General features: G+C 37.6%; 3 protein-coding genes and 1 non-coding gene across 5 annotated transcripts; 2 read left to right on the top strand and 2 right to left on the bottom strand.

The window, feature by feature from the left end:
- Positions 1 to 16,369: 16,369 nt before the first annotated feature.
- LOC104240728 (probable serine/threonine-protein kinase PBL23) lies at positions 16,370 to 20,686 on the bottom strand. The gene is made up of 5 exons (XM_009795602.2): positions 20,218 to 20,686; positions 18,696 to 18,877; positions 18,406 to 18,595; positions 17,810 to 18,201; positions 16,370 to 16,816 (listed from the first exon to the last, which is right to left on the bottom strand). The coding sequence occupies exons 1-5, from the start codon at positions 20,333 to 20,335 to the stop codon at positions 16,538 to 16,540; spliced, it is 1,161 nt and encodes a 386-aa protein (XP_009793904.1). The 5' UTR covers positions 20,336 to 20,686; the 3' UTR covers positions 16,370 to 16,537.
- Positions 17,145 to 17,248, top strand: LOC138876582 (U6 spliceosomal RNA). The gene has a single exon (XR_011401928.1). It is a non-coding gene; the product is annotated as a U6 spliceosomal RNA (small nuclear RNA).
- A 20,272-nt stretch (positions 20,687 to 40,958) lies between the features above and the next one.
- Positions 40,959 to 46,141, top strand: LOC104240727 (cardiolipin synthase (CMP-forming), mitochondrial). The gene is made up of 8 exons (XM_009795601.2): positions 40,959 to 41,561; positions 42,348 to 42,414; positions 42,494 to 42,568; positions 42,790 to 42,841; positions 43,614 to 43,699; positions 43,781 to 43,855; positions 45,550 to 45,644; positions 45,728 to 46,141. Exons 1-8 carry the CDS (start codon positions 41,053 to 41,055, stop codon positions 45,816 to 45,818), a joined length of 1,050 nt encoding a protein of 349 aa, XP_009793903.1. The 5' UTR covers positions 40,959 to 41,052; the 3' UTR covers positions 45,819 to 46,141.
- A 1,912-nt stretch (positions 46,142 to 48,053) lies between these two features.
- On the bottom strand, positions 48,054 to 50,917 carry LOC104240726 (small ribosomal subunit protein mS86 (rPPR1)). 2 transcript variants are annotated; one of them, XM_070153306.1, is made up of 2 exons: positions 49,581 to 50,917; positions 48,054 to 48,280 (listed from the first exon to the last, which is right to left on the bottom strand). In XM_070153306.1, exon 1 carries the CDS (start codon positions 50,792 to 50,794, stop codon positions 49,589 to 49,591), a length of 1,206 nt encoding a protein of 401 aa, XP_070009407.1. In that variant the 5' UTR covers positions 50,795 to 50,917; the 3' UTR covers positions 48,054 to 48,280; positions 49,581 to 49,588. The 2 variants fall into 2 exon arrangements, with proteins under 2 accessions (XP_070009407.1, XP_009793902.1); XM_009795600.2 differs by having other exon boundaries at positions 48,054 to 48,284.
- Positions 50,918 to 72,089: the final 21,172 nt, after the last annotated feature.

Raw genomic sequence — 72,089 nt, forward strand, 5'->3', positions numbered from 1 at the left:
GCATTCTCTGCATTGCATAAGGCTACCATTCTGCCTTCCGAGGTTAAGCTCTACCTCCATCTACATTCTCTACATTGCATAAGGCTACCATTCTACCTTCCGAGGTTAAGCTCTACCTCCATCTGCATTCTCTGCATTGCATAAGGCTACCATTCTGCCTTCCGAGACTAAGCTCTGTCTCCATCTGCATTCTCTGCATTGCATAAGGCTACCATTCTACCTTCCGAGACTAAGCTCTGTCTCCATCTGCATTCTCTGTGTTGCATAAGGCTACTATTCTGCCTTCCGAGACTAAGCTTTGTCTCCATCTGCATTCTCTACATTGCATAAGGCTACCATTCTGCCTTCCGAGACTAAGATCTGTCTCCGTCTGCATTCTCTGCATTGCATAAGGCTACCATTCTGCTTTTCGAGGTTAAGCTCTACCTCTATCTGCATGGCTGAAATATCGCCACCTTTATTTATGTCTTGCATCGGCTAAAAGATTGCCACTTCATTTACATCTTGCATGGCTGAAAGATCGCCACTTTATTTACACCTTGCATGGCTGAAAGATTGCCACTTTATTTACATCTTGCATGGCTGAAAGATCGCCACCTTATTTACATTTGTATTGGCTGAAAGATCGCCATCTTATTTACATTTGCACTGGCTGAAAGATCGCCACCTACTGCATCTCATAGGTTGAAATATCGCCAAATCATCTGAAGGCATCATAGTTCGGAGGCACCATTTTCATAGCCCGAGAACGTCATGCCATGGCCTGAGGACCCCTTTTATCTTTTACATATCATTATTCAAAGGCGTCATAGTTCGGAGGCATCATTCTCATGTCCCGAGAGCACCATTTCATGGCCTACAAATCCTTATTATGTGCTTCATGGCCCAGGACGTCATGGTCTAAGGATGTCATCCTAAGTGTCCGAAGACAACATTCATGGTCCGATGGGAACTTGCATCATGTTTAAATTTCCGCACAATACATTGTTTATTTGCAGGTAAACCGGCAAGAAACGTCCGTCTCAGCAGTAGCGATCCCGCTCCAGTTCCCGCAGCCCCATTAGGCCTTAACCATCCAGCCCAACCTAAACATTGTGTCCGTTCTTGGAAAACCTCCATCGGCATACTCCACCGACGGATCCTGAACTACATATAGCCTGATTCTTGAAAGACCAGGGATATGTAGGCAGCTCAGGAACCAGGGCACGGTCAACCTTTTCAAACCATTTCGTTTAGTCAAAATTGACCATCATATCTTTACTCGACAACTCTCTCATCATACAAGGGTAAAGAGGGGCAGTTGTTGATACCCAAGTTTTTCCTATATATTTTTCATATGCAAAATACTTTCAAAATAGCATATGTATGCATATATAAGCATGTCCAAGTGTTTCAATATTTTTCCAATTTCTAAAAGATTTTTAAATCAATTTATTGCCTTATTTTATCAGAAAAACCCAATAATTATTTCCCAAATTACCATTTTTTGGTAACTCCTTTATTGTATTCTCATACTTATACCAAAATTATAGCTAATGTAATTTTTGCACATTTTTTTACAAATTTATTGTGTATTTTTAAAATTAAATTGCACATAATTGCAATTTTAGCCTATTTTAAGATTTAATTGCGTTTATAATTACAAAATTGATCCCAGTATTTTTAGTTTAATGTTTGTGTATTATTAATTAATTTAGTACCTTTAATTTGTTTTTAGAAATTATTTTACTATTTTTATAAAATAAAAAGGGAAAAAGTGGCTATTTAAATACTAGCCCTAACTATTTCGATTTTAGCCTGAATCAGCCCCCCCCCCCAAATTAACCCCAATTTCAATTTCAAATGGACCAGCCCAATTCCTAAACTACCTGCCCCTGATCCAATTAAGTTCAACCCGCCCGGCCCCCCATTAAATCCAGGTCATTGATCAAAATGATCAACGGCCACAATCTCTCATTTCCTTTTTTAATCCACCAACACCCCTTAACCCTAAATCATTTCACCTAACCAGCTCCTCTGAACTCTCAAACTCTCTCGAACATTCCCAAACCCTAACCGCCTCTTACCACCACTTCTACCTTAAAACCCATCGGAATCCATGGCTTCTCAGGCCGTGGGAGTCTCATACCCACCTCCTCTTCCTCCCAAGCACCTGATACCTGAAGATTCGAGGCCTGACCTCGAAGGTTTGCACCCAAACCTCTGCCGACTCGAGGTTCCACAGTCATCTCCAGCCTTTCTCCGGCCTACCATGGTGGTTTGAGCCTGATTCCGACCTCTCCGACTTAGATCGGTGACCTTTCAAAGCATATCTCACTTCTAGGATTCTTCTGAAACCCTAATCCTTCGAGGTTTTCTCTGATTTCTTTAAATCCATTGTGTATCTATGCTGCTCTTGAGTTTTTAAACGATTTCCCTAACTTTTCTTTCAAAAATTACTTTCAAAACCACTTCGTTTCCGATTTAGGGTTTTCTGAAAATGTTTAAGTGTTTCTCTGACTTTCTCTCCTTTTTCTTTTGTGTGTATTTGCCTCTACTGTATTCTTATATTTTTCTTCTACCACGTATGTTCTTCTAATGTGTTTTCTATACCCCGTTCTTGTATGTTCTTCTACTGTGTTTTCTATACTATGTTCTCGTATGCTCTTCTACTATTTTCTAGTATTTTCTTCTACCATGTTCTATTATGTTCTGCCTACTATATTTTTCTACTGCATTCTTAAGTGTTTTTACTATTTTTTCTTCTACTGAGCCATGTTTAAGTTTCTTCTAGAAAACATCTTAAGCATGCTCCCTCTACTGTTCTTATCAGTATTTTCCATTATGTTCTTTGAATCCTTCTACTATGTTTGCATGTTACTTTGCTATCATGTTTTCTCATGAGTTTCTGTTGATGAAAGAAGCATGCAAGAGGTTTTATTTCTGAAACCTCTGAGCCTATTTCGACTACTTGCCTTCTCATCTCTGTACTTGATTCAAGGTGAAAACCCTAGAATTTGGGGGTTCCGCCAAGTTTGATTTTACGATTTGCCTGAACTAGGGGTCTTATTTCAAAATCCCCAACTCTTTCAGACCAATTCCTTGTTTTCATATGATTCTCACCTTTTTACTAAACCCTTCTACTCTGGATTTTTCTACTAATGTTACAGTGACATGACAATCTTTTCTTTCATGCTTAACATGTTCGTATGCTCCTTACATATGATAGACTTCCCTTTAAAGTGGCTTTTAAATTTGTGACTAGTTCCTACTTCCCTCTGAATATGGTTTGATTGATTCCCTTTCCATTGTTTGCTGGTTTCCCTTAAGTTAAAAACCTTTCCTATCTTTTTGACTCGGTTCATTCATACAAAATCCCTAACTATTGATTTACTGGCTATCAATTGATTTCCTAACCTTATTTATACAAACCGTGTATTTCAAAATTCTGTTTTTAAATAAAAATTTTATGTATTCACCCCTAATTGCCTACTTTGCACAAAGTGTTTGGTTAATTTCTTTCCTTAATTGGTTTCACCTGTTTGAATATGAATTTCTTAATTAAAGGAAGTCTTCTGTAATTGATTGACAATCAGCTCTTTAAATATTTTCTTACCTTATTTCTACTTGGTTTCTACACTATAAAGGGCACGACCTTTCTTCACAAACACACACTTCAGACTTCACAATTTCACAATCTCTTCTGAACTCACACTTATAGTATTCTATCTTCCTGTTTGCACTTTGGCTTTTACAAGACTACTGCTTTTTCTACTTATTTCTTTGAAACTGGTATGTCCTGATTTAAGTTTCAGCATCACCCCAATGTGTTTACTTACAGTCTTTATATATATGTCTACTTTATTGTTTTCTTTAGAGTTCGACATTTAGATTAGTATGCCTATGTTCTACTGCCCGTTTTGTTGTGAATCTTTGCTCCCTATCCCATTACCCCTATGTGTTCGTAAATTGTAGCTTAGGGCATGACAATATAAGTTGTTGCCCATGAATTGAGTTTTGAACCGATGGGGTCTTAACCTCTAAATAGGCTGGAAGGTGTGCCAGCATATTCCATTACTGGGTATGCCCATCAGCTTGCTCTTCTTGTGCTCTTGTAACCCCTCATTCCCTATATCCCTATGTGTATTGTTTCCCTTTCCCTTTTCCCCTTTCAGAATTCTACACTTGCACTATCTCCTAGTCTCTAAGTTCTGCCCCCCTCTTGTGAGCCTTGCCTTGGGACCGTGAGTTCCCTATGAACTTGGACACCTGAGGGCTGGCCCTTCTGCACTATGGCTTAATCCGTGATACATTTGGGTGTAAGCACTGCCCGGAGTTCATATGAGACTCTTAGGGAACTCTGACATACCCCAAATAGGAGAAAGGCTTTGAAATATGATCTCTTGGAGTTGATTTACTTCATACTTCAGACAGGAAGTCTAAATCAGGCTCTCCTTGGTTGTACTTTTTAATTTCTGATGTATTTTTCCTTTACTTTACTTCTTCTAGGTTGTATTAATTTTGTAATGAAACTCTCGGGGATGGTCAGTGAAGAGGGAGGGTAACTATGTATGCAAAAGGGGTAGAGAACCTGCCTATAGGAATTTATGAATTTCTGCATTCTCATATAGATACCATGTCTATAGGAATCTTGCATTCTCATGTAGGTACCATGCGTATAGTTTATTTCTAAACTTCTGCATAGCATATAGATATCCCGCCTATAGGAATTTCTAAATTTCTGTAGATCATGTAGATATCCTGCCTATAGGTTCTTTCTGAATCTTGCATATGCATTCCTCATTAGGTAAACATGTTCGTAGGTCTTAAATAATCAACTGCAGTTAGATATCATGCTCATAGGCTTTAAACGAAATTCAGCATCTAGATGTCATGCCTATAGGGTTCTGCATTTTTTACTACATTTATAAGAGTGTCCAAAATCGACAACACATAGAAAGCATGCCTATAGGAGCCTTAATCGAATCTGAATCGTTTCACTTGCTTATAGGTCTAAAACCAACAATGACGCATGCTCTTTTGCTAAAACTCGCATTTCTTTAATAATAGATGATTTTCTCAAATCAGTATGTATTCATGTTTGTTTCATTGTTTCTGGAATCAGTAGATATCATGCCTATAGGGGTCTTCGTCTAACACTTAGGCAAGCCATAGGGTGAAAGTTTATAAACTGAATCAGATTTTATATGCTACAACCAGCAGGCAGGCCTGAATCGGGCTTCTTATCTGAACTATGTAATAAAACAGACTACCTCGATCCTTTAAGTTTAATCAGACCCTAAACAGTATGTGTAAGTCATTCTAACTACTTGCTTTTCTCTGCTTAAAGGAGGTTTGTTTGAGCCTTTTCATTTGCTTATATGCTCCCCCATACTTGCCATACGTGTTTTGATTGTCGCCTTAGTATTTTTACCTTTTGAAACTACAAATAAGCCCAACATACTTCCACTTTAGGATTAGTAGTCCTAAATACCTCCGGGATTCATAGGATTGGGGCGGGTAATAGCATGTAATAAGTAAACGAGACCATTTCGCGCTTTAATACCTCAACAGGGTAGGAGGGTAGATATGGATATGATGACCACGCAATAACATCTCGTGTAGCCCCTCATTGAGGAGTGATTACCGGGTGTTGTGTGGGGTGATCCATATTATTAATAAACCTAGGACCCCTCTTCCCTTTGTTTTCTTTGTTTCTTTTAAATCTTTTTAAACCATTTCTTTTAAGAAAATCAACTTCTTTTAGTTCCTTTTTCTTACTTTTGTTTATTTGTAACCATTACGTGAAAATTCCCTCTTATTTGAATATTTTATTTGCCTATGTGTTATTTGCACTTAAGTCACAACAATAGCTTGGCCGGGAACCACACTAGTGGATCTTGAGGGGTGCCTAACACCTTCCCCTTGAGATAATTTCGAGCCCTTACCCAATCTCTGATTGTTCGAATCAAACCTTCTTTAGTGTCCTAATGCACTTAAATCATTAGGTGACGACTCTTCAAACCCAATTCCCGAGAGGGAACGAGTTGTCTCCCAAATGTCACAAACCTGATTTTCGCGAGAAAAATGGGGCGCGACAGCTACCAAGAATTCCAAGATATTTCCATATCTGCACCATGTGCAAGAATTGAAAAGGAGGTTCACGAAGATAAAATTTCGACATGTGCCCAGAATTCAGAATGAGTTCGCCGACGCATTAGCCACGTTGTCATCAATAGTACATCATCCAGATAAGAACTATATTGATCTCATTCCGGTGAGAATCCATAATCAGCTGGCATATTATGATCATGTCGAGGAAGAAGCAGATGGAAAGCCTTGGTTCCATGACATCAAGGAGTACTTATCAAAAGTAGAATATCCGGGGCATGCAAATCATATTCAGAAACCCACGCTCCGGAGATTGTCAAATCACTTCTTCCACAGCGGAGGGAAATTGTATAGAAGAACTCCGGATTTGAGTTTACTAAGGTGTGTCGACGCAAAGGAAGCTTCTAAGCTACTTGAAGATGTGCATGCTGGGACATGCGATCCGCACATGAATGGATTTGTTCTAGCCAAGAAGAAACTCAGGGCAGGTTACTTTTGGATGACCATGGAGACGGATTGTATTCAGTATGTTCGCAAATGCTTTCAATATCAAGTACATGCCGACATGATAAAAGTGCCACCAAACGAGCTCAATGCAACAAGCTCGCCTTGGCCATTCGCCTTCAGAGGAATGGATGTTATTGGTTTGATTGAGCCCATGGCTTCTAACGGACACCGGTTTATTCTAGTAGTCATTGATTACTTCACAAAATGGGTAGAAGCTACATCTTACAAAGCTGTAACCAAGAAAGTCGTTGCAGATTTTGTCAAGGATCGTATTGTGTGCCGATTCGGAGTTCCTAAGTCCATTATTACTGACAATGCCGCCAACCTCAATAGTGATCTGATGAAAGCTATATGTGAAACTTTGAAAATCAAGCACAAGCATTCCACCGCCTACAGACCTCAGATGAATGGAGCCGTAGAAGCCGCCAACAAGAACATTAAGAAGATACTAAGGAAAATGGTAGAAAATCACAAGCAGTGGCATGAGAAGTTACCCTTTACTCTATTAGGGTACCGCACCACCGTTCGCACGTCAACCGGGGCGACCCCTTACATGTTGGTTTATGGTACCAAGGCTGTCATCTCGGCCGAGGTAGAGATTCCTTCTTTAAGAATCATACAGGAAGCTAAACTCGACGATGCGGAATGGATAAGAATTTGCTATGAGCAATTGGCCCTTATCGATGGAAAAAGGATGAACGCAATATGTCACGGCCAACTTTATTAGAACAGAATGTCCAGATCTTTTAACAAAAGGGTCAAACCAAGACAGTTCACACCAGGGCAGCTGGTATTAAAGAAGATTTTCCCACACCAAGATGAAGCCAAAGGGAAATTCTCTCCCAACTGGCACAGAGTACTAATAGGAGGAGCACTCATACTTGTAGAGATGGATGGAGAGATCTGGCCAAAACCAATCAATTTAGATGCAGTCAAGAGATATTATGCCTAGATTATTTAACGTTTCTTTTCCGATGTAATTGAACTACGCTTGACCTGATTCCCATTTAAGAGGGGATACGTAGGCAGCCTTACGGGTTCGGTCATATCATAATAAAATTTTCATTTCCCCCAAAATCAGAAACTGGGCCAGAATTTTTATGGGGGTCCTCAAAATTTCGGAGCAAGTCCAGTCAGCGCTATCACATGCTAGGAAGTTAATAATCAGTCAAGAACTGGGGTAGAATTTTGAGAAGGATTCTCAAAATTCCGAAGAAGATTCAGCAGGGTCCGCCATCCGCAAACAGTTAAGAATCATCTACCAAACTGGGGCAAATTTTGAAAAGGACCCTCAAAATTTCAACATAAGAGAGTTGCAATGCCTTTGAAATGTGTCACAGTTGCTAGCTCATCAAAAATTACTTGATATATCAATATGCTTCCAAAATGATTCTATTTTTATCAATGATTGTATATTTTTCAAAAATTCTATTTCCATAACAGTCAGGTGTTACCTAGGGGAACTCGAAGGGGGGCTTCCAGAGCGGAGCAGAGCAAGGTCGGCAGACGAAGCAAGAACCAACCTCCCCTCATAAAACTTACAATTTTTCTTTGAATGCAGGCACATTTGACGTAACGGTAGCATTCTTACACAAAGCAAATTCACCATCCATCCGGCCGTCAGACACTGAATATATCTCCAGCTAAGACATACCCTACCCTTATCTGCTATTCTCTCTTTGCATGAGTCTAATCTTTGACTTCACATTTGCATGAGTCTAATCCTTGACTCCATATTTGCATGAGTCTAATCCCTGACTCTTTAATCTTTGACTTCACATTTGCATGAGTCTAATCCTTGACTTCATATTTGCATGAGTCTAATCTCTGACTCCATATTTGCATAAGGCTAGCCCTGGCCTCCCATTTGCATGAGTCTAATCTCTGACTCCACATTTGTATGAGCCTAATTTCTGACTCCACGCTTGCATGAGTCTAATACCTGACTCCATATTTGCATAAGGCTAAGCATTGCCTTCTCTTTGCATGAGGTTAAGCTCTACCTCCATATTTGCATAAGGCTAAGCACTGCTTTCTCTCTGCATGAGACTAAGCCCTGTCTCCAATCTTGCATGAGTCTAATCCCTGACTCCATATCTGCATAAGGCTAAGCATTGCCTTCCATTTGCAGTGGACTAAGCCCTGTCCCGAATCTTGCATGAGGTTAAGCTCTACCTCCATATTTGCATAAGGCTAAGCACTGCCTTCTCTTTGCATGAGACTAAGCTCTGTCTCCAATCTTTCATGAGTCTAATCCCTGACTCCATATTTGCATAAGGTTGATCCTTGCCTCCATACCTACATGAGTCTAAGCCCTGACTCCATATTTGCATAAGGTTAATCCTTGCCTCCCCGTTTGCATAAGGCTAATCCCTGCCTCCCCACTTGCACGGGACTAAGCACTGTCCCTCTTTGCACCAATATGGCTCTATTTTCTACTACTGTCTACCTGTCTTTCAATCGGGCTAAGCTCTGTCCTCCACGTCGCAAGACTAAACTTTGTCTTGTTACATCATATTATTGCATATCATGGGTTGAAATATCGTCAATCTGTCCAAAGGTGTCATAGTCTAAAGGCATCATCCTCATAGCCGGAAGACACCATGCAATGGCCTGAGGATCTCCCGAACTTGCATATCATGATTCAAAGACGTCATATTTCGGAGGCACCATTTTCACGGCCAGAGAACACCATTTCAAGGCATGTGAATCCCTCACTAAATAATTCATGGCCTAGGACGTCATGGTCCAAGGACGTCATCTTTAACCGTCCGAAGACAACATTCATGGTCCAAAGGGAATTTGCATCATGTTTAAATTTTTGCAAATACGTTTGTAGCATCTTTTATCTGTAGGTAACCAGTAAGCAACTATTATCCTAGCAAGAGCGATCCTACTCCAGTTCCCTCTGACCGTCCCGATCGTAGCCGCTTCTGTGCCTCATGTCCATTCTTACAATAATTTCATCGGCATACTCCGCAGGTGAATCCAGAACTACACATGGCTTGATTCCTGTAAAACCAGGGATATGTAGGCAACTCGAAAATCAGGGCTCAGCCCCTATCTTTTAAAACATCCCATCCGATCAAAATTGGTCATCATTTCGTTACCCGAAAACTCTTTCATCCTTCCCGGGTAAAGAGGGGCAGCTGTTGATACCCAATTTTTTTCTATATATTTTAAATATGCATAAATGCCTTTGAAATAGCATATATATGCATATATAAGCATGCACAAGGTTTTTATTATTTTTTCCATAATTTTAAGGGTTTAAATTGATTTATTTCTTCCCCTTCTATTCATAAAATCCCCAATAATTATTTCTAAAATTATTGTTTTGATAATATATTTATTTAATTTCTATACTTATGTCAAAATATGGCTAATGTAATTTTTATGTATTTTTACAATCACATTTAGTATTTTTTAAGCTAAATTGCATATAATTGCAATGTTAGCCCATTTTAAGGTGTAATTATATTTTATATGCATAAAATTAGTCCCTATATTTTTAAAATAATATTTATGTATTTTAAATCATTTTCGTACCTTAAATTATTTACTAGAAATTACCTATTATTTTTATAAATTAAAATAGGGAAAAATTGGCTATTGAAATAATAGCCAGATTTGGCTTTCAATTGTAGCCCAAATCGGACCCAATCCCCAACCCAATTTCCTATTAAATATCCTGACCTATACCCTACAAACCCCTAACCAAACCCGGAACCCACCTACCCGGTTGAATCCTGACCGTTGATCTCCCAAATCAACGATCCAAACAAGCCCCTTCCTTTTTTAACTCTAATCAACCCCCAACCCTAATCACTTTTCCAATTTGTCGCCTTCAGATGCTCTCATCTCCCTCTTCTCTCTCAACCTAACCCTAATCATTTTTCAACCACCGCATCCTTCTCCGGTCATCTCCGATAACTACCTCTCAACCCCAAGCCTCTAATGGTCACTCCACCACCTTGTTAATCATCTCTAAGGCCTTCAAGGATCCTGGGCCATGCCGATTTGGATCTAGTGTTTCTATTTCTATTACTCATGGGTTCTCCGGTGTGATTTTGAGCAAAATCACACCTTATTTGTCACGATCGGTAAAGTTTACGACATGTTCTTTCGTTCTATTTGGGTTTCCCTTTGAAACCCTAACTCTCATTTGAATCCTTTATATCTGTGTTATTTTTTAATGATCCTTAACTTTAAACTTTTAAAAATTAAGGGTTTCTCGGAGTTCTTTCTACACTTGTTTTAACCGATTTTCTTTATGATTTAAACCTCTTTCCTTGCTTATTTTAACCAATCTTATGTTCTTACTACTTTTAATTTGCCTATGTCAAAAAGCCCTAATTTCTAAGATTTTCTTTACTTTTGTTCTGTGTGTTAGCCTATTTACTTGATTCTGATAATCTTTTGTGGTTACCATGCTTCGAATGTGTTTTCTACTAAGTCTTTAGTCTACCTATGTCACTTCTGCACGACTGTGTTCATTTTGTTGGTTCTTCTCTTGCTTCTTTCTATCGATATGACTGACTTTGCCTGTTTGCTGCATCTGTTCGTTCTTCTCTATTTATATGTTGCAATATAGAATCATGACCCTCTCTTGATTTGATTCTGATTTCCTTAATTGATGGCTTGATTGCAAGATTTTCTTTCAAAACCCTAAAATTCTACTCGTCTGTTTAAATTGACTGATTTCATTACCTTATCTACTATGGTACTGTATTTTTACTGCGTCATTCCTTAATTGGGTTTTTCTGAACCTAGTCCTAATTGACTACTCTATGCCTACTGAACCTTGACTCCTTCCTTATTTAGTCATGCACTGATTTTTCTTCTTGCCTTATATGATACTGAATCTTCCCGTTTGATTTGATTCCCTTAACTTAAGGGAGTACTTCCTTGATTCTCTAATTGATTGATTCTGAGTTCCTCAATTATTATACTACTATGATTCTTACCTTATTTCACTACCTACTTTCAACTATAAATACTCTAAGTCTTTCACAAACACAGCAGGAACACTTAGTTTTCAAAACTACCTCTCTTACTAAAAAATCTCTGCTCTCCCCTCTCTCTTGTGCTATTTGCTGCTATTAGCCGGCTGCAAGCCAATGCTAATCATCTATGCTCTATTGTTCTTTCATTCTGCTTACTTCTCTCTTCACTGGTATGTCCTCGTTTAATTTAAAGCCTCAATAACAACATGCTTCTCTTATTGCTTCAGTTTCTCTTATTTCTAGTCTGCTTCTACTTGTGGTTCTGTTGTGAAACTTGTAGTTGAGTTACATTACTAGCATGCTATTATGTCTCCCCTTCCCTTTAGATTAATGTATTCCCTTATGTGTGTTTCAAAGCGTGCCTTGTCAATTATCTTTTATTTACCATCTTATGAATCCCAAATCCCTATCCCCCTCTATGTGTTTATGTCCTCCCTGACTGGTTTGTGATTATGCCAGTGTCAACTATTTCAAAGCATGTCCAAACCAGTCCTAAAACTATGCTGGGGTTATGTGTTTGCAGTCAAATGTCTGTGTATCCCCAAATCCCTTGACCCCTGTGTGACTACTGAATTCATTTGGATTCTATGTGTGACCCTATCCCGAAGTGCTTGACTTTGTTTACCATTCCAACCTCTTTTCAAACAACCTTTGTTGCTTTACTAATGGCTTTCAAAACAGACTCTTAAATCCAGTCTTTAATAAACCTCTTTCAACTTGTGTCCTACACTTTTACTTCACTTTTAATTAATAAGTTATGCCCCCTCTAGTATGTGTAATGCCTTGGGATCCTCTTGAGAGCCCTCTAAACTCTAGCGTACTGAGGCTGGCCTTTCCACACTGCACTGGTTCAATGCTTGGTTGCTAAGTCTAGGTGTAAGCATTGCCCGGGGTCCTTGAGACCCTTAAGGAACTTTGATGTACCTAGACTCTGATTTGTCTATGGAAATGAGGCTTGTGAGACCATTGGAGGCTTTGGGAACTTGGGCCTGATTGCAGGCTCCCTATAGAATAGCTATTTCTATTTCTATTTATGTAATTCATCTATTGGCCTATAATAATTTGTAAATAGATATTTGGGGTATTCAGTAAAAGGATGGGTAGATGTATACTTTGTGGGGTAATACAGGTAGAAATCCTGCTCTTAAGATCTTACTTTTCAAATCTGCCTGCCTTACTCAGTAGAAAACATGCTCATAGGTTTGCTCTTGTGAATCTGATTACTTTTGCCTAATAGAGATCATGCCTATAAGATCTCATTTCCAATTTCTTTTGCATCAGATAGAAACCCTGTTCATAAGATTCTGCATTTGTCATGTTAGAAACCATATTTCTTGATTCCAAACTATTATATCTTAAATCAGTAGATGACACGCCTATAGGACTTAATTCTGATTCAGTTCAAATAAGTCTTTCCATATGTTACTGCAAATTGACTAAAATCAGTAATACGCCTAGATACCATGCCTATATGGATTTCTATTCGTAATTATGTCTGATAATCTAATTAGCCTAATAAATCAATTTCATTTCGCCTAGTTTACTTCTTAAAACTAGTCTTATTAAGTGTCAATATTTCCTGAATCTAGTTCTTTTTAAAATTTCCTCAATCACATTAGATATCATGCCTATAGGTATTAATTTCGAAAAACCTGTTTGTTTCTACATAAATACCAGTATTCTACATATAGGCAAGCCTTAGGCCATTTTCAAAAAAACTGTATTTCTCTTAAACTGTTTCTGTCAATTCACGTTTTCTGATTCTAATAAGCTTTTAAAAAAGGAATCCCTAGGCAACTACTAGTTTATAACTTCTGGGTATTAAAGGTTTGGTCTGTTTCTGCATAGTCACTTAGAGATCCTGCTTTAGGACTTTGATTAATAAGGACCTTAACTGTGTTTGAGTCGTGCTGCTTGTATGTTTGTTTGAGGAGGAAACTATGAGCCTCTTAATTGCTCCCATTATGTGAAAGTCCTAAGTGTTTTGGCTGTCGCCTTAGAGTTTTTGCCTTTCTAAACCTTAGGGGTACGTCTAGAATTACCTATAGGTAGAGGTCCTAACTCCCTCCGGGATCGTTAAGAAGGGATGGGTAGCAGCACGCAATAGGTATCAGTGACTAAACACTCGCTTTGCATGACCAATAAGGGTATGGGAAGGGTAGACATGGGATATGATGACGACGCGTTAATGTCACGTGAAGCCCCTCGTGTTTACCAGACATTACGTGGGGTGATCTTATAGGACAAACAACCTAGGACCCCTTTTTACCAAATCCTTCTCTATTCAAAATTTTTCGTCTTTTACAACTTGTTCAAACCTTTATCTTACTACTTGAACTATCCAACGTGCTTTACTTGCAGCTCACTTGATTCAACTGTTTATATGGACTAATTTTAAATATAAGTTCGGTCGGGACCCACAGTTGTGGACTAAGAGGGGTGCCTAACACCTTCCCCTCGAGGTTACATCGAGCCCTTACCCTAATCTCTGGTAATGCAAACCAACTCAAGAGTTAATCACTCTAGGTGCCCTAACGCACCATAATCCGTTAGGTGGCGACTCTTCAAATACCCAATTCCCAAAAGGAAATGAGTCATTACACCCCGTGAATGCCGGAACCCGAACTTTTCTCATAGGAGGAAAAAAGGGGGGCGCGACATTATCTACGAAGCCTAAAAAGCTAACTTTATTTCAAATTCGAGACCTTTATCTCACTCAACTCGGACTCAGGAGTCCCGATGTCCCAAGCTCGCATCAAATCAATTTAAGCTTAACTCAAGGATTAACAAAAAGCCTTAAGGAATAGTATTGATCAATTAAAAACCTAAGGGTTTATTATGTTCTGAGTCCAGTATTCAGACTGATCATTAGAGTTATGCACCCAAATTTTTCACAAATGAAGACGGAATGGAATTCAGCACAAATCAAAGATGAAGTGAAGAAATTCTTTGTATTTACAAAAGATATTTACAAAACTTACGAAGGACCCTTACATAGAAACAAAGAAGCAAAAACAAAAAGCCAAGAACCTAATCTACTTTTGGGGGCATATCCCCGAGAGCGGCATCTTCAGGAACCTCCTCCTTGGGGACTCCATCTCGATCTTTAGAGAAAATTGTGGCCTGGTAAAAAACTTGGCGAGTATGAGTCTTATCAGCACAACTATTTTGAAGCCACTTCTTGAGACGTTGTACCGGTGTGGGATGCAAAAGTTAGTAGATGATGTTGCCACCTCACTCCATGGAAAGCAGAAGGAATGAAATGCCACACCAGGTTGAAGTTAAGAGAGATGAGAGGCAAGGTGAAGTTCGCATATTTTCGGATGCGGGAAGGATTTTGCGCCATTTTTTTGTTGTTCCGAATCGAAGCTTTGAGAAGGGGAACCCTGGCGTAACTGGTAAAGTTGCTACCATGCGACCAGGAAGTCGCAAATTCGAATCATGGAAACAGATGATTAGAGGAAGAAATAAAGAAGGGAAAGAATCAGAGTAAAAGTGATGAATGAGTACAACTCTTGGTTCAACGGAGTAGCCTCATATTTATAGGAAGGAAACGACGGTTCGGCGGTGACAACGGTTCGGCGGTGCTAGTGGCCGACCAGTACTGGTGCGCATTTGATGTTTTGGGGAAGCGTGTTCACATGACATTTCCGATCACTTCGAATGACTACGTCGCGGGTATGCCGTCATCATAAGAGGCTCGAAAAAGTTGAGGTTTAAATCGCTTCTTACCATCTTATTCTAAGAAATGCGGGGAATATCTGTATACAGTCAAAATCGGAGAGCTCGATTTCGAGGACTTAACGGTACCCCCGGCTCGAGTTCGGGCAGCACGAAGTAGAGACCAGATTTGACCGGAAAATGCATACCTCGAGGGAGCAAATCGAAGTCTTGGCACGACCTATCTCGAGGGAGTTCCATTTTGATGACACTCAAGAAAGAGCGAAAATTTCTCAAGGATACGTCGATCAAGGCATAAATTATGGGATAAAATTTGTATGAAATAGTACGAGTCCGTACTAGGTTGTTATACAGTTGTACCAATAGAATTTTTTACCATAATTGGAAATGTACCATATTATGGTTTTCCCCTCCTATTTAAAGGGGACCCCAATCATTTGTAAACATCATCTCATTCACCGCAATAGAACATTCTACTCTGCTTTTGTCGTTTACTATGCTCCATAATTGTTCTCCTGCTTTATTGTTTTTACTTTATTGTTTATACTCTATTGCTCTTAGCTCACCTCGAGGCCCCCGAGATAATCGAGCTCGAGGTCCTTATTGCTCTAACAACACTGGTTTGGTTCGTCAATTCTTCTTACTTAAACCTAATATTACTTGTATATTCACTAGTATTGGAATAAATCACATATCTTTAAAATCACAAATCAAATTTAGTTGTTACTCGTATTTTCGAGGTAAACAGGGAGGAAATCGCCAAGTTCAGTTACACCGAGGCGGATTTAGGACAGGTTCGGTAGATTTAACTGAAACTGTTACTCTCAACTCGAACTATGTATACATATAAAAAAAAATATTTGAAATGTGTACACATGTAGGCCACTCTTAATCTCTACTTTACTGGACCTAAAGAGGTTCTCTTAATCTCTTTTAAAACATTGGTTTCTGTTTTCCATTTGACAAGCAATCAGAATTTCATAGCAAAACTCACTTTTTTCCTTTATATTTTTTAATAACAACAACATAGTATTCTCTGGGGTCTGGGGAAGATAATGTGTACGCAAACCTCAAACATCAAAAAGTATAGAAGACAACAATCCTCACATCATAAGTCAAAACTCTTAAATTTGTTACATTTCTCAAACAACAAAAAAGTACAGAAGTCTACAATCAGCAATAAATTAAAAGGCTGTTATTTTCTGCTTTTCTTGGCAGGGCAAAATTTGTAAACAGTACAAAGGTGATTCATCTCATGACACGCAATTAGTTTCTGTTAACTCCTTGAGACAGAACTCATCAGCACTATCCAGCTCTAGTTCTGTTGTGTTCGCGTCTTCATCTTTTGGCATAGCTAAGTACTCAAGAGCAGTAACAACATCACAAATTAGAGGTCTAGTGTTGGCTTCATCTTGGAGACACATATTTGCGATTGCAAGAGCTTGACGAAGTCCCTTTGCAGGGTAATTTCCTCCTAGCAATGGGTCAGCCATTTCGTCGAGCCTATTCTTGTCTTTGAAAAGTGGTTTGGCCTGCAAAAGTGATAAAAATGGTAATTAACCTGCTATCACATATTGAAATTCATCGACGCTGTATAAAATCTATATACTGACAGTATATATAACTTATATCCCGATACATATGCAGCTAACAGTAGAAATGATTTGGCATAACAAGCACCAAAATCAAACAAAAGTTCTCTATACATGACAATTGGGCCGGTTCGATTACTAAGGAGGGGAACGGACCAATCTAAACGCTCGACCCCAGGGCTGTTCCGGCCCCCCACTTTTGGAACCGGGGACCAATCCAAAATCAGGAAAAGTTTGGCAATCGTTTAACAGATCTCTTTTTTTAAGAGTGAAGTTCCTTCACATCTGATAAAAGTGAAACGATACAAAGAAGGTTAGCATGGCCCCTGCGCAAGGATGACATGCACAAATTGAGAAATAGTCCTTAAGAGTGGAAAAAGAAATATATTCTTTGACTTTCTCCTTACAGAAAACATAAAAAGGTCCGAACAGGTTAGGATCGGACCACAAGAAATGGGCTTAGGAGCCAGGAGTTGGACCAATTCACCCTCCTCTCTAAAGGAACCAGCTCGCACCCTCATTGCTTACTGGAAACTAAGGGGCTGGGCCGGTCTAGTCTAGCCTGGTCGAGTATTATAGTCCCCATCATATGCTATTATATACACTTCTGCCAAAAGCAGTGAATCGTACATCAACCAAAGGGTTGTTAGGAAGACGAATATTTCAACACCATAAATTTCAGTGTTTAAACCATCCAAGCTAAAGAAAAACAGAAGAAATATCTAGACTATAGTAAAACATCTAAGGGTAGCAAAAGAAATAGAAGGAAGGGAAGGCTTATCATTGTTGTATTATTCAAGCTAAATCATTTTAGGTGTGGAAAACTAAACTTACTTTCTTTTCAGTGCTTATCAGTCTTTTGGTATTCTGAAGATGCCAAATGAGTAAGCTAATTCAATATGAAAGAGATAAAGAGAGTTGTTATCAACTAACCCAAGAAATTAAATTTTGCTCCTCTAGTGATCTTGTATTATCAATAGCTCTTCTCCCTGAAATAATCTCCAAAAGAACAACTCCAAAACTATATACATCAGATTTAGATGTCAGTTGTCCAGTCATAGCATACTCTGGTGCACAGTATCCATAGGTCCCCATAACTCTTGTAGAAACGTGATCCTCGCCTCCTGTTGGACCTAACTTCGCAAGACCAAAATCCGAGAGCTTAGGAATAAAGCACTCATCTAATAATATGTTGGATGCTTTGAAGTCGCGATAGATTATTGGAGGATTGGCTATATCATGCAAGTATTCTAGCCCTTGTGCTGCGCCTTTAGCTATCTTCATTCTTGTGTACCAATTCAATGGCTTCTTATTCGATGGCAAATCTGTGAGAAGACATATTAGTATGTCGCAACCATCTTTCTTGACAATTGTTTTGAGGGAAAATTACATCTTCGGGCCGCCTTAAAAAATAATAGCCGGAAAATGTATATGTTTTGTATAATAAGTACAAATCCACATATGATATACAGAAATGTCCATATATAATAAGTGTATATGTTTTGTATATTTGACAAAAGGACGCATACCAAGAAGATGATCTTCTAAAGATCCATTGTGCATAAATTCGTAGACGAGAATTCTTTGGTTGCCATCAGCACAATAGCCTATCAGATTGACAAGATTCGGATGGTTAACAAGACTTAAAGTCAAGACTTCTGCAAGAAATTCCCTGTTTCCTTGAACTCCATTCCTGTCGAGTTGTTTGACAGCAACAACCTGGACATGAAACACATTTGATGATGAAACTGAAACAGTTGTTTACAACTAGATAATAACCACAAGAGGTAGAGATAAACGACAGAAGAAAATGACATACTTGATTAGTTCTTTTGAGGTGTCCCTTATAGACTCTCCCAAATCCTCCTTCACCTACTAGAAACTCAGGATTGAAGTTGTCTGTTGCATGAGCCAACTCGCGGAATGTGAATACTTCTGCTGAAATGTTTACATTCCCATATCGAAGTATATCTTCAGCTATCATCTTCTGCTTGCTGACACCTGCTCAGATATCGAATTTCAACACGTTTATGCACTATTTATTTGTGAAGAAAAATCGCAACAAGTTAAAACTGGACACATCTTTGAAAGAATCAGGGCTAGACATAGCTGCACTTATAGTAAAGTTTCGCTCAACATTGTAACCAAGGAAAGATTATGTCATTACACTGGTCAATTATGCCATATGATGTGATTCATAACTTGGATATTTAAACACCAGGATTTATTTTTAAGAATCAAAGGCTACAAACAACTCCTCATTAATGGTTATTTGGGATACTACTAAAACAGCAATTAAGCCCAATCCCAAGCAAGTTGGGGTTGGCTACATTAATTATCAGTACGTCCATGTTGTTCCATTTAAGTCCGTCTCAGCCAATATTATATAACATAAACATAATACCAATATAGTTTCTCTACTTGTAGAAGTTCTCTACATATGCTACGGTCATATAAATCTCCGACAAAACTAAAAGACTCCTAGAAAACATTGTACCTAAAGTAAACATACTATTAAAACTTAATCTCAGCTAATTGGTATTCCCTATATAGATCTTTTTCTTCGACTGCGCTTTTTTTTCCTACATGGATTCCAAGAGATCATAGGTTTTTTGAGCTAATTTTCTTATATGTGATTTTAGGTCTATCTCATCCCCTTTCAGCACCTTCATTCACCAAGGTTTCACACCTACAGTCCATTGCATCTGGAGGTCGACGTAAGATGTCACCAAACTTACTCAACTGATCTTCTCTTAGTCTATTCTCTATGTGTGCTACTTGCACCTTGTGCTGAATGTGCTATTTAAAATAACAACAACCCAGTGTAATCCCACAAGTGGGGTATGGGGAGGGTAGTGAGTACGCAGACCTTACTCCTACCCCAAGAGAGTAGAGAAGCTGTTTCCGAAAGACCCTCAGCTCAAGAAGATGAACAAAGACGAACGTGCTATTTAAAACGTATTGTGAAAAGGTTTATTTCCGTATTTAGGACATTACCAAAAAGCCTTTCAGGTAGTTTGTCACATTTATTAAGGCAAAAAAGCTTAGTGCATCATATATGTCCAGAGATCAATGTGTCCGATAGTTTCAAGAGAAATCTAAGTATAAAAGGATCTTATAAAGATCAAGATCATTGTGTATTCCCAACCGAACCCCAGTATATTCTACACATAACATAAATATATATGTGAAAAATTACTAAAATTTTGATAATATTATATTTCAAACCCAAAATTGTAAAGTGTAATTGAAACGGTAAGAACTCAAAATGTTGAACCAATCAAGTTTAAATTCTGGATCCGCTTCTACGTAAAATAATGGAGAAATTGAGATATTTCAACCTGGATGCATAGTAACACTTCTAAGAATGGTGGCCAAGCCATCTGAATCATCATATTTGTTGGAGGTCCTTGTCTCATTCACAGAACTCCTTGAGGATTTTAATTGAGTCTTTCTCATTTTTGTAGCTTCTGCAAAATAAAAATTGATCAACTTCTTCCCTTTGTCCCTTCTATCTGGTAATTTAGCAAGACAATCCTTTTATGCCTTGCAATTTACCAACTAAAATTCTTGAATCTTGATGTTCATTTCTCTCTCATTCCAATTTTTTTTTTAGAGAAATGAATCTAAAATATAGAAGGGAAGGTGAAGAAATTGATCCAACTTCAATGAAAAAAGGACCCTGGAAATTTTAACATAAAATCAGACTAGTATTTTGCATTTTAATTGAAAAATTCAGAGAATTAGATGTAGATTGAATGATATTAAGACTCGTGTCATTGGGACAAAGGAAAGAGAAAATTTTATCCGATATTACTGGACCAATATATGAATGGAGTATGGAGTTTAAGGTATGTTCTTTCTTAACTAACTTTTGGATATATTAACAACTAACTTTTGCTAGGTGATCCTCAATTTTTATCATTTTTCTACACATTGCTCCACTGGTAAATATAAGTCTTCTTCTAGTATATGTTATTTAACTCCAAATTTTTTCTCTAGATATTTTACTTGGAGTTTGATTTTTCGTTATTTCTAATAGTGCTAAGGAACATTAACACTTATTGAGATGATAATTAAGACTATTAGTTTTCTGGGAGAAGGTCAGAAATATCCCTCTACTTTCAAATATTATCTACATTTAACCTCCACTATATTTTCGGGACATAAATACCCCTACAGTTAGCAAAGCATTCAAATCAACCCCTAATTTAAACGGTGCTCCTATGTGGCAGCGGACCCAGCTATTAAAATGCCACAGTTGACGTTATGTGTATAATAACACATAATGCCTATCAAGGCCAAAGTAATTACCCGGTGTTGCCCACTTGAAAATTAATTACAATTCCTACCTATACAATACAAACTTATTACCGGACAACTCAATTTCCTATTTCTCCTTTAATTTGCTTTACCCCACGTGAGGGGCATGTGGAAAATGCAAATCTATTCCCCTTTTTATTTTATTATATGACTTGAATAATATTACTTTTGACTATCTCTTTGTCTATGATATGTATTTTGACTGTAGAAATATATAGTAATAATTATTTGAAAAATAAAAATGAAATAGGATATTCGCAGTGAGAAAAATGGACAAGAGGAATAAGTTGATCGGAGAAACTCTCGGTTGTCGTGCATACCACAATTTCAAAAGGATTGTCCTGAATTTTTGTCCGTAATTTCAATAAATAAATAATAATATTTATTAACACTAATGGAATTCCATGGAGGTATTATTCATTGCATAAGCTCTCATTGAGTTAATTAGATTATGTGACAACTGATATTATTTCAGTTTAATAATTGAATTTAAAAAAAAATTAAACTCTTTGCGTACAATTGTATACCATGTCGGTATAGCTATATACTATGTTGGTATCATATGTTAGTTGGAACATTTTTTGGTTGTATTAGTTATATTTAATTGTTGCACTATTTGATTTTTCTTTAGTAACAGTAGAATAGTACAATATCTTGAATTTTTTTTATTTTCTTTTATACATGTGTATTATGTAATCATTTTGATTTTTTATTTATGTGTTTGTTTTATATAATAGTATTATAATACAATATCTTGAAATATATTCTTATATTAATATGTGGTACATTATTTTTTTATTTTTCTTTTTATGCATGTGTATTATGTAATAGTAGTATAGCCATATATAGTTTTCTAGAATTAATTAGTAGAATTGTATACCCTATTAGTATAATTATATGTCATATTGGTATCATATGGTAGTTGGGATATTTTTTGGTTGTTTTAGCTGCATTTTTAAGTGAATTCTATTCTGAAATAATTTATATGATCATATTTTGCGGTGTTGGATTTTCTTGTATCTATGGACATAGATTTTGTATATTATGTAATAGTTTTTATAGTTATATGCAGTTGTTGGAACGACCCCGTACAACTATATACCCTATTAGTATAGTTATATACTATATGGTATCATATACTAGTTGAGTCATTTTTTGGTTGTATTAGCTGCATTTAATTGGTACACTATTTAATTTTCTTTTAATAATAGTAATATAGTACAATATCTTGAAATACTTTATTATATTAATATATGGTACACTATTTTTTTATTTTTCTCTTTATGCATGTGTATTATATAATAGTAGTATAGTCATACAGTTGCCGGAAATTAATCAGTAAAGTTGTATACCATGTTGGTATAGTTATATACCATATTGGTATCATATGGTAGTTTGAATATTTTTTTGGTTGTTTTAGCTGCATTTTTAAGTGATTACTATTCTGAAATTATTTATATGAACATGATTTGCAGTACTGGAATTTTTTGTGCCGGCGAACATAGATTATGTGTATTATGTAATAGTTTTTATAATTATAGATAATTATTGGAACGACCCCATACAACTATATACCCTATTAACATACGGAATGAGCAAGTTGCTTTGCGAATATTTAGTTGCGAGCATGTAATTTCTCATACTTTTATTGCATCCTTAATATTTTGGTACATTAGTATAGTCGCAGATAATTGTAGCAATATTCTAGAGCAATCATATACTTTGTTGGTATACATGTATACCATATTGGTATCATATGTTTCTAGAAGTCTTTTTTGCTACTTATACTTTTATTGCATTTTCCAATGTTTTGTTATCATTTCTATTCTAACTAGTGTATATGAAGATTTGGTGGCCGTAGATTATATTTTCTTACTCCATAACTGGTTGTATTACTGCTAATGGTAGAGTATGTACTGATATTTATAGGGAAGGAGATCAAGATTTGCATGGCAATCACGTGTTGATTCTTAAAAGCTGATTATGTAATTTATGGTGCTCAGCAGCAATCAGTGTGATATTCAGTGAATTAGATCAAGTGACAACTGATATTATTTCAATTTAATAACTGAATTTTAAAAATGAAAAAAAAAGACAAAAGGTATATTATACTAGTTATATTTAAAAAAGTGAACAAATATTTATTATATCAGTTATTTTTTCTTATTATATAAAAAAAGAATAATAAAAAATAGTGAAAATAGTAAATGAAATTAGATTATGAAGAGAAAAGAATATAAAAAAATAAGTTAAATGAAATTAGAAAAGGAAAAAAGAAAAAAATAAGAAGAAAATGAGAAAAAAGAAAAGGAGAAAAAAAGGGAAAAAAAGAAGCATAGAAATAAAAAAAATTGAAGAAAAAAGAAAAAATTTCCCACAAAAACTACTATGGGTAGGAAATGTAATTAGTTTGATGAGTAGAAAAACAAATGGGTAGGCAAGGGTAAATAGTTTTGTTTTAGTGGGTAGCTGTGTCATTCTCCCCTTTTTTTATTGTGTTTCCCTCCCCACCCCCAAACAAGAAAACCACTAGTTAGTTTATTAAAAAAGAAAAGTTTTTTTTTCCTATTGATCAGTGATTAACCCTTGCATTTGACAGAAATTTGGCTTGGAAAAGTGGTCGCCGCCTGAGTTTCTGATGTGGGAATTGAACTCCCAAAGTAAAACTATGTCAAAGTGTATTTTAAAGCCAACTCAAAGGATATTCGATCTTAAAATGGGTTTCTGCGATTTGATTATTAGTTAATGCAATTTCTCTCATTTTGGGTAATTGTAAGCTATAAGCATTTATTTGCTCTATTTTTCCCTTCCACTTCCACAAGATTGAACCTTTCAAGTTACTCTTTTTTTATATTGTTTGAATAGTCTGCCTCAAAGAATTTGAGTTTGTCCACCCTTTTTTTTTTTTTGCAACATATGAAAGTAGGAAAATGCTTTAAGTTAACAGGAAATTATAGTGATGCTAAAAGTTAGTGCATTTTTCGTCAAGATTTCTAGTTCTTTTCTTTGGGAACTTCTGGAATAACCTTCTTCAATTTTCATATGGAATTTCGATGCTGTACATTGTTCATGTATGCAGTTCACTAGCGAAAGTTAACGGAACATGTTCTCATAATTCCTTCGTTTGAATTAAGATGAAAAATGGGAGGAGAAAAAAAATTTCTTACTTGCAAAATTACACAGTAATGGAGGATGGGGACAAAGGAGAAAGACTTTTTAAAAGGGCATTTTCTTATTTCTTTCAAGAATTAAAAAAAAAAGGCAATACACACGTGGTATCCACTATGGCATTTTAATAGCGGGGTTCACTGCCACATGGGAGCACCATTAAGGTTAGGGGTAGATTTGAATGCTTTGCTAACGGCAGGGTACTTATGTCCCGAAAGTATAACAGAGGTTAAATGTAGATAATATTCGAAAGTAGAGGAATATTTTTGACCCTTTTCTCGACGTTTGATGATCTTTGTCTAAAAATTAATAAACATAGAATTTAAAAATAATTAAATAATATAGTTAATAAAATATTAGAAAATTTGTGATTTATACGATATTGTAAAACCCTTTTATTTTATTTAACATGCTCTAAAAATTAGCGGGATGACTGTTGTTTCTGGTGGTCATCGGCCTTATGGTTATGATGTGATGGCTAGTATGGGTGTTTATCGGACAAGCTGGACCAGGCTGGTCACGAAAAAAACAGCCCGACTGATTAGTGGGCTGGGGTTTCGGGCTGGTAATGAACTAGAAAAATTCGGGCTTTATTGGACCCGTCTGGGTTTGGGCTTATCCGGTTCGAACGGGGTGGGATATATATTGTGTATTATGTTTCCTTGTTCAATATAATTGATACTTAAGTGCTTGCAAACTTCTAAATGATAAAATAAGTGTATATATATATATATATATATATATTGTGTATTATGTTTCCTTGTTCAATGTAATTGATACTTAAGTGCTTGCAAACTTCTAAATGATAAAATAAATATTCTAAACATAAATTAAACTTTAAAGTTTAAAGTGTTAAAATTGAAATTTGAACTTTAAAATTTTAAAATTGAAACTAAGTGGCTACATAAAATTATTTAATAAGACCACTATGTAAGGATCAAACTTCAAATGCTTTCATTTCATATTTTCATTGCATAATAATACTTCAATTTTTTTTAACTTCTATTTTGATTTTTAATTTTATTTTTGGAAATTGCAAATTAAAAGTTTATATTTTACAACAATTAAACGTTTGGTGTTTACAACTGCAAAATACCAATAAGAGCAAATTATTTAATAAACTAACACACTAAGCTTAAATAAGTCTAATAAATTCTAAACAACACAAATGGCCTCAAATCAACTTAAATATGAATTCCTGGAAGACACTTATGACAATGCTTGATATGCTTCCTTAAACCATATGTGCCCTCCCACTTTCAATGAATATTATAGACTCGACCACAGTTATTGCACCCTACTTAGCGAACTTCTTGATTTTCTTCTACCACCTCAAAGTGTCCCCAAATATGTGAGCGCACTCTAGAAGCATGGGGCATGACTGAACTTGAATCTAACAAAAATGATAACCACACTTCACTTGATAATTGTAATTTTATAGTGACTACCATAAATAATTGATAAAACTTGAAATAATAATAAATTGAGAACTTGAGAGCAATAAGCAATTCAATAATCAAGTGGGAATTGAGAGAGAATTAGAGTAGAAGAAGAGAACAAGTTGTGAGAGAAAATTGAAGAAGAGGGTTTTTTTTTATAGTTTTTAAAAGTCTAAAAATATAATTTATCAATTATTAGGGGTGGAGAGGCTATTTTAGTAAGGGGTAGGTCGAAATGGCTAAAAATGCAAAAGATGGCCGTAGCACAATGATCATTTTTTATTTTGACCGTTGGCAACACTTAGATTTCTTTTTTTCTTTTTTTTAAATTTCCAACGTAAATCGGGCTGGAACTGGGTTAAAACCAGTAAACGGGTTACCGGGCTAGCCGAGTTTCGGTGTGAAAGTACAAGAGAGGGGGAGGGTGAATTGTTGACTATTTAAAATTTAGTCGACTAACACAAGTATTAGTTGACTGACCACGACTCAGAATGAAAGTAAGTGTCACGACCCCAAATCACCTCGGTCGTGATGATGCCTATCATAGTACTAGGCCGAGCAATTCAACACCAATATCATAAAGGTCTTTTATAAATTCCTTTCCAAATCAATTATGATCACAAGTCTTTCATTTTAATATAATAAAATACGCGAAAAAACAAGTACGCAAATACATTCACACTGCCCGATCCTGGTGTCACTAGTCATGAGCCACTAAGATACTGTCCAATACTGTCTACTCAATACAAGATAAGACTGAAATATATAATACTAAGGATAGGAAGGAGAAAGACAGGGCTGCGGACGTCGTGCATCTACCTTGCTATCTCCAAAAAAATACTCAGAAGCTGTTGGATGCTCTCACCCGGATGCTCTAGCACCTGGATCTGCACATAGGGTGCGGGGAGTAACGTGAGTACGCCAACTCAATAAGTAACCAAAGTAAATAAAGGTTGAGTGCAGTGACGAGCATTTAAATCATATACATAGTCTAACATAGAATCTCAATAGAAATAACAAATTCAGATTCGTATTTCAATTTCCGAACATCTCGTAAAAACTCCAGTTTCAATGAAAGTTATTTAAAATATTTGTCCAATATTTTTCAATAGAGTCTCAGGATAAAAGAAGAGTAAAAACAGTAATTTCATAAACAAGCCCCTCGGGCAAAGTATCACTCATATATATAGCCCCTCGGGCAAGCCTCTCAGTCACTCGTGACTCAACTCTCGTCAATCAGCACTTCCGCTCAATAGATATCTCATAATAATAACCACTGAGGTGTGCAACCCCATTCGTAATTATATATAGTCGACTGCGCTCACTGAGGGTGTGCAGACTCCGGAGGGGCTCCTACAGCCCAAGCGTTATATCACTGCGGCATGTAGCCCGACCCAACATATCGCTGCGGCGTGCAGCCCAATCCATATATATATATATATATATCGCTACAGCATGCAGCCCGATCCATAAATATATAATCCTCACCATCAGGCCCTCGGCCTCTCTCTCAGTCATCAATCTCACAGCCACTCAGGCATTTCAGTAAAAAATCAGGGAACTCAGCCCAAATAACTTTCATATATTTAAAAGTAGAGTAATGAAACTAAATCAAACGATAAACAAGTAAAAATCATGACTGCGGATATGCTTTCGAATCAAAACAGTGTGAGGATAGTAGTAAATACCCCTGAGGGTCCAAATAGTACGGCACAAGGCCCCAAATATGGCATTAAGCCCAAGTTAACAGAATTATTTCTAAACACATAGATTTCATATAGAGTTTATCAAAATGTGCAACTCTACAGTTGCCACGGGACGGACCAAGTCGCAATCCATACGGGTGCACGCCCACATGCCATCACCTAGCATGGGTGTCACCTTATTTATCAAAATAGTACAAAATTCTGGGGTTTCATACCCACAAGTCTAGATTTACAATCGTTAATACCTCGATCCGGACAAAAATCTACTCCGCAATGACCTTGCCTCTCGACTCGGCCTCAAATCGCCCCGAATCTATCCAAAATTATAATCATAACATCAATACATGCCAAAGAAACAAAGCTCATGCAAAAATTATCAAATTAACTCAAAAACCCCAAAATAGGTCAAATCCGACCCCTGGCCCATGTCTCGAAATTTGATAAAAATCACATCACTAGAATCCTTATCCTCCCACGAGTCTATACATACCAAAATCATCCAAATCGGACCCCAAATGGCCCCTCAAATTTCTAATTTAAACTCTCCAATTTCAAGCCCTAATTTCCCAATTTCTTCTCAAATTCTCCCCCCCCCAAATTTCATGTGTTACCAATGGAACAATCACCATAAACACAAGATACAAAGCCCAAGTAGCTTACCTCTCCAAATACACTTGATTCCCTCTTGAAATCACAGCTTGGAGCTCCAAAATCGGCCAAAAATGGTGGAAGAATGACTAAAATTTGTGAAGAGGGCCTTTTAAACTTTCTGCCCAGTGATTTCTGCATCTGCGGACAATATTTCGCACCTGCAGGCCGCTTCTGCGCCTAAAAATCCGCACCCTACAGAATTCACTTAACTCCTCAAACACCGCACCTGCGACCCAGGTCTCGCACCTGCGGTCCAGTCCTCTGCTCCTGCGACCAATGTCACTTCTGTGTTCTTCTCTCCACTTTTTCGGCTCGCACCTGCGGTCCCCAATCCGTAGTTGCGGTTATGATAGAAAACAGCCGCTTCAGCTGCAACTCCACTTTTTCGACTCTCCGATAACCCGTTGAAATCATCCCGAGGCCCTCGGGACCTCAATCAAACCTACCAACAAGTCACATATCATCATTCAAACTCATAACAACCCTCGGAACACTTAAAACAACGTTGAAACACCAAATCACCATCGGATTCAAGCCTAAAGATTTCCAAACTTCCGAATTCCACAACCGATCCAAAAACCTATCAAACCTCATCTGAATGACCTAAAATTTTGCACACGCGTCACAAATAACACAACGGACCTACTCCAATTTTTAAAATTCCATTCTGACCCCGGTATCAAGATTTTCACTGCCGACCGAAAAATGCTAAAATTCCAATTTCGCCAATTCAAGCCTAATCTACCACGGACCTCCAAATTACTTTCTGAACACGCTCTTAAGTCGAAAATCACTTAACGAAGCTATCTGAACCATCAGAATTCACATCCGAGAACTTCTACATATAAGTCAACATCTGGTTGACTTTTCCAACTTAAACTTCCAAATAAGAGACTAAGTGTCTCATTTCACTCTATGACCATTCCGAACACAGAACAACCAATACGATATGATGAAATATATCTGAACAACATACAAAGAAGTTGAAATAGGGAGAACGAGACTGTAACTCATGAAATGACCAGTCAGGTCATTGCAGTAAATAACACACAACGATTTATACTGGTTCGGTACTGTTGTGGTACTTTCATCCAGTTTCTCTTGGGTCACAAGGGTTATCTTAAAATCTTTGAATAAGTTACAATACAAAAGGTTTTACCGCGTTCACCACCAACGAGCAGTATCAACACTTAAGTTCAGAATAGTTGACACAACTCTCTTTTGTGTTCTAGATCTCCCTATCTTTTGAGACATTGATAACTAAGGAGTATAGTGTTTGAACTAAGAAGTAGATAGACTTAGAATACAATGTGTGTACTGTGTAGTTGCGCAATCTTCTTCTTGAGAGATTAACCTTCTTATAGGAGAGAAAAGAGCCGTTGAGTCTTTTGCGAAATCAGATGCATAAGATCTTTAATTAAGGGATTTGACCCAAAGAGTGCTTCTTCAAATATTGCTTTTTGACTAGCCCATATTCGAATGTGACCTTCCTTGTCACAGCTGAATTCAATGAGACATTTACGCTTGGAGAGTTTAATTCACGAGCGCGATCTTCTTAATTAGAGGATCCATAATTGGCAATCTGAGTTCCCTTAATTGAGGACGAGTCAATCTGCTTCTTTTGATTGATCATCAATGCAGTAATAACATCTTCATTCTTTCCTTACTTGCTATTTTGAATCCAGTAGCAATCTTGCTAAGCATCTTCATTCTTTCCTTTTTGTTTGTCCTGTAAATATAACATAAGATAACATTGTCATCATTTAAACTTAAACTTAAACCTATCAATCTCCCCCTTTTTGACGATGACAATCAAGAATAAGTAAACAAAGTAAAATAAATTAAAATACTTCCCTTTTAAGGAGTTGCTCCCCCTGAGCTGATGCTTCCCTTGAGATTATGTTGTTCCTATATTCCCTCCTAAGTTGTTTACTCACATTTTCTCCCCCTTGACATCAATCAAAAAGGAAAGAGACATACAAAGAGAAAAATAGAACATAATTCACATACTGATAAGATAAGGTGGTTAGAGTAGTAGAGCCTTCAGTAGAGGCTTAGATAGTACAGTCCAAAAAAAGAATTGTTTAAAAGCAACCACCAACAAAAAACATAAGCAAAAAGAAATTTTTTGTCATAACAGCACAACCAGAGAAATTAACTTCGTCCCAGAAAGTATTTGAGGGTGTTGATCACTTTGGTGCAGAAGGAGTCATATGAATTCTCAACATCCTTGACGAGTTTGTCCATCTTTTCACTCATGGAATTGAAGCCTTGGTTCCTTGTCTCCTTGTAGCTCCTATGTCAATATGAAGCTTGTCCATATCTGTACATGTCTCCTTCATGACATCCTTGATCTTGTCTACCTGTTCTTTCATATCCATAAGCAGCAGCTTGACTCTATCAAGGTAGTGTTGAATTTGTTGAAGATTCAGGGAGGTAGTCGACTGAGAAGCTGGTTGATCAATCGGGCTATCAACAGGAGTTGGAGCACTTTCAACCTTGGCTCTCTTAAAACATCCATCATTACCCAGAGTGTACCCTATCATAGAAAAAGCAGTCTTATCATAAGTACTGGAGATGTGCTTGGATGAAAAGGGTGTCAAGTCTACTTTCATAACTTCCAGAATATGAGAGATAAGAAGACCATAGGGTAGACATGCATCAGAAGAGGAAATATCCCTTATACTCTCAAGCATATATTGACGAATCCACACAAACCAGTCAAGTCGCTTACTATTAACCAGACAATAGAGGATAAAAACATCTCTAATGGACAAGGAACTAAGGGACACAGATCTGGGAAGGAGAGTGGTGGCAATCATATGGGCCAAGACACGATGTTCAAACTTAAGATTTTTGGGGCCAATGTCAAGGGGGTTATCAGACAGAAAACTTTTTGCTTTATTAAAGGACACTTCAAAGTCTTTGGGCTAAGAATTTTGGACAAACTCATCATCCCCACTAAACTTTGCGGAAAAGATCTTTTCAAATTGGTAGGAGCCCAAAACAATTCTAGTCCCTAAAACCATAGATTCCAAATCATATACACAAACAGATTTGCATAAAACATTCGCATAGGTTCTTCATACACAGTATTTCCAAGAGTGTCAAATAAATGGGAAAGGTGTTGAAAATCGAAAATTGTAGTCACATCACAATGAAGGTTTTTCATAAGAGAAAGACTTGCAGAGCATCCATAAGCCATGGATTTTGACTTGTAGGACTAAAACCTCACCTTTTCACTAGGGCCATAGAAGATTAGCTTGTCTTCAAGACCAAACTCCAAACATTAAACCTTGCCCTTCTTGCATACAACCTTTTTGGGGGTTTGCTCCATGGGCCTCTTGCCATCCTTTTTCTGGCTGATAGGATAATTTTTAAATAAGGCATTGTTATCGTTGTCAGTTCTGAGAAAATCTGAGTCAATGGATGACTCCACATCCACAGGTTCTTCAGTGTTGAGAGGTTTTTGAAACCTTCGACTGTGTCTGGTTGCAGAGGAGGGATTTCTTTTGGCCATAGTGAGAGGAGTTGGTTGGTAGTGAATGAGAGAAGTGTTGGAGATGGAGAGTTTTTATTGATGAGATTTAGAGGAGTGAAGAGGCATCTTGGTTACTGGAAGGGTTAAGTGCAGACGAAAGTGTAGGTTCAGAAGTGACTAATCGGCGGTACATGTAATAATTGCACTTACACAGAAAATTAATTAGAACACATATAATTAAGGAAAAAAATATTCTGAAAGCGTGTAAAATAATTTAAATACTTAAGGAAATATTTAATTTACGAATTTGGCACAATGCCAATCTTTTTTGAAAAGTGCAGAATCTTTCTTCCAAAAGCAGTTTTGTAAAAATATCAGCAAGTTAAGAATCAGTACTAATGAATTCTAAAGTAATATCACCTTTTGCTACATGATCACGAATAAAATAATATTTAATTTCTATATATTTTGCTCTAGAATGATGCACAGAATTTTTAGATAAGTAGATAGCACTAGTATTGTCACAAAAAATAGGAGTAGAAGTAAGAGAAAATCATAATCAAGAAGTTGGTGCATGATCCATAGGACTTGTGTACAACAGCTTCCAACAGCTAGGTATTCTGCCTCAGTAGTTGATAGCACAACACAATTTTATTTCTTGCTATGCCAAGATACTAATAATTTCCTAGCAATTGACATGTCCGGCTGGTACTCTTCATATCAATCTTGTCTCCTGCAAAATCAACATCTGAAAAGCCTCTCAGAGAGAAATTGTTAGAGTGATCATACCATAATCTGAACTCAGGAGTACCAATTAAATATCTAATAATGCGTTTAACAGCGGTAAGATGGGATTCCTTAGGAGCCAAATGAAATCTAGCACAATTACAAATACTAAACATAATATCTGATCGACTAGTAGTTAGATAAAGTAAAGATTCAATCATCCCTCTATACATGGTTTCATGAACCATTTTTCCATTGATGTCTTCATCTAGCACGGTAGTTGGACTCATTGGAGTGCTAATAGCTTTATCATTTTCCATCCCAAATTTCTTAATGAGCTCTTTGGTATACTTGGTTTGGCTTATTAAAATTCATTTAGGGGATTGCTTGATTTGAAGTCCAAGGAAGAATATCAGTTCTACCATCATGCTCATTTCAAATTTACCTTTCATGGAAAGTGCAAATTCTTCACAAAGAACTAAGTTAGGGCTACCAAAGATAATGTCATCTACATAAATTTGAGTAATAAGATTACCTGAATTGGATTGCTTAATAAAAAGAGTTGTATCGATGTTACCTCGTTTGAAACCTTGATTTAGAAGAAAAGAGCTCAACCTTTCATATCATGCTCGTGGAGCTTGTTTGAGACCATACAGGGCTTTAGTCAGCTTGTATATATGGTTTGAAAAATTGGTATTTGCAAAGCCAAGAGGTTGATTCACGTATAATTCTTCAAAGATATAGATATTTAGGAACGCACTTTTAACATCTATTTGAAATAATTTCAATCCTTTGTGAGCAGCGAAAGCAAGTAGAATTCGGATGGATCCAAATCTTGCTACAGGTGCAAATGTTTCATCATAGTCGATTCCTTCCTATTGAGAGTAACCTTGAGCCACCAGTCTTGTTTTATTCCGAACAACTTGACCTGATTAATTCAATTTATTTCTGAAAACCCACTTAGTTCCAATGACAGATGAATTTTGAGGCTTTGGAACAAGTTTCCAGACTTTGTTTCACTCAAATTGATCTAATTCTTCTTTCATAGTATCAATCCAATGAGAATCCTTTAAAGCTTCATCCACTTTCTTGGGCTCAATTTGAGAAATGAGAGCTACATGAGATTTGTTCTTTTGAGATCTCCTTGTAGTTATTCCCTCCTGTGGATCTCCTATAATGAACTTATGAGGATATCCTGGTTCAATCTTCCATTCATTTGGAGTATTTGCTGAAGTCACCTTTTCTTCGATAGTCGACTGATCTGGTTGAGGTAAGTCACATTCTTCTGGAGGAATTTCAGCTGGTTGATTTTGTAGATTAGTTGACTCATTTTGATGATCCTTACCTACAAGAACAGATTTTGTAGCACAAGAAATTTCCTCATCTTCAGGATATGTTCATTCCTTGGGCGAGGGTTAGTATCAACAAAAATAACATGAATAAATTCTTCAATACATAAGGTTCTCTTGTTGTAAACTCTGTAAGCTCTACTTGAGGGAGAGTAACCCAGAAATATACCTTCATCACTCTTTCGATCAAACTTACCCAAATTATCCTTTCCATTGTTATGAATGAAGTATTTGCATCTGAAAGGGTGGAAATAACTAATGTTTGGTTTCTTACCGTTCCACAGTTCATAGGGAGTCTTTTTAAGAATTGGCCGAATAAGACATCTGTTAATGATATAACATGTTGTACTTACAGCTTCTGCCCAGAAATTATGAGGTAGAGAGTTTTCCACGATCATACTTCTTGCCATATCCTGCAAGGTTCTATTTTTACGTTCTATTACTCCATTTTGTTGAGGGGATCTTGGCGATGAGAAATTATGAGAGATTCCTTGATCATTGCAAAATTTTCAAAAGTTCTGCTTTCAAATTTTCCTCCATGGTCACTTCTGATGGTGGAGATATAGTATCCTTTTTCTCGTTGAACCTTCTTACAGAAAACTTCAAAATTCTTTAGAGCATCATCTTTATGACTAAGAAACATAACACATGTAAATCTAGAGAAATCATCTACAATAACAAAAACATATTTCTTACCTCCTATACTAGCAGTTCTAGTAGGACCAAATAAATTCATATGCAGCAATTGAAGAGGTTTAGAGGTAGAAACAATGTTTTTGACTTTGAAAGAGGATCGTGCTTGTTTCCCTAATTGACATGCATCACATATATGATCTTTTAAAAAAATTAGTTTTGGAAGACCAATAACAAGATCATGTTTGAAAATTTTTTGAATAGTATTCATGCTTGTATGGCCAAGTTTTCTATGCCAAACCTAGGGATCTTCAATAATAGAAGTAAGGCAAATTTGATCCCCAAAGTTTTCTAAGTTTTTGATAGTATAGACATTTCTGTTCCTATTTCTTGAGAGAATGATATTACCTGATTCGTCTTCTATAAACCATCCATGTTTCTTAAAATGAACCTCATAATCATTATCACACAATTGACTGATACTGAGAAGGTTATAGCCAAGTTAATCAACTAAGTAGACTCCATCTACATCACATGTTGAGCTTAAAGGAACTTTTCCAACACCAGTAACATTTTCTTTGGATTTGTCACCAAATGTAACTATTCCTCCATCTATCTTGGTGACTGATTTGAACAATTATTTGTCACTCGTCATATGTCTGGAACACGTGTTGTCGAGATACCATTTTCCTTTTCTATTTTTCTTGCAGTGTTCTTGCAAAACAAGATTACTTATTTTTAGGTACCCAAGCCTGCTTGGGTCTTGAATGGTTAGACTTTTGAGTGTTAGTTTGATTTGAAGATTTTGGTCTCCAGACCCATCTTTTGTTATTTTTGAACCTGCAATAATTTGAGGTATGACCTCTTTTGCCACAGTAGAAGCAAGATAAGTTGTTAGAGTTATCAAAACTACTCTTAGCTCTAATTCTGTTCCTGCGATTATTAGTGCTATGGACATTTATTCCACAAAAGGAACAAGCCATTTTCTTTTTCTGATGAACAGTCTGTTGAGACTTGACTGAACTGTGATTTGAGGTCCTTTGCAATCCATTCAATTGAACCTTGAGTTCATTTACTTTTTCTTGAAATATATCGCGTTCAATTTTGCATACTTCTAGTTTTAGGGCCCAGTCTCTCTTCTCTCTTGACTTTTCTGAGCTCATTTACTACTCTTTCTATAACTGCAAGGGCAATATTAACAAATTCTTGAAGTTCATGACAATTAGGGTATAAAGGAGTACGTAGTTCACTAGTTCCTCATCTGACATTGAAAGAGGTTCTCTTGAGTCGTCTTTCTCATCGTTGATGTCTGTCATTAGCCCAAGTTCCCCTGCTTCTTCATTGTCACTTAGAGCCATGAAGCGCATGTTAGCAATTTCCTCATGATTAGATTCTTCCTCATTACTCCATGCTCCAAAGGCTTTCATCTTTTGCATTTTTCTGCTAAGTTTCTTCTTTAATTCTGGACATTCAACTTGAATATGACCGAACTTTCCATATTCGTAACATCTTTCATCATTTTTCTCAGCTTCATTGCTCGCTCTTCCTTTCCTGAAGTTAGACTTACCTCTTCTGTTGTTTATGTTTCGTCTCATCATGCTGGTCACGACTTGAGAGAGCATTATGTTTTCACCTTGTTCTCCTCCTTCTTCTTCATCTTCAATTTCTGGTTCAGCCACAGTTGCTTTGAAAGCAACAATTTTTTTCTTCTCTTGAATTTTCTGTCAAGATGAGTTTTCTCAAAAGCAATCAGATCACCTCTGAGCTCATCATAGGAAATTTTATCCAGATCTTGACATTCCAAAGTAATGACCCTTGGTTGCCAAATTGTAGGCAAGCTTCTAAGGATCTTTCTAACTTGTTCGCCACTTTTAATTGGTCTTTCAAATGATTTGAGATCTCCAAGAATTTTACTGAATCTGGTGTCACACCTCCTTTTTACCCGTAGGGGATATAAGGGAGTTTTTTCCAATTTAAGTGATATTATTCGATATGGAATTATCTATTTTATTTCAGAGTCGCCACTTTGAATAATTTTATGGTGTCCCAAGTCACCGATTTATTTTAAATCCCAAGTCGAGAAAATTTGACTCTATTTATGGTCTACGAACACAGAAGTTCGGGTAAGGAATTTTGTTAACCCGAGAGAAAGTGTTAGGCATTTTCCGGTTCCGTGGTTTTAGCACGGTCGCTTTAATCATACCTGGCTTAATTAAATTTTTTAATTACTTATTTTAGAACCTATGTACATTTTAACTTTTTACCACTTTTAATTACTTAATTATGGATTTATCTGTGAAGCGAACTGCATGTGTGTAAACCCATTTTATTTGGGCGTTAAAATCATGTCACGCGAACGTGTACACAATCCATATTATGGAGAGACGGTGTGATTTAGTTGACAAGAATTTATTGAAAAAAACATGCTAAAAATTGGAGTTAATGTTACACCTCATAGTTTTATTCCTAATGTTTACTAACGTGACTATGTAGAAAAATAATGTATGGAAAAATATTTTAAACTCAAAACTCTTTAAATTTTTTGGTCCAAAATCGACTCTCCATTGAAAATCAAATGGCCAGAATCCCACCTAGCCACAAATCCCTTAACATTAGAATATCACTGTTAAAATCCAAAACACCTATAATGAAACGTTTTAATAATAACTTACTATAACAATTAAAATATTATCAATACATAGTCGCATTAAGTTCAAACAATAATAATGAAACGAGATCTCACCAATTCAAGCAACGTAATCGAATCACCAAACAATCGCATGATGATAAAATACTCACTTCTAACAGAGACATCTCAAATAGTATATGACAAATAAGAGCAAGTGGGTGGCCTAATAGAAATAGTAGAGTAGAGGATGAACCTTTAATTGAGCAAGATCTTATTCAACAAAAATAGTTGTTCAGCTAGCAGAAACGGAATTCGGCGATAACACCAGAATTGCGAACAAAACCTCGACCCGAGAGCCACAACATGGACCTCAACTTGACCCAAATAACCTCAATCCGATCCAACAACTTTAGCGGTGGTGTTTGGAGGTGGAAGGCTGATTTTTAGGATAATTTTGCAGCTGATTTTCACTGGGAAACAGAGCTATTTTTGCTGGGTTTTAGAGCTAATTCTTGGTTGGTTTCAATGGAGTTTTAGGAGGGGATGTTTTGGGGTTGTTTTGAGATGGCTTTTTGCTACATTTTGGTCTGGTTTTGAGATAATTTTTCAGCCAGTTTCGCAGCTGATTTTCAGTTGGTTTTACAGCTGATTTGAGTTGGTTTTCGATGGTATTGGGGGCTATTTTTCGGGCTGGATTTTGGGGGTGAAAGGGAGGGATTTTGATGTTGTTTCAGCTGGGTTTGGGTGGTTTGTTGAGGTTTTCGAGCTAAGGGAGGTTGTTTATGAAGGAAGAAGAAGGCAGCAGCTGCTGCTGCTGCGATTTTTTCTTTCAAATGTTGCGGCACAACTCTTTTTTTTTCTTTTTCTTTGCTCTAGGGTTCTCTTTTTTGTTGTGGAGGATACGACTAATCTGAAGGTGTTGGTGTGTAAGAGAATTAAAATTGGGCCTAGTCCTTTATGTAGAAGGAATTACAGTGTATTTTAGAGACGAGAGGATACTGGGTTTACGGTAGTGGGCTAGGTGAATTGGGTTAAGTTTCGGCCAATTTAAACTTTTTTGGCCCAGTCTGAGCAAGACCAAATAAAACCCCTCTTTTCTTTGTTTTTCTCCCTTTTCTTTAATTTTAAAAATTTAATTTCATTAATTAAAATCATAAACAAGCCAAAGAAAAATCCTAAATTAGATTCTAACTTAAATTTAATTAGCAAAAGTAAATATATTTATCTATTAACAAATGCATGTAAAATTTTAAAATATTTTGTTTGATTTTTATTTATTAATTCTAACAATTAAAGAGTAATTAATTCCTAAAATGCAAATTAAACCTAAGATGGCATGAAATTAAAAGGTGACAATTTTAATGATTTTTCTATGATTTTAAGATATTAAAAAAGTAACTGAAATAAATAAAAACTCCTAAAATCCATTAAAATTATTCTTGGTCTATTTTAATGAGTAATTTCTATGCAAGGCAAAAATTAGAAGCTCACATCTAGACAACATCTCTTCCACAGATTCACCATCTTTCATTTAAAATAACTTATAGTCCCGAACCAAGAGGTTTATTCTGGTCTCTTTCACTTTGTTAGTTCCTTCGTAAGTGACTTCCAGTTTATTCCACATTTCTTTTGCAGTCTCATAACTAGATATCTTTTCATATTCTTCTCCACTGATAGCATTGTATAGTAGATTTTTTGCTTTCGCATTAACAGTGATAACATCAACTTGTTCATCAGTGTAATCGTCCAAATCCAGAGGATCAGTGGATATGATGACCTGACCATTTGCATCCTTCTTGGGAGGAATTGGAAGGTTTCTATTTTTTATCACACGCCATACCTTGATGTCATATGACATGGTATACGTTTCCATGTGAACTTTCCAATGAGAGAAATAACTGGCCATTGAAGTAAGGAGGTCGAACCTGAAAGGTTCCTTCTTGAAAGAAAGCACGGACAACAGTATTGGATCCCATGATCTTTTCCTCACTAGCGATTAAGCAAAGATTGTGAGCCTTGCTCTGATACCAATTGAAAGTACAAGGGGGGAGGGTGAATTGTTGATTAGTTAAAATTTAGTCGACTAACAAAAGTATTAGTTGACTGACCACAACTCAGAATGAAAGTAAGTAGTAAATAACACACAACGATTTATACTGGTTCGGTACCATTGTGGTACTTACATCCAGTTTTTCTTAGGTCACAAGGGTTGCCTTAAGATATTTGAATAAGTTACAATACGGATGGTTTTATCGCGTTCACCACCAACGAACAGTATCAACACTTAAGTTCAGAATAGTTGACACAACTTTCTTTTGTGTTCTAGATCTCCCTATCTTTTGAGATACTGATAACAAAGGATTACAGTGTTTGAACTAAGAAGTAGATAGACTTAGAATATAATGTGTGTAGTTGCACAATCTTCTTCTTGAGGGATCAACCTTCTTATAAGAGAGAAAAAAGCCGTTGAGTCTTTTGCGAAATCAGAGGCACAAGATCTTTAATTAAGGGATTTGGCCCAAAATAATACCTAATACAATATTGTTTCAGAATTTAAGTTTAGAGTTGTGATTGAAACTTGAAGAAGATGAGGAAGATCAGAATTGTATCACGATTGTATCATAATTGTATTTGTATTATAATTGTTGTAGAAATTGTATCACAAATGTATGATAATTGTATATGGTGATGAGCAATTGTAAGTTATGAGCTATTATCCTATTAGTAATAATTTTGCTAGAGTTTAATGATTTTTGAATTGTTGAAGAAACTTTGTAGCAACTGATTTTTTTTGTCATCGCATGACATTCTACGTCGTGTGTATAGATTTCTAACTGCAAAGAAAAAGTTTCTTTTTGGTTGCTATTATGGAAAGCAGTTTTGTGCTATTGGATTTGTTAGATTAGATATCACTTTCCTAACATTATAAGGATAATGGTAACATAGAATATTGTTATAAATATATTATATTATGGATGTTCATTTAGTACTCCGTTGTAAATAAGCTTCCTGAAGAAGCTTATCCATATGGGACTCCGCCGTAAATATGTTTATCTATTTAGTACTCTATTGAAAATAAGCCTCTTATCCATATGAGACTCCGCCGTAAATATGTTTATCTATTTATTACTCTATTGGAAATAAGTCTCCTGAAGAAGTTTATTCTTTTAGTACTCCGTTATGGATAAATATTATCCCCAGTAGAAGATTATCTATACCTAGTACAATGAGCTTATCCTTTCAGTACTCCATTATGGATAAATATTACCTCCGGTAGAAGATTATCCATACATGGTATAATAGCAGCTTACACAGCAGCTTGCAGTAGCAGCTTACACAGCAACTTCCTTTCTTCTATAAATAGAAGAGATTTCAGTTCATTATGTACATCAGTTTGAATTCAAATAATATATCAGTTTCTTTCTATACTTGTCTTTACTTTACAGTCTTTATTTTATAACAAATATGACATTAATCTAGTATTTGAAGGTTCCAACCAAAATCATTCAACAGCTGAAGCAAAGTTAGTAGCTTCTTGCGGAAGACGTGCAACTATTGAAGAGAGATAGAAGAGGAGATCTGCGTATTGAAAAAATTAGGAAGCATGAAATGAGGATAAGTGTAAAAAAAAGGAAAGAATATAATTGAATCCCTTAATTAAAGACATTACTAATGGGATGAGAGATTTTTAAGGGAGGAATGTATACAATTTGTAAGAAAAACCTAGATAGTTTTTGAAAATTACAAAATCTAAAGAAAATAAATTAATAAGTTCCTATCATAGTAAATATATAAAAATTCTAATCAAGATTAGAGTTTATTTTGATTTGAGATTAGGAGAAAACAATTTTTCATTTAATACTTTGCATTAGTGGAGTATTAGATAAACACATCTAGTGATATTTATCACTTATTTACTATCTCTACTTGTATATTTTGTGCATAACTTAATCGTGAAACAGACGGTCTTAGTCGGTCAACACGTGTCAAGTCTTCTTTGCCACGTTGGACCGTTCTCTGCTAAACCCTCGCAAAAAACTACATCTCTCTGTGCATGAAAAATGCTTATCAATGGCGAATTTCAGATCAATCAAAACCCTAATTTCTCGAAGCCAACAGCTCAATAAAAGCCAAATCACTTCTTTTAGAACCTTCTTTTCCCACTATTTCTCCGCATCCTCTTCGTCAACGACTATTCCATTAGCGCCGTCACTTAACGTCGATCCTTTCGTCTATCGCCGGCGCCGCCACTTCCTCTCCCATCCCAATTCCCTTTATCCGTTCTCCGCCGCCGCTAATTTTTGCCCTCTTTTCCTCTCTTCGCCTCCGTGTAAGCTTTCTCAGTCCGCAACTTCGTTACACCTTCAATCGGATTTTCTCCTCGCTTTTCCCAGAGTTAGTGCTCTTAAATTGCAATTTCCTTACAAATTAAGCTTCCAATCGACACATCCTTTGCAAAATGGGACTAATGAGAAGCAATGGAAAGATTCTCAGCTGGCTGTTGAAGTTAGGGATAGTTTCCTCAACTTGCCTAACTTAATTTCCTTGAGTAGAATGATATCCGGTCCATTTCTGGCCTGGTAAATTTCCTTGAGTACTTCTTTATTGCAGAATGCAGAACAACATCACTTTGTTGGCATTTGTATTTCATGATTCAGACAAATTGTGGGCATTTAGTTCAGTTAATTTTAGTGCTACTTATTGAATTTATTGGAATAAGAAATTTGAAAGAGAAGTGAGAAGGTAAAAGACCGCAAAATTTTTATGTACCTGGCTGTATGCCTTTGCATTTGAGTCTGTATGTATAGGAACTAGTACAAGGACAAGCAACACCAGAGTCTATCATTTTCCTTGGCTAAGATTTATGTTCGTTTATTATAAATTAGACATGATCACATGGGTTTTATTGAAACTGGTTGTGCTTGGGATTGAGGTGTAGCTGATCGAAAAATGGAGACTAATTGCGGCTGTTTAGTTTAGTCAATTTAGCATTCTATAGTGCATTGAAGGCCTTGTAATTGATTGAACCGAGTATAGGAGTGCAAATGCTTTATACACCTGGCTGTGTGCCTTTGGTTTTTCGAAAATGTTTAAGAACTAGGAGAAGAACAAGCAACACCTGAGCAATTATCTTCCTTGGTCAAGCATTATGTCTGCTTACAGTTAATTAGCTATTTTGAATGCCATGGACATGATCAGCTGTTTTTTCTTGACATGATCAGTTGTGTTTTCTTGAATGTGGTTGAGTTTTTATGCCATAAGCATTGCTTATAGACTGCATTGTCAACATGCTGTAATCATTCTACAGTAAAGCTACAAACTATATATACAGTCCTTAATTTTCCATTTCTGTTTAAATATTGCAGGATGATTATACATGATATGTATCTTCCTGCATTTGTTGGGCTAGCTATTTCTGGGGCAAGTGATTGGGTGTGTATGCCCTATTCTTCTCCTTAAATAGAAGTTATGCTCTCCTTTCTAATTTAGTCTCACTCTCTGTGCCTTGTAGCTAGATGGGTACGTGGCCAGGAGGATGGGAATAAATTCTGTTGTTGGTTCTTACCTTGATCCTCTTGCAGACAAGGTGACTATTATGTTGCTTTCCTTTCTGACTTGTTGACCTAAGCGGCAAACAAAGTTCTGGTTTTGTGGTTCCTTCCTGTTCGCTTCATCATTTCTCTTATTTCATTGATGTTTCCTCCTTGTTTATCTTTTTCGTCTTCTTATGGATGAGTTGTCTCTTCCTCTGGGATTCTAGATACTTATTTGTTAGCCATCTTAAGAAAACCCTGTGTGTTTCTACAGGTTCTTATTGCATTTGTTGCTCTAGCAATGGTAGACACGGGTCGTCTTCATCGTAAGTTCATGTCCTATTTATATTTAGCTCCATAGATTGTAATTTGGGCTACTGTAGTGTGTCTTTTTAGTTCTCCAGCAGTCAGATATTTTTCAATTCAAAAAGGAATCGGCTGCCTGAATCCGTTGAAACTATTTTGCTTCATTCAGGCAGATTTCATTCCATTACTAAATTAGTTTTTGTGAATCTCCCGCTTATCCTTACATTGGCATAAAAGTCTCTAACCTGATCTAATGTATGTGTAACAATAAACAACTAAACCTTAATTCCTACTAGTTTGGTATCGGCTATCTGGATTCTTTGCTTCCTTTGGAGTCTCCATGGAAAAAGCTAATGTTAGTTCCTTATGCTTCGTCAATTGTCTTATCCACTGCTAATAGTTCATGTCAACGAGGAATTACCTTTGGTTCATCTATATGCAAGTCCTTTAGCTTTTTGTCTTTCCTCCTGAACTGTTTCGTTGTCTCCTTTTCCCCTACTGTTGTTGCAATCATCATCAGTGTACTGCTCTTTTAGACACTGCTTATATGGCAATAATTTTCCTGGCTTGAGGTGGTTGAACGAAGTTTGATTTAAGAGATATGTCTGTGGTCTGTTGTGCAAAGCTACTGCTCCTGGGCCCCGTTTAGCCCAAGGATGTTCTGATGAGTGCGAAAAGGTTTTAGATGAGTCGCTTGAATAGTTGTTATCTATTTTGTGGATTAACCAAATGAAAATGAAGTATTATGCTTCATTTTTCAGAAACTTACTTGCTTGGTTTTTTGCTATGAAGCTGCACTCGTTTCCATGGTTGTGCTGCGTGATGTGGCCCTTGTTGGTGGTGCAGTATATAAAAGAGCTAGCATTTTAGAGTGGAAGGTGAGGTTGGCTATTAGATTCTGTAATAGTAATCTGCAGCTGTTCTTTTGCTTATATTACTTTGTTGAACATTTTTTGCAGTGGAGAAGTTGGTTTGAATTCTTCAACCTTGATGGAACCCGTCCCCAGAAAGTTGAGCCTCTTTTTATAAGCAAGGTATATATGATCTTTGACCCCATCGTTCAGTTAGAGCTCTTTAGGCAACATTCAGAAAAAGGAAGAACTGAGAAGAATAGGTTGTATTTTAAACAAGGCTGAATGCATACACAGCCACTTAAACATGCCCAAATTTTTCATTTAGACACTTGAACAAAGGGTTGTACCTATTGAACACCTTAACGAGAGCGGAAGTGTGTCTATTGAACACACCTTCCTGACATGGCACAGAGCGTGTCTTTCACCCAAGTTGAGCGCGTCTTATAAGAAACTGCCTTTCTTTAGCCATTTTTCTACTCATTTTCTTCTCTTTCTTCTTTCAAGTCAATGCCAGATTCAAAGCCATAAATATCTTCTTGTTCGTACTTTATCCATCCGATAAAGCACCACTCTCTCTCCGTCACTCTCTTGACCGTATTCTCGTCTCACCCATTTATCAAGATAAAACACGCTCGCATCGGAAAAGGATTCATATCACAGCCACGAAAAATATGGTATCTGATTCATTCTCTCTCAAGAAAAAGTTTGCACTCCGCACTTTTTGTTATTCTCTAATATCTTTTTCTTCTCAATTTAAATCCTGATGCCATAGCACCACATCTGTAATTTCAAGAATTTCAGCCTTCTCTATTCTTCTTTCCAGTGAAGTTCTTTGCTATTCTCCCTCTACGTTTATAAATGAATTTTTATCCATAAAAATTCAATCTCTACCTGCAAGCTTGTTAACAATCGTTTATGAATCTTAATGAGCATCCGCCTTTGGTGGGTATGGTGGTGGTTGTGGAAATGAAGAAGATGGTGAAGGATGGTGGTGTCACGGTGGTGAAGAAGACTAAGGAGAGAGGAAGATGATGGAAAAAGTTTTTTTGTTTTCTTTTCTTTTGTTCTCCACATACCACTTCTTGATTCGTCTTTTTTTGCCACATCACAGCGTCTGAAAGTCATGCACTCTGTTTTTGTGGAAGATTGTATGTGAGGTGTCTAATACACACACACTGGCTGAAGTTTTAAGTGTTCAATTGGTACAACCCTTCAAATAAGGAAAAGGTCAATTCAATTCTCGATGGAAACAGAATTTTGCGAAGAAAGACTGTTGGCAGCAGGTAGAGAGATTTTGTTTTCCTCTTCAAAACACAAGGAAATGTGGGCAGGGATTGAGTACAAAACTTATCTTCAAGCATTATCTTATTCTGATGGTTCAGAGGGCGATCGTGGGGTCGCTGAATGAAGTCCTCCGTTTCTTTCAGAGGTGCTGACCGCAGCGAGGCAGAGATAAGGTGTCTAAATGAAAAAATTGGGCAAGTTTAAGGGGCTGCATATGTATTCCGCCTTTAAACAAGTAATTGTGCAAAATATTAGGCCCAAACTAAGACGTTTATAGTGGGATATGACAAACTGAAATTATCTTATGTTGCTCGGATTCTCCGAAAATGTCTACGGGTGCGTTTTGGATCCTCCAAAAGTAGTGTATTTTTGGAGGATCCGACACGGGTGCGGCAACATTTTTTAGAGTCCGCGCAACAGAGAAATTATCTAAGAAGGTTGAAGAATTATATGACATCTTCGTTTTCAAGTGTCGGTAAGATTTAGAGAGAAGGTCACTGTGAGAGACAAATCATTAGTAAAGCATACTTTCGGATTCGGTAAGCGTTTTTTCTGTTTCCAGTTCCTAACTCTTTTTGCAATATGTACAGGTAAATACAGTTTTCCAATTGGCTCTTGTTGCTGCAGCTCTCCTTCAACCAGATCTTGGTAACGAGGAAACTCAAACATATATCACTTACCTCAGGTGAGTTACGACTGTATATCTTCGTTTCATTTCTTCACAAACATGTTGTACTCAATTTCATCTAATACTTCTGATTGGTGCAGCTGGTTAGTAGCATTGACAACGGTAGCTTCAACCGCGGCCTATGGAGCACAACACCTTAGGAATGGAGCTGCATTGAAGAACAGTCTCTAACCAGATTCTGAGTACTTGCACACCATTTTTATCTACTTGGATTTTGGTTTCTTGCTGACAACCAGTATCTTTTCTTTCATTTTCTTTTTTCCCCATGAAATGTCAAAGTAATGTCCTGTTATATCTTAAAATCCTGACAGGAAGGAATGTTATAGTGTCTGTTGTACACTTAGATCCTCACTTAGGTCTTAGGGGACAGTTCTATCAGGAAATAATAAGTTTTCTCTATCGTTCTAACTTTTACGTCTCTGTTAGCGTGACCCTTACACCATTCTTGTGATATTTCCGACGAATCCAATACTACGCATAGTGTTTGAACAGCAGGTTCTTGGTTGTCTTGCTATGTATGACCCTTGCTATGCACCAAAAGGTAGATATCTTACTAATTATTCAGTTGTAAATCCTAGAGAGAATTTATGAAATGTCGTTATTCAGCAGTATATTTAAATGTTACAAACTCATTACCCAAAAGAGCGATATCATCTTTGAAGGGTTCGCCTGATTTCTGCAGATTTTAGAGCTCACAGTCTGCTGGTTGTACTATATTTAACAAAGCTGACACATGCAAGTCAATACAACATTTGATACGGGTGTTCATGGTTAGGTTTAAGTCATTTTTTCTTTAAAAAGAAATCAAATATATTCAATTCATTTTTTAAATATTGGAACCATTTCAAAAAATATACATGTGACATACATTGTCAAGCACATATCTTAAAACAGAGGCAGAGCTAGGATTTTAAGTGTATGATTCTAAATTACAAATACAGGGTTTCGGAAAAAGTCATTGGGTTTTCTTCTACTGTACCTCTACTAAAGTTTTCTTCTTAATAAGGGTATAAGTCTAGCAAACATGACTCTATTACAACAAACAAGCAAATCAAGAGTAAGAGATGATGCATTTAAACAAGACCCAAATGCCAAAAATGAATATGTTGTGCAATGTTTACTCCTTTGAACAAATGTCAAATAAATCGGGAAATGGGAGTACCTGGTAAGCTTCAAAATCATCAAAATTGAATCTTGATCGAGCAACAGTAAATTCAACATGATCAAGAATATCTTTTTGTAAACTAAATGCATCATTCTTCAAGAACCCATCCATTAACCCAAAGTCGGAACATCTTCTCTGCTTTCGCTTTCTTTTCTCCTAAGTTCAACCCAACTTTCCTCACAACCACTCCTCTCCCACCATGGCTATAAAAGGGGGATTTTGGGAGCTGATTTTCGCTGATTTTTGTGGGAGTTTAATGGAGTTTTGAGCTGAAGTTTGGTGTGCTTTGGAGCTTGAGTGCCAGCTTTCATGGAGAAAAGCTATTAGTTTTCGGTTGAGTAAGAAGGCTCCTTTAATGGTGGAAAATATTATTTTGTTGATGGAGAAGGAGTTGTTGCGCCTCTTTTCATCTAGCGTTTTTTAATCTCTTGGCCGAACCCCAACTTTTTTGATTTGGAAGTTGAGAAGATTAGAAGAAACAACCACGACATCGTTTAATTTGTGCCATTTGTGCTTTCTTAAAAATAAAAACCGTAAAAAACAAGAAAATAGCTAACTATTTTCAGCGTGATTCGAACCCGCGTGTTCTCCAAGCAAACCCAGAACTCTTGCCATTGAACCCAAACCCCTTTTGTTACTGGGTTCGACAATATATATTTATATATAAATAGTAAAGTTTTCAATACAAATACAGCATCTCGGAGAAAGTCACTAGGTTCGCCCGAACCCGCACCCTCTACCGTAGCTCCACCCGTCTTAAAATACCCTTGGATAAACAGCGAACTTGAAAAAAAAAAGCGTGTGAGAAATATATAAATTGTTAATAGAAGTGTAATACAGTCCCTACTCGAGGTCACACACATCCAAGGAGAAAAATTACCAGCTAATAGAGATCAGGCATTGTTGAACTATAACGAGCAATGGTACTAAAACACATTTTTAAGGTATATATATACAACAATACAACAATCCCAATCGTTTGTTCAACATATGTAGAAGGTTTCATGTTAAAACAGGATCTCTGATATGCACTAACTGGATTGTTATGATAATCAGCACATACGGCTGCTTTGCTAGAGCTATTTGTTTCAGATTCGCCTTAGAATTTTCAATTCATTAAGATTACTTATCGTTTCAGAATAGAACAAGGTGAACGTAAAAATCAACATTTTTCACAGTATCATCAGCATATGTTAGCATCAAACAAAAATCGAAGCACAAGGCACGAACCAAAACCAAACAAAAGAAGGTTCCAGTTGCAACAACTCCAGTTATGCGCACAATTTTTAATTTAAATTTTCAACCAAGCAGTTCGCACTATATCATTAATCATACAAACGGCACTGAGGAAAAGGCAAAGTCATGTATAGAGGAAACACAGAAGTGCTCTTTCCGCAGAACATAATTCCAAGAGAGCACTATCGTCAATGTTGTGGGATAAAAGCTGTGGCACAGCACTGCTGTTCTTCTATCTAACACAGAGAGCAGGCATTAGTTAAAAAAAACAAAAGCTGAGGTGAACCATAGACAATTGTCAAAACTAATGCAGCATTGAGTAGTTTATGTGCTCAGCTTTAATAGAGAAAATTCAGCGGTCAAAGCAGCTTCCCTCTCGCACTCACTGAGGCAGACAGAAAAAGCTAAAGACCTCATCACAGCCTGCTATAAGTATTCACATTTCGGAAAATATTTGGTAGCCCTAACTATCCATGTAAATGCAGGTAAACATGTTCTAAAGCTTAATGTGTTGTCAAGGACTCAAGGGTATTTATAACATGACATTCCCAAAGACATGCATCTTGCAATGTTAACCACTTTAGCTATAGAAGAACCTGGTATAGTAGAGGAATATTCATTACATTCATTGCCTAAAAACACATGTGAATAATTTCCAGTCAATTTTAATATCTTGATAACAGTCTGTTTGTCAAAAAGTTTGGCCAAATGACATGTAACTTGGGACGAAGCAAAGCATATATGAATAAAGAAATTTCACACAGAAATCAGACATCGACAACCAAAAGGGAAGGGGGAAAATATGAGTAACTGAGGGGCTATTAGCAGATAAATGAGCCCATTCAATCACTTCTACCAGACTAAAGTTCAAGCTGAAAATGTTAAGTTCCTATCTATAATGTTTTTCTCTCAGAACCGTAGCATGGCAATATTTTCCACCATAATACAGTACGCCATGTGCAGTACTAGCATAAACTTCTACTTGCTGAAATTAACATCAACACCCACATAAGGGAGACATAAAGAAAGAAGCTTTATATAAAGACAATGCTTAAAGTCAATTCCTTGGGTCAAATCTTCACATTCTTTAGAAACTTAGAACGATACCAAAGCTTCAGCTTAAATACCCTTGGACAAACCATGAAAACAAAGTGTGTGAAAAATATATAAAATGTTCATAGAAGTGTAATGGATAGCAAAGATCATACTTTTTAGGCTGTCAAGGGTAGGTAAACAAGATCCACGTAAATGCATCTCCGAAAGATGCATTAAATACGTGCAATTATAATTATGTAGGTATCTGGAATGTCCCTTGATAAAACACAAGAAATTCTTAGCATAAATTATGCAAAATCAGTTCTGCCCATATCAAAAGGAGAGTGATTCATTTGAATGAGCAAAATCATAACGGTTTCCGAAGACATTTTACTAAGATACATAACCAAATTTCCCTAGAAATTTTTGAATTTTAAATTTATTAAGACCATGGCACACTGCAGACAAGAAAAACTGTAGTATACCATGTTTAGTACCTCTCTCCCTACTTTGGCAATGCCTCTTCAATCTCGTTCCATTTCTCAACGTTCTTCGAAAACTTCTCCTTCACTTGACCTATGATTTCCCGTGCATCATCAACCTTCGAAATGCTAGCCAATCCCTCAACGAGTGACTTCATTGTGGAGAAATTCGGGACCCATCCCTCGGCCAAACAACTTCTACAAATCTTCAGCGCAGCCTCAAAATCCTTACCTTGACACAAATAATAAACTAACGTAAAATAGCATTCAGCATCCGGTCTCAATCCGCTAGTATTAACCATCTTCTGAAACAAACTCTTCGCTTCTTCTAAATTACCTTCCCTACAAAACCCGAGTATCAAATGACCATAAGTCACATGATTCACCTTCAAACCTCTCGATAAAATCCCATCGAATAACGCCTTAGCTTCCCCCGACTTCTTAAGCTTACACAAGCTCTGAATCCTTAAATTATACGTACTAATTCCCGGCGCTATACCATATTCTTTCATCATTTCCAATATTTTTCCAACATCCTCATACTTCTCCTCCTTATAAAACCCGGTTATACAGTTCCCAAACGTCGTTGTGTTAGGCTTAACATTCTTCCTACTCATTTCATCCAAAATCGAATAAACAGAACTCGAAGAACCCGATTCACAAAATCCTTTAATCACCAAGTTATACGTATCTAAATCCGCAATAAACCCATACTTTTTAGGATATTCCACAAATATCCTTTTCATTTCAGCATAATCCTTAACTAAAACACAAGCAAAAAGCAAAGAATTCAGAGTTTTCTCAGTTCTTTGAATACCCATTTTCTCCTCCATTTCATCAAAAGCTCTTTTCGCCTCGTCGATCAGCCCCGCCTGCCCGTAAAGAACAATAAAATGGGAAATGAACCGCTCGGATTTCAAGTCGGGCCGGGTCGTGGATTCTTGGAGAAATGAGCGGATACCTGAGAAGTGATTGAGATCTTTGAGCTTTGAAATGGCTTTGGAATAAGCAACGCGATCGAGGTGGGATTCGGGGGTCAAGGAAGCGGCACGGCAGATTTCGAGGATGCGTTGTGGGTTTGTTTCGGATTTGAGGAGGGATAGGGCGGCGCGTGATTTGTCCTTGGCGGAGAGTGGGGTTTTGGAATCAGGGTTTAGGATGGAGTAGCGGCGGTGGTGGTGGTGGGGGTGGGTGGTGATGAGTCGGAGCTTGCTGCGAAGTGCTGCCATGGCATTAATTTAGGGTTTCTGAATTTGGGGGTTTAGGTAAAGGGCTGCTTTAAACTGGAAACACGAGAGCCATAGCTCGTTGTGGGAACTTACAGAAAAGGACTACTGAGTGATGGGAAAGTGCATAGATAGCCACTTTGAGGACTCCTATTTAAGGCATGGCCAAATTTATATGTTAGCAGTTTCCTAATCCTCACATAATAATGTTCAAGAAAATCATAAGGACTTGAATCGTTTCCGTAGGGCTATTCAAAACCGAACCGACACCGTTAATCGAAAGCCGATGGCTCATTGACTTATTGGTATCGAATTTATTGAGGTAATGGATGATAAACATGTTGAGATTTTATAATTAACGACTTAACATTTTGAGGGCGAATTACTTATTTTTTTATCAGGTAAACCGTTAACCTGGTAATAATTTTTATATTTATACTTTTACCCCTATGTATATAAAGTACTATTGAAACCCTAAATGGCTAAATCCCTAATTTCTAATTCTCAATTGAATTCACTCCGCAGCCAAAGTTGAGGTAGCTAATGGCAGTCGTCTCTGGCTTCTCATCAATTATGAATGGACATGAATTGAATTCCTCTCTGGGCCATAGTATTACCTTTGTGGATAACAATGGTAATGGTATCGATTGTTAAAAAAAAAATTTGAACAATCATTCTAAAGCCTGCAGCCAGAGTTGAATTCTGTAGCTAATGGTTGTCGTCTCTGGCTTCTCATCAATTATGAATGGACATGAATTGAATTCTTTTCTGGGCCATAGTATTACCTTTGTGGATAATAATGGTAATTGTATTGATTGTCCAAAAAATTTCTATTTAGTGTAGCCGATAAACTGTCCGATAATAGCCCGATAATTGTTAATCCGATACAAATTCGCTCGTTGTCTTATTGGATAGCTAGCAAATTACTACATTTATATTCTGATAACTAATAGGCCAAATCGTTAAGCATAATTATCCGTCCGATTCACCCGATAAACGCTATGCTAATTAAGGTATGTTTTGCAAGCCAAAGTAATGAATGTTTAGGCGTGTTCAATGGTTTGCTTAAAGGTATTGGGTGTTGGCTACATGCTGATCTAGAATTGAGGCATGACATTAATAGAGAAATTGAAGTCTGAAAAATAAATTTGAGGAGTTTTTCAAATGAAATGATGGATTCCACTCAAACAAATTCACTTTGTTTTTCAAGTGATTCATGTCTAAGCTCAAACTTTAAAATACCCTTTCGAAAATTCAATTTTAAGGGTGTATTAGGTACAAAGGAAAATATTTTCTAAAAATAATTTTTTAATTTTCTCATATTTAGTTGGTTTAAATATTTTTCCCAAAAATTTACTTTAGGGAAACTTACATAGATGTGCCGAATAAGTCTCAACTTACCAATCTCTAGCCATTAGTCATAGACTTACCAAAACTAGCAAATGTGATGACCTAAAAGGTGTCATCTCGTGTTTTAGAATCCAATCCTTCAAGACTGTTTACCTTGAAAATAGTAATTATAATTAGATTTAAGTTTGTGGTTCTAAAAATACGTGATTTATTTTTATGCTAGTTGTTAGGCAATAGATGCTAAATGTAAGACTAAGAAATATGATACGAGCTTGAAGGCAGTGTGTTAAGCAAACCGAGAGGCTGAGAATCGGGGTCTCGAGCTGGTCTATATGGGGCCTCGAGCTGGCCTATACGGGGCCTCGAGGTCGAGCTAAGCGTTAGGCTGTGCCCGGTCGATAAAGGGCTAACAGTTTTGAGAACTTTGATATGAGCTCTTTATGACCAATAACGAGTAATAAATGAAGAACAATTGATGAAACACAATAAATGTAAGCAATAGAATCAAGGGAGAATATGTTTAAGTTAGAGAGCAGAGAATTTTCTTGTATTGAATGTTGTATATGGTATCATGTGTGCAAAAAATAACAAGGATCCCCTTTATATAGGAGGAGGAATCCCAACATAGTACATATGCATTTATTACAAAGAAATGTTCTGGTACAACTACTCAGCAGTCTGGTACAGACTGATACTATTTTTTGCAGGTGTTGTCAGCTTTGACCACGTGCCTAGGGAACTTCCCGCTTATCCATGATAACCATCGATTTATGCTGCCCTGAGGTCGAACATAAAGAACCCTCAAGGTCGAACCTTGAACTGTGCCCCAGGCTTTCGAGGTGAAGCTACGGAAAGACATAATGATCATAAAACCGGGTTCTCCGATTTTATCTGTATACAGATAATCCCCGCATTTCTTAGAGTAAAACGATAAGAAATAATCTCAGATTCTCACCCCTTTGACACTTCCATTACAACGGTAGTCACGCTCTGCCAAGCGATTGACGTGACAAAATGAGGTGTCTAAAGGTTGCGTCCACACAACCTTTGAAAACCTTTGAATTAATTACAACGGTTGGCTGTATTCGGTCCGCTCCAACGTGCATGTTAGATCTCTATAAATACTTCTTCGTTCGCTCCTTATTTTCCACTGCACCACCAAGCCCTCAAAAGAGTTCTTCTTACCTCTCTCTTGTGTTCACTTCTGAAACACAATTTTCATTTCTCCTCTAAAATCTTTTAACAAGAATGGTGAAAACTTCTACCTCTATCCCTCAGGAAGATGTACCTTCCTTTTTCTCGCGCTCGTTTAAGAGCAAAGCAACAATGCCCCTACGTGCGGGGGAGTGCATTCCAGGAGCCTTTGAAATAATCTCCGATTTTAAGACCGAAAAACCTTCTTCGAAGCAGGGACGATGCGAACATATGTCCCAATATGTTAGTTCAATAGCAGACGTCGAAAGGGTGAAGATCGACTGCCACTAGGGGGACGCGGTACTTGTGGAGATTCTTTCTCGGGGGGAGGAAATAATGACATACAAGGCCGGCTTCCTCAGTGTGTATACTTATATATTTACCCCTGACCCGGTGGAGCCATCCTCACCTTCAATAGTCTTTGATTTCTGCGAAAGATATCGAATGACTCTCAGCCAAATTCATCCTTCGTTCTGGCGCTTCGTTTACATGACCAGATATTACGCAAACATGATTAAGGGGATGCCCTTCACTCTCGACTACCTGATCAGAATGTATAGTCCCTGACTCTTCCGTGGGGGCTTGATTAAGCTCCACTGTTGGGCCTCAAGATCCCATTTTGCTTGTACCGATGAGGTTAGGAACGGAGGGTGGATGAGTTGTTTTGTCCGAGTTAGGACTTCAGACTTGATTCCAGTGGAGAGGATTCCGTTCCCTGAAAGGTGGAACATGAAACATAAGTAGATATGCTAATTAAATGTTCTCTTGTTTCTTTTTGGGTAAATCTTCTTATGAACTGACTTCCTCCTATGATGCAGCCGCCGCAATGTACCCTAACGCATTAAGGACCTCTCGGGCTGGGTCAACCGGCTGGATTCGATTTGCCCATATGTTGAGCGCATGTGGCGCGATCTGTCCCATGCTCGATGGGAAGCCAAGGACCACGGTGAGCCTTTACTTCTGTTGTAATTGTATTTCATAAAAGAACTACTGCTGACAGCGCCCTTACTCCCTGTGTTTATATTTTGCATTTGGGGGGAGGTTCCCTTGATGAGGAAAACATCGCTTGATGAAGCGGATACCCCAAAACCTGGCAAAGAGAGGAAAAGACAAAGGAGGTCATCGACCCATTCTCCAAAATCCAAGAAAGCCAAAGTGGAAGAAACCAAGGCTGATTCAGCAACCTTAACTCCAGAAGTGCGGAGGAGTCCTCGAGTTGAAGGCAAAAGGAAAAATGATTCCTCGGAAGCACTAGGGGGGGGGGGAGAAAACCTGATTGTCCCACATACTATAGAGTCGATGGCTTCTAAATCGGAACTTGACTCTGTTGTTGTCCTACCTCAGACTGAAGAGGCCTTCGAGGGTGTGCCGAGTGATATCCCCGACAAAAACTTTCCTCGAGATGAGGTGCTTTCATCAGGCAGTCTAGGGGATCCTAGTTCTGAAGCTCTTCAGAAACAGGAGGCGGCCCCGATTAATTCAGTCGGGTTTATCGAAGTGAGCAATTCCCCTTTGGGATTGACTATTTCTCCGAGAGAGATGCAGGATGCCCAAAACAAAGAGTCTTTCGACGTGGGGGCATCCATCGGAGATAAAAATGTATTTGAAAGGCTTTTTGTTGTGCCTAAGGAAAAACCTAAGCTTGACGCCTCGCTTATTTTTAGTGAGATCGACAGGCTCTGTGAGCAGGTAATCTTTTTGTAGATTCTACTTGGTGTCCCGATTTTTGTCTTGCTAACCTTGTTTCTTTCATGGTTCTAGGACAAGGTGCTTTACAATTAGACCTTTGCCAAGTTTCAAACCTAGCTGACTCGTTACGAGGGTGAGCACAAGAAGCTCACCTTGGAAGCTGATGAGCTCAAAGCTCTTTCTACCAAGAGGGAGGAGGAATTCCGTGGCCTTCAGGATTGTTTGGAGGCGGCGTCCTGAGAAAGGACTCATCTCACTGAGCAAGTTATATAGTTCTTGCTTGCTTTTTGTCTATATATTTATCCGACTTTAGTGTTTTGACACCATCGGGTCGATCTTTACAGCTTGAGAAGAAAGATGTCCTAATGAAGGAGGAAATCCGAGCCAGGGACTCTGAAATTCTTGAACTCAGGCGGCACATGAGCGAGATAGTCTTTAAGAGAGATACCTTTCAAGGGGAGGTGGCTTCAGTCGGGCATCAATTTGATGATGCGAGGACGGAGAGTGATAAGTATAAGGGTCTTCATATTGAGTTGGTTGTTGCGCTATCCGAGGTTAGGGCTGAAGCTGAGGTGTTCGTGTCTTCGCATAAAGAGGATGCCACTACTGCAAATGCTCTAGCCAGGAAGGTGTCCGAGGAGGCTGAGCTATGATTGGACCGAGCTATGGAGCATGCCCGTTTAGAATCTCGAAGATGGGCTCTCGAGGATATATATACGGGCGTCATCGATTTGTCTGCCTAGATCAAGAGGGTAAAGACCCTAGAACAGGAGGCCGCAACCCTGCTTTGCTCTGAAGACAAGTCGAGCAGTGACTTGGGAGATGATGGAGATGGAGGCGAGATCCCCGAAGGGGGAGAGGCCGTTGAAAACCCGGGGGTTATGGTCGGTGCTGTTGAAAGCACAATTTCCAAGGGAGCCATTGAAGGCATAGCCCCGGTGGTAGATTAGTGTATTATTTGCTTTTTTGCCCTTGTAAGGGCTTCAGACATAGGTCTTGTAAATGTACCTTTGTGAACCTTCCGACATGTTGTCGTGCCCTCTTTTTTCCCTCCGCAGAGAGAAGTCGGGGTTTCGACATTCATGGGGGTACTCATTTCCTTTTGGGATTTGGGTATTTTGAAGAGTCTCCACCCAATGGATTATGGTGCGTTAGGGCACCTAGAGCAATCAACTCTTAGATTAGTTTGCATTACCAGAGATTTAGGGTAATGGCTCGAAATAACCTTGAGGGGAAGGTGTTAGGCACCCCCTCAGTCCACAATGGTGGATCCCAGCCGAACTTATACTTATGTGAATTAGTCCTTTTAACAAATAAATAGTCTAAACACATACTTGCAAATGAAGGCATGTTTTGGTATTTTTAAGCACATGCATGATTCAAGTAACAAAAGGAAAAGACTTGAACAAGTGACACATATATAAAGGAAAGTAAAATTTATTTAAACAACATGAGTTGGGAAAGAGGGGTACTAGGTTGATTAGCCTACAGGATCATACCCACACAATGTCGGTAAACACTCCTCAACGAGGGGCTACACGTGATATTAGTGCGTAGTCATCATATTCCTTACTACCCAATTCCCTCCCTTGGTCATAGCCTAAAGCGTTCTAGCAACCTTGAAAGATATCCTATGCGTGCAATACACGTCCCTTCCTTGTGGCCCTGGAGGTATTTAGGACCTCTAATTTTAGGTAGTTCTAGACCATCCTAAAGTTTTAAAGGATAAAAAATCTAGGCGTCAATCAAAACAATTAGGATTGCACTTAAAGGAGGAACAAATAAAGGCTCACATTTTACTTCCACAATCATAACAAACAAGTGCACGTCTCAAACAATAGTTTCAAGTATTTAAGAGAAAACCCGAAAACATGATATCTGAGTGAGCAGAAAGTATACAAAATTGAATTAGGACTGAAGTGTCAAAGACCTACTAATTTTAGACTTGTGAATGCGAGCAGTTTTAAAGCGCAGTTTTATAGTCACAGAGTTTTAATCGCCCAACAGGCTTGCCTAGGCGTAATAGTGATGTCCTATGAGCATGATATCTATGTAGATTAGGAATGCAGTAAAACAATGATCAATTTTAAACGGACAACTTGTGATCCTATAGACATGATTTCTAACGGTATTAATTTAAGGCAGTTTTTGAAAACTTATTAAAGAAACGACAGATTAATTGACTAATCCAATTCAGAATAAACAAACGTGAATTAAACTGCTTTTCTAACTAAATTGGTTTTAAGTTCTATAGGCATGATTTCTGTTAGAGCTGATTTTAATTCCTATAGGCATGGTATCTAAGTATTAAAAGCTGACTTTGAACTTATAGGCATGATTTCTAGGGAGACGAATTTGAATACATGCTGTAATGAAAACTGAACTTCAATTACTTTACACTCTATAGGCATGATATCTAATTATAAAGCTGATTTTAACCTTATAGGCATGATCTCTATCATTAAAGCCATTTAGATCTTATAGACATGATTTCTAATTGTGTGAAAGTAAAGCATACATAATTTATTTTAAACCAAAGCAGATCCTATAGGCATGTTATCTAGCAAATCATATTTTGAATCAAAATAGACCTATAGGCATGTTATCTACCCAATTTACCCACAATACACAACTACCCACCCTTTTTCACTAATCACCCAAATGTTTGTTTACAATAATTATTACAGACCAAGAAATAAATATGAATTACATAAATAAATAGAATCTAAGCTATAGGAAGCCTAAAGGAGGCCCAAAATAGTCATGGTGTACCAAGCCTTCACTGATCTCAAATACCCAAAGTTCCATAGCCCAATTCATGTCTAGGTGTGTCAGAGTTCCCTAAGGATCTCAAAGATCCCGGGCAGTGCTCACACCTAGACTTTCCTCAAACAAAGACTGATTATGTGTAGTATGGAAGTGTCATCCCTGATATGCCAGAGTTCAGAGAGATCTCAAGGCAGTACACGTATCAGAGGGGCATAACTTAACAATCTAAGAGTAAGGTGAGAGTGCATCATGATTTGAAAGAGTTAGGTAAATAGTATAAAGAAGGTCTTAGGAAAAGAGTTTTCTGAAAACCTGTACTGGTTTGAGTGGAAAACAGTTTGAGAAAACATGTAGAACATGTTGGGATCAAAAAACAAGTCACAAAACGTACAGTTTCACAACAGACTTTACACAAGGGAAAGGGGTAGGGGGAACACCTAGAATGCACCTTAGTGATGGCAAACAAATACACATATTGTAGTTGCAAAGTTAAGTTGAGAACACACAGGTCTTAGACACAAACATGATCTCATGGGTGAAGTAGAGCAAGTTAAACTTAGATGTACAAACTAGATAAACATTTCATGAAGCATTCAAGGTTTTAGAAATACTAATCATATATGAAACAAGCAGAATCTAGACATGCTGGGTGAGACAGTAAACACAAAATATAGCTTAGATATACCAGTGAACAAGTTATCCAAAGCAGTATTGGCATGCTAAACAATGTACTAGTTATAGCTTCTAACAGAACAGATTTAAACATGTTGTGTGATACAGTAATCTAGGCATGCTGACTGCATATTGAACATGGTAGTAACTAGAACTAGAATTTACAACTAATGAACTGCGACAACCAAGAAACATATAGTTTTTGGAATATGAATTGAATCATGACATACCAGTTAAGGAGCAGAATATAGAGCAGAGATGGTGCAAGTAGCCAGCTTTGGCTTACAGCCGACTGGATCAGTAAGAATTACAAGTAACAGAAGAGAATAGAGCTTTGAGAGTGTGAGAGTATAGATAAACCATTGTCCCCGTCTAGAAGTGAGGAGTAAGGAGAGCATATATAGCAGTTAAGAACAAGGAAAATAAGGTAAAGGGAATCAACCCTTCAGCAATTAAGGAAGCCACAAAATCAATTATACATCAGTTAGTATAATTTTCCTTTAATTAAGGGTAATCAACCAACGGGAAAGGCAGAACACATTTAAGGAAAGAAAATCAAATGAGTAATTAGGGGTAAATAGACAGAATTTTAATTAAGGAAATAATTGGTAAAGAATCAGTAAATATCACAATTATTCAAACAAGGTAAGAAAGCGGTTCAGGATTGCAAATAAGGAAATAGTCAGGAATAGGTCTTAACAAAACAAACTGATAAATCAAGAATCCAAGTCAATCACTGATTTAAGGAAAAAGATATAGGTTTACCATGAATAGGTAAAAAAATGAACATAGACAATAGAATCAACAGAAGAGTCGAACCAAGAACATCAGTAGAGGCACATTAGGATCAAAAGACATCGAATTAGGCTAAGAAGAATCACAGAAATCAAAGCATAGGACAAAATCAGTACCCATGTAATCTAGACAGACTCAAAATCCGAACAATAATGTCAAAAAATTAGGGCTTTTAGCATAAACAAATTAGGATTAAAGCAATCTTCATGAAATCGGTCAAAACACACAAGAAACAGAAGATTAAACACTCAAAAATATCAAACATTTTTTAGAAAGAAAATTTCGAGAAACCCTAGTCATAAAAGTCAAAAACTTGAAGTATTATAGTGCTTAAAATCGGTCAGTAGTAGAGGAATAAGAGAAACTTAAAGAAAAACCACAGGAACTCGAAAACAATTTCAAGTATGCAGAGATTCAAACAGTAGATAGCAAAGAAACCAAGATATAGTGTTAAAATCGGTTGACAGTAAAGAAACAAGATATCTTTAAAGCAAAGTCATGGACAAACTCAGAACCCTTCCAAATCTACAAAAATCGGACGGATTCATGTCCAAAGATTAGGGTTTTGAGGAGAAAAGGGAGGGTTAAAGAAAACCTGGTTTGAACCAGAGATTTGAACCATGGGATTTCAGTAGGAATCACTCGCAAACCACGGACGAACCCTTGAAGAGCTTTGAACGAGATCTGGACCGGATCTCTTCAAGTTCCTTCCACAAAACCACATAATCGAATAACCAAGGGGATAGGAGACAAGTGGAGGCTTCGTACATCTATAGGATGCCATAGATCGGACAGGGATTAAAGGATTAGGGCTTGGTTTTGAGTGACGACGATTGGAGATTAGGGTTAGGTTTCAGAGAGAACCAGAGAGGAGGGAATTCAAGGGCGGCCATATGTGAGAAATGGTTAGGGTTTAGGGGTCGTTTGGTTTAATTTTGGAAAGGGGGACCCTGGACCGTTGATCAAAATGATCAATGACCAGGATTTGGCCGGGTATTGAGTTGGGGCAGGTGGGGTATTGGGCCTGTGTTGGTTTATAAGGAATTTGGGGCTAGTTAATAGGCTAGGTTTTAAAATTGGGCTGGGTACTAGGATCATAATTGAATAAAAATAGGGCCAGATTTTAAATAGCCAATTTTAATAACTAAATAATTTATAAAAATAATAAATGAGTACCAAAAAATATATTTGTATACTAAAATAATTTAAAAATAGTTATTTAATATTTTAAAAATATAAAAGACCATTTTATGCATAAATAATGTAATTATACGTTAACATGGGCTACTATTGCAAATGTGTGCAATTTAGCCTAAAAATGTAAATGCAATTATAAAAAATATACCAAAAATATTTAACAATTATGATGGCATAAATAATGAATTTAAATGACTAAATTATTACAAAAGTAATTTGAAGGATAATTATTGGATATTTTATAAATAAAAGAGGAGAAATAAATTGATTTGGATCTTTTAAAATTATAGAAAAATTATAAAAATGTTTATACATACTTATAACTGCATAAGTGCTATTTGAAAGTATACATATGTATTTAAAAATATATATGAGGAAAAATTGGGTATCAACACATGTATGTAAAGGCTTTTTCGTTTTTCTTTTTAAATTTTGACGTTCGTCAGTGATTAGCCAGATGAATTGGGCTTCGAGGTAAAACCCTTAGGTTTACAAATCGGCCCTGATGTTTGTTTGGCTGGCTTGTAGGCTCTTACGCATTTGCCCTTAGGCTTTTTAGTTAACCGTTTCGGGCTCAGTCTTCTAGTTGAATTTCGACTCGAGCTCATTGACCCTTAAGTTTTCAAAATTTAAGTTGGCTCTTAGGATCTTACTCGTTGGGTCAGTACGAACTCTAATGTAAGCTGGCATCGTTGGGTCACATGAAATGCACACCCGAGTTTAGGAAGGTAATATTATTAAAATACGCGCCTAAAGCAACTACATGTTTTAAATTTGTGAGGGCCATGGAAATTTGCTAAATGGCACGCCTCGATTTCTAAGAATTTAAAAGATATAATTAAGTGGCCTCGCATTTTGAAATTTTGTTTGGCGCGGCGCACCTCTAACCCGATTTTAAGAGTCTAATTAATTGAGGAAAACTTAATGGGATTCTAATTATTTGTTCGAACCTATGTAGCAACTACTAAGCACTGTACTGAATAACCAAACGTCTAAAAAAGAAATTGCCTTCACAATAAAATAACTAAACGAAGGAGCTGAATTTGATGAAACGAACAGGCCCAACTAGCAAGAGGTAAATAATCCATTCACATATGCCTTCAGGCTTGGGCCTAAGATGAGCCCAATTCTTAGGGAGGAAAAGACATCATGGGACAGTCGAATCTGAGGTCAAACCTTTTGTCAACTGGGCCAACATTGGGCCCAAACTTCAGAACCAAACCTTTGTACATAATCATTTTAATGCTAATCAACTAAGGTCATATAAGATACGAAATTGAACTAACATTTTATTTCTGCATTTTAACGTTTCAAGCACAGAGTAAAAGCTAAGCGTTCTGAATTTTAAATCACAACTTCAACTTGAATATGCTCATAAGTAAAACAGAAGTAAATCAGTGCCTCCTTCTATTCTTAAAGCGATACCAATTTTTCTTGTTCACAATAACTATAAGCTAACTACTAAACTTGGAAGCCATTTAATTAACAGTTCATGAAATAAATTGCTACATGGTTTCTAATAGTATAGTACAACACCAGATATATTACAAGGTGAAACTTTCTGGTTCCAAACCTTAAGAATTTAAGTAGATTCAAACAAATTCCCATAGCAGCACTGGTTTCAACAAGATAACACAAATCTGAAGCATGCTTAACTCTTCTGAAGTTTCTATTGCACTAATTCTTTACCACCCGCACATATGATCAAAAACTTCAAATATTTAAACTGAACAAATGGAAAGAAGCATTTTTCCAACACTATAACGAAGTCTAGAAATACAATAAACAAGAACTAAATAGATTATAAACATATGCAAACTGGTCTTCAAACATAAAACGAACTCAGTTGCATTTTCAACAAGACTCCAGGTTTTCCATACTCAAAACACACTTTATAACTTCACTTGCCATTCAATGGTTCAAAGAAATACCTGGAAATAAAAGAGTAACAAAGAAGTGAAGAATCAGCAAGTGAAACAATAGGGAATCAACAGCAGGTCCAGTAACAAAGAGCAAACCAGCAAAGCAATTTCAGAACCCAGAAAATGAAGTACTGCAGCCTAGAAATCAGTTTCAAATGCACAGTCTAACCAACAAACCTCTAAACCAATCTCAATGACTAAGTCTCAAGCCATTTCTAAGTTCAAATAATCAAGAAATAGATTCAGAAAGAAGAGGATTTCAGATTTCAAAACTAAAGTCCAATGAAACAGTGTTTTCTGCAAAAAGTTTCAGCCGTTTAGTTGTTTTCAGAATTTTTCCCCTCTCCTCAAAATCTGGCTTTAGCTTCAAGTAAGAATGCCTTTATAGGCAAGGCGTTAGGGCAGCCCAAATGAATTCAGTTTTGCATTTTTTTACCCTTTTTGAATTTTTATTGCTTAAGTATACTTAGTATACAAATCAGATTTTTAGTTAAGTCCCTATCCCAACTTCTAGGAAGCTTCCTCAATTAGTTACAGATTATTCCTTTAGCTTAAATCCCTAAATCACCCCTTGTGAGCCTTGTTTTTACCTTAAGAGACCAGACAGCACATGGGTCAAATTGACCCAATTCAAATGTTGTGGTCTATAAATTCAGGTCGAATCCCCTCTTGGGCTGTTGGTTTTATCGAAGCCTCATTTCAAAATTGAAAGCTCAGAGGCCTTTACCAGTTTGTTTACTGAGTCGTAAAGACTCGTGCAATTCTGGGCCCAAAGAAACCTAAAAAAAAACAGAAAACAAATACTAATTAAACAAGTTATAAAACTAACATGAAAATACGGATGACTTGAAGAGATGAAAAGATAAAAAATAAAAATCAGAAAAATAAAAGAAAGAGTAGAAGAAGATGAGAAGAGAACAAAAATAAAAAAAATAAAATATCAAAAGGTAAAGAAAAGAAGAATACCTAAAAGAAAATCTCGGACCAAAATTGATGAACCTTCGAACAACTCCGATTTGACTCAAAACAAGTATTAACTGTATGTTCTCAACGAAAACAAACAATTTATACCCGTTTCAAGCCCTATCACTCGAAGAAATTGGAAAGCTTGACGGACCTCTTTTCTTTTTGTTTCCAGATTCAAAAACAGGCCGATTTGGTGAGGATCTAAGGAGAAATGGTGGTGGATTGGGGCTGAGGGAAGGCTGGTGGTTGCACGAGTGAGATTTGGGGTTGAACAGAAGTGGCACCGCCACCGGAGAAAACAAGGGCGACGCTAGGGTTTTCCTTTTAAATCAAGATTTGAGGCGTTCCGGACATATTCGAAAGAAGAGGAGTGATGATTCAGAACGGGGAGGTGAAGGGGAGTCTGGGGTGTTGATCTAGTGTTGATTGGGACCGGCGCCGCCGGCCTGAGGCTGTGGGATTTTGGGGCGGCGTTAGGGTTTTGGGTAAGGGTCTCCGGAGAAGGGTGAGGTGAAGGAGATGAAACTAGGGGGGAGGGTAACGTTTGGACATATATATATTATTGATTCCCCAGTTCCGGACCGTTGGATTAAGGAGATCCAACGGCCGTGATCAAAGGGTAATCAAACGACGTCCTTTCAGTTACTAGAGGGTTTAGACCGGGTTGGACCCAGATCTGGGCCGGTTCTGGACGGGTAATGAGGCATAATCGTTTGGGCCTGGGGAATTTTAAATAAAAATGGCCCAAACAGACTTCTTATTCAAATTCTTTTCTTTTTCTTTTTCAATTTCAAATCCTTTTTCCTTTCAAATTAAAATAAAACCAAAATTAATTTTTTTTAAAACCAAATTAACCTACCCAATTAGATTAATCACTCATCATAGTATTTACAATAATTAATTAAACTTTAAATTTAAAGAAAAACTATAAAATTCAAAATTAAAGAGTTAAAATACAAAATGAACTATTTTTGTGATTTTCATATTTTATAAAACAAACTAATTTACTAATTAATCTAAAAATATCAAATTAAATCCTAAATGCAGTGCATGATATTTTTACTATTTTTCATGATTTAAATAAAATTAATTATGCACACAAAATGTAAACAAACACGAAAATTGAGCAATTAATTCCTAAAAACCAAATAATAAAAAGAAAAATCCTAATTTTAGAGATTCTGTAGGAGTAATTCATGCGAGGCAAAATCACGTGCTCACACCCGACTCTTCGATTGTTCGATAAGAACCTCGATTGTGAGCCGTTATGCAGCGATAAATGAGCACCTCAGGAGGTTTCGCTTCGATGGCTGAATCGTTTTGAAGCCTATTTTTTGAAGATGACGTGATCGAATATCTTTTTTCTTATGCTGAGGGTAGCCTGATTAACCAGTCCTTTTCAAGTATTTTCGAAGTAATTTGAAGGCCTGTGATTTTATAGCAACGGTCAGGCGTCCCCAAGTCGAGTGAGTTTGGCCGGAGCCTTGTGACCGTAGTCATTGAGTTTGGCCGTAGCCTTTTAGTCCCCGAGTGAAGTAGTTTTGGCGTTTACATCGAGGGTACGCCTTTTTAGGAGTCTTACAAGTTCGAATATATAGCCTTAACTTTAAGATCGAGATTTATGCCTTTTGTAAGGTGTTATAATTTTTAACATGCCTTACTTGAGGTCTTACAGATTTTGTTACTTGGTACAAGTGTAGCTCATGCCTTGCTTGAGGTCTTACAGTTTTGGTATTGCCTTATAGAGGTCTTATACTGTTGATAATGCCTCGTGGAGGACTTACATTTTCTAGTATTGCCATACGGAGGGTTTTCGAGCTCGAGGTTGCCCGCTTGGGGTCTTACGGCCTTGAGTTTCTGATAGCTTGATGGGATGACAGTCGATGACAGTCCCCGAGACGTCGAAAGTTTCTTGGCTTTGGGGCCGTTCTTTGTAAACTTGGTGTTGCCTCATTGAGAGCTTACTAGGTTGAAGTTTTCGACCCAGAGGTCATATGGTTTTGAGTTTTTCATGTCAGTCCCCGAGTGTTCGGGAATTTTTTTGGCTCTGGAGCCGTTTCTTGTAAAAGTAGCATAATTCTTCGAAGCTCAAAGCGTTTTGATGGAGGGAAAATATTCTTCAATTACTTGGTACAAGTATACATGTTTTCGTCGTTAAGGGTTCAATTATTCTATGCGGGCATGGTATGCGACCTTTTGGCCCGATACATCATTTTCCTATCGAGACCCTTTTTTTGGCTCATCTTGACTTCTTCGAGAAGGTGATCTCCCGGGGGGATGCCCCCCAGTGTTCGAGGTTGATTGAAGAGAAGCCTTGAATACTTGTTAAGTTCTCCTTAGGTAGCATATAGATGTTTCCTCGTTAAAAACCTTACCGGTAAAACCCTTCTTGGGATAAAATCCGATCGAAGGAAAAGAGTGCAACTCATGCTTTAAAACCCAAGGTCTTCACGTCGGGGGTTGTTTCGGCGTCTTCCATCGGACACCTTAGCAGCAGTAACATTTGAGCATTGATATGTTCCAATTGCTTGGAAGATGTTCTCCTTACATGGTACCGAGCTTGTAGGACCCTTTGCCGATCACTCCGAGGATGCGGTACAGTCCTTCCCAGTTTTAGCCTATCTTTCCTGCATTAGGGTTTCGAGTATTTAGGGTGACTTTCCTTAGGACTAAGTCCCCGACTCTGAAATGTTGGAGATTTATTCTCCTGTTATAGTACCTTTCGATCCTTTATTTTTAGGCGACCATTCGGACCAGCGAAGCTTCTCGCTTTTCATCCAATAGTTCGAGGGCTGTAGTCATGGCCTCGTTGTTTGAGCTCTTTATGGTGTGTCGGAATCTGGCGCTTGGCTCGCCAACCTCTACCGGTATCAAAGCCTCGGCACCATATACCAGAGAGAAGGGCGTTTCTCCTGTGCTTGATTTCAGAGTTGTTCGATATGCCCATAACACTTCGGGTAATATTTATCTCCATTTTCCCTTAGCACTTTCCAACTTCTTTTTTAAGTTTTGAATGATGGTTTTGTTTGTAGATTCGGCCTGATCGTTTGCACACGGGTGGTAGGATGTCGACATGATTCTTTTGATTTTGTGATCCTCGAGGAACTGTGTTACTTTGCTTCTGATGAACTGCTTCCCGTTATCACATGTTATATCGGAAGGAATCCCGAATCGGCACATGATGTGGTCCCAGATGAAGTTAATGACTTCTTTTTCTCTTATCTTTCCAAAGGCCTGCGCTTCCACCCATTTTGAGAAATAGTCAGTCATAAATAAAATAAATTTAGCTTTACATGGTGCCGTTGGCAGGGGTCCGATGATGTCCATCCCCCTTTTCATGAATGGCCATGGCGACAAGATCGAATGCAGCTGTTCACCGGGCTGGTGAATCATCGGGGCAAATCTTTGGCATTTGTCGCACTTACGGACGAATTCTTTGGTGTCCTTTTCCATGTTGTCCCAATAGTAGCCTGCTCTGATCACCTTTTGGACTAAGGAATCGGCACCAGAGTGATTTTCATAGGTTCTCTCATGGATTTCTCGGAGCATATAATCTGTTCCACGGCCCCAAGCATACTGCTAGGGGCCTATCAAAGGTTCTTCTGTATAGAGTTCTGTTTTCATCGAGCGAGAATCGGGTTGCTTTGGTTCGCAGGGCCCTCGACTCTTTTGGATCCATTGGTAGTTTCTCACTTTCCAAATAATTGATATATTTATTTCTCCAATCCCATGTCAGGCTAGTGGAGTTGATCTCGACATGACCTCCCTTGATCACTTATTTGGATAGCTGAATAACAGCCCCGGGGAGTAGGTCATTTTTTTTCGACAGATAATCCCAGGCTTGCGAGGGCATCGACCTCGCTATACTGCTCTCAAGGTATGTGGACCAGAGTCCATTCTTTGAAGCGGTGCAGTGTGACTTGAATTTTGTCTAAATATCTCTAGATCCTGTCTTCTCGAACCTCAAAGCTCCCATTTACCTGATTTACTACCAGGAGGGAATTACATCTTGCTTCGATGACTTCAGTTCCTAGGCCTTTGGCCAATTCCAGACATGCAATCATAGCCTCATATTCGGCTTCATTGTTAGTCAATCTTGTAGTTTTTATAGATTGCATGATTGTTATGCCGAGCCCGGACCCTCTTACATTTGAGGCACCATCAGTGAATAGGGTCCACACCCCGAAAGATGTGTCTATTTTTAGTAAAAGTTCTTTCTCTACCTCGGGCACGAAAGAGGGCAAAAAGTCGGCCACGAAATCCACCAGAATTTGGGACTTGATAGCTGTTCGGGGTTGATACTCAATATCATATCCCCCCAAGTTCGATGGCCCATTTGGCCAGTCGGCCCGATAATTCGGGCTTATGCGATATACTTCGAAGAGGATATGTTGTTAAAACACAAATATGATGGCATTGAAAGTAAGGTTTCAATTTTCGTGATGCGCTTATTAATGCAAGAGCTAATTTTTCTAGGTGTGGATACCTGGTTTTGGCATCTCCCAAGGTCTGACTTACTTAATAAATAGGGAACTGCGTACCTTGTTCTTCTCAAACTAGCACACCACTTACCGCTATCTCGGATATGACCAGGTATAAATACAATGTCTCATCCTCTTTTGGAGTGTGGATTAAAAGTGGGCTAGTCAGATATCACTTCAACTCTTCCAAGGCACGTTGGCATTCTGGACTCCATTCAAAGTTGTTTTTCTTTTTGAGTAAGGAGAAGAAATGATGACTTCTATCTGATGATCTCGATATGAATCAACCCAAGGATGCTATCCGCCTGGTCAGCAATTGCACGACCTTCACATTGTTTACTGCCATGATTTCTTCGATGGCCTTGATTTTGTCGGGGTTGATCTCGATTCCCCTATTTGACACCATAAAGCCTAAGAATTTACCCGAACCTACTTCGAAGGCGCATTCCTCGGGATTGAGTTTCATGTTGTAGCTTCTGAGGATGTTGAATGTCTCATGCAAATGAGTTAAATGGTCCTCTGCGCACAGGGGACATTTTATCAAATGAGCATGTCATCAATATAAACTACCATGGATTTGCCTATTTGATGTTCGAACATTTTATTAACTAGGCGCTGGTACGTGGCTCTCGCGTTTTTCAGCCCGAAGGGTATTACATTGTAACAGTATATACCGTACTTCGTGATGAACGAAGTCTTTTCCCTATCCCTGGGGTTTATCTGAATTTGATTATACCCCGAGTAGGCGTTGAGAAAGGAGAGGGTCTCATGACCGGCCGTGGCATCGATCAAGCGGTCGATGTTAGGCAATGGGAATGAATCCATGGGGCATGCTTTATTTAAGTCTTTGTAATCTACGTACATTCTTAACTTATTTCCCTTTTTGGGAACTACCATCACATTTACCAGCTATTTAGGATATTTTACCTCCCTAATAGACCTGATTTTAAGGAGTTTTTTTACCTCATCCTTGATGAATGCGTGTTTTATTTCGGATTGGGGTTTCCTTTTCTATTTCACCGGTTTGAATCTGGGGTCCACACTTAGTCGATTGGTGGTTATTTCCGGTGGGATTCCTGTCATATCTAAATGGGACCAAGCGAAGCAATCGATGTTTAATAATAAGAAATTGAATGAGTGTTTTCCTGAGTTCGGGGGTTAGTCCCGTTCCCAAGTATACCTTCTAATTTGGGAGATGTTAGATCAAAATAGCTTGCTATAGTTCTTCAATAGTCGACTTCATCTCATCTGACTCTTTGGGGGCAACGAATGTTCGGGGAATGAGGAAGTCTTTCTCATCATCCTCGGGGTCTGTTTGCCTCCAGGCTCTTCCGAGGTAGGGCATATAAATTTGATGCCTCCTAGTGGACCGCGAACATTTCCTTTGCCGCATGCTGTTCCCCATATACTGTCTTTATGCCGTTCTTTGTCAAAAACTACATCATCTGACGCAGGGTTGATGGTACTGCTCTCATGTTGTGTATCCACGGCCTACCAAGCAATGCATTGTACCTCATGTCACCTCTGATGACATGGAATTTGGCATCCTGAACTGCGCCGTACATGTTGATTGGGAGGGTGATCTCCCCTTTTGTTGTTTCACCGGCCATGTTAAAGCCGTTGAGGACTCAGGAGGTAGGTACGATCTGATCGAGCAGTCCGAGCTGTTCTACAACCTTCGACCTGATTACATTGGTCGAGCTACTTGGATCCACGAGTACACATTTAATTTGAATGTTATTCAAGATAAATGAAATTACCAGCGTATCATTATGCGGCTGAGTTAAGGTTTCAAAATCTTCCTCGCTGAATGCAAGGATGTCTTCGGACATGCGGCTCCGAATTAACCATTCCGTTGCAACGGACACTTTTACCTGTTTGATCACGGGTCCTTAGGGAATGTAGGTCCCCCCAATGATCATATGAACTATGTGCTGAGGTTTTCCCTCTCCATTTCTCCTATCTGCCTCACTTTCTTCCCGGGTGGGATTTTCTGAGTTTCCTATTGATTTTCTTGGCATGTACTCCCGTTAATATGGGAACTAACATCAACATGTTAGGTGTCGCGTGAGACTGTACCCAAGGGGATCAGTTCTGGTGCACTCTCAGGGTTTTGTGGTAGTACACCAATATCTGGATTACCTACACCATTCTCTCCATGGTCCTCAAGACCATTGTTTTCATGTGCGTTCACTAAGTTAGACATTTTGACCTGAAATCAAAAATTCTTGGACAAGAAAAAGTGTGAAAGATAACTTGCGTTATGTAGTAAACCAGCAAGAAAACAATCACTATTATTTTTAGCCCCACGGTGGGTGCCAAACTGTTTACCTTGAAAATGGTAATTACAATTAGATTTAATTTTGTAGTTCTAAAAATACGTAATTTATTTTTATGGTAGTTTTTAGGCAATAGATACTAAATGTGAGACTAAGAAATATGATAAGAGCTTGAAGGCAGTGTGTTAAGCAAACTAAGAGGCTGAGAATCGGGGTATCGAGCTGGACTATACGGGGCCTCGAGCTGGCCTATATGGGGCCTTAAGGTCAAGCTAAGTGTTAGGTTGTGCCCAGTCGATGAAGAGCTAACAGTTTTGAGAACTTTGATATGAGCTCTTTATGACCAATAACGAGTAATAAATGAAGAACAACTGATGAAACACAATAAATGTAAGCAATAGAATCAAGGGAGAATATGTTTAAGTTAGAGAGTAGAGAATGTTCTTGTATTGAATGTTGTATGTGGTATCATATGTGCAAAAAATAACAAGGATTCTCTTTATATAGGAGGGGAAATCCCAACATAGTACATATGCATTTATTACAAGGAAATGTAGCTGGTACAGCTACTCAGTAGTCTGGTATAGACTGATACTATTTTTTCAGGTGTTGTCTGCTTTGACCACGTGCCTAGGGAACTTTCCGCTTATCCATGATTACCATCGATTTATGCTGCCCCGAGGTCGGACATAAAGAACCCTCGAGGTTGAACCTCGAACTATGCCCGGAGCCTTCGAGGTGAAGCTACGAAAAGACATAATGATCATAAAACCGGGTTCTCCAATTTTATTTTTATTCAAATAACTCATTTTCTTTCATCTCAATTTTCGTGCGCAGTTCGGGTGCGCTTCCGGAAAACCCTTATGTGAAAATTTGAGAAAAATGCCAATTTTACCTTTAAATTTGAATTTAAGTCGACTTTGGTCAACATTTTGGATAAACGGACCCGGACCTGTGATTTGACAATTCCGGAGTATCTGTAGAAAAATATGGGCTCGGGCGTATGCCCAGAATTTAATTTCGAGGTCCCTAACCCGAGAAATGAAGTTTTAAAGAAAATTGTTTAACTGAAAGATAAATGAAGTTTGGAAATTTAATAATGTTTGAATTTAATGGTATCGGGTCCGTATTTTGGTTTTGGAGCCCGTACAGGATTAATATGGTATTTAAGTTGTGTTTGTAAAATTTGGTAAGAAACGGAATTAATATGACGTGATTCGGACCCTCGGTTGTGAAAATAGTAACTTTAAGAGTTCTTGAGATTATCATGGATTTTGATGCTAAATTCATTGTTTATGATGTTATTTGGGCGATTTTATCACACGAGCAAGCCTGTATGATATTTTTAGGTTTGTGTGCATGTTTGGTTTGGAGCCTCAAGGGCTCGGATGAGTTTTGGATAGGCTTCGGCGTGTTTTTGACTTAGAAAAATCTGGTATGAGTTGCAGTATCTGGTGTCTGTTGCACTATGCTTCATGATCGCGTAGTCACTCTTATGATCGTGAAAGAAAAATTGGGACTGGTGAGGATTTTAATCTACGCGAATGCGAGACTAAGGTCGCGAACACGGAGCATTGGGGGATTGCTCTACGCGAACGCGACCGGTCAATCGCGAACGCGTAGCTTTAGGATGGGTTGGTCAGGGAACCTAGGGAAAAGCTACGCAAACACGTCCCCTTTATCGCGAAAGCGAAGGCAGGGCTGGGCTAAATCTTCGCGAACGCATAGCCTTTCCCACGATCACGTAAGTCCTCAGTAGGCAGCTCTTCGCGAACGCGACAGTGCTCACGCGAATGCGATGAACACTGTCGCCCAACGCTTAAAACAGAAACATAACAGGAAATAGGCCATAATTTCATATTTTCAAAAACTAGAAGGCATAGCGGTGATTTTCAAGAGACAAGTTCTTCTCCAAAGTGTTGGTATATGATTCTAAACCACTTTCTTTCAATTGCCCATTGCATTTCATTAATTTTCATCCAAA

Source organism: Nicotiana sylvestris, chromosome 8 (genome assembly GCF_000393655.2).
Source record: "Nicotiana sylvestris chromosome 8, ASM39365v2, whole genome shotgun sequence".
Classification (NCBI taxonomy): domain Eukaryota; kingdom Viridiplantae; phylum Streptophyta; class Magnoliopsida; order Solanales; family Solanaceae; genus Nicotiana; species Nicotiana sylvestris.

What these genes read in the sequence shown, in the direction of transcription:
- LOC104240728 (XM_009795602.2), bottom strand. Translation starts at nt 20,335, where the DNA reads ATGAGAAAGACTCAATTAAAATCCTCAAGGAGTTCTGTGAATGAGACA. An exon ending in AAGTGTTACTATGCATCCAG is followed by an intron (nt 18,878 to 20,217) that starts GTTGAAATATCT and finishes ATATCTGAGCAG; the next exon opens with GTGTCAGCAAGCAGAAGATG. An exon ending in TTTAGAAGATCATCTTCTTG is followed by an intron (nt 18,202 to 18,405) that starts GTATGCGTCCTT and finishes GTCTTCTCACAG; the next exon opens with ATTTGCCATCGAATAAGAAG.
- LOC104240727 (XM_009795601.2), top strand. Translation starts at nt 41,053, where the DNA reads ATGGCGAATTTCAGATCAATCAAAACCCTAATTTCTCGAAGCCAACAG. An exon ending in TTGATCCTCTTGCAGACAAG is followed by an intron (nt 42,569 to 42,789) that starts GTGACTATTATG and finishes GTGTTTCTACAG; the next exon opens with GTTCTTATTGCATTTGTTGC. An exon ending in AGACACGGGTCGTCTTCATC is followed by an intron (nt 42,842 to 43,613) that starts GTAAGTTCATGT and finishes TTTGCTATGAAG; the next exon opens with CTGCACTCGTTTCCATGGTT.
- LOC104240726 (XM_070153306.1), bottom strand. Translation starts at nt 50,794, where the DNA reads ATGGCAGCACTTCGCAGCAAGCTCCGACTCATCACCACCCACCCCCAC.